The sequence below is a fragment of the Ursus americanus genome, chromosome 13 (genome assembly GCF_024610735.1).
Source record: "Ursus americanus isolate L20-20 chromosome 13, mUrsAme1.1.p, whole genome shotgun sequence".
Lineage (NCBI taxonomy): Eukaryota > Metazoa > Chordata > Mammalia > Carnivora > Ursidae > Ursus > Ursus americanus.
The window spans coordinates 72,718,633-72,790,510 of record NC_142139.1 but is presented as its reverse complement, the minus strand read 5'-3'; the positions used below and the strand labels follow the sequence as shown (position 1 = coordinate 72,790,510).

General features: G+C 49.5%; 2 long non-coding RNA genes across 2 annotated transcripts; both read right to left on the bottom strand.

Moving 5' to 3' along the window:
- Window positions 1-31,915: 31,915 nt before the first annotated feature.
- On the bottom strand, window positions 31,916-33,096 carry LOC148109122 (uncharacterized). The gene is made up of 3 exons (XR_015726445.1): window positions 33,038-33,096; window positions 32,605-32,629; window positions 31,916-31,964 (listed from the first exon to the last, which is right to left on the bottom strand). It is a non-coding gene; the product is annotated as an uncharacterized LOC148109122 (long non-coding RNA).
- Window positions 33,097-43,221: 10,125 nt separating this feature from the next.
- LOC148109121 (uncharacterized) lies at window positions 43,222-64,009 on the bottom strand. Its single transcript, XR_015726444.1, has 3 exons — window positions 63,931-64,009; window positions 50,035-50,185; window positions 43,222-43,409 (listed from the first exon to the last, which is right to left on the bottom strand). It is a non-coding gene; the product is annotated as an uncharacterized LOC148109121 (long non-coding RNA).
- Between the last annotated feature and the right edge of the window lie 7,869 nt (window positions 64,010-71,878).

The following is a 71,878-nucleotide window of genomic DNA, read 5'->3' as shown; positions in this document are numbered from 1 at the left end:
ATATAACTTTGGAAGCGCTCAAAGTAGGTGTGTTCAGATGGGCAGAAGGTAAAAGCTGCCAGAGTTGATGGTTTTAAAATGTGAACAGAACTAAATTTCACCTTGTCTCAGGACACAAGAGCATAAACATGATTCTGTTTGAAGGAAATAAAAAAGGCAACATCGGAACATTCATCAACAACAGAAGGCACAAATGGTGCAGGAGAAGACCTTTGTTTCTCTGCTCAAAATGTAGCTGAAAATATACATTTTGCAGCTGTATTTTAAAATACATAACATTTTTGGAAGCCAGTCCCTTGTCATCAATCTGACAGTCCACTTCTGCCGGAGCTTTAACATTTTCAAAACGTAATCTTCAAAGCCCAAACAAGAAAAGGAGTCTAAAGGACATGAAGGATCCCTGGGGGGGGATCCCTGTTTGATGACAACGCACACTGCCATGAATTGCCCCTGTCAGAGGGAGGAGGCGAGAGAGCAGATGGCTGTGTTAGCTGACCGGACAGGTGAACAACAGAGACAGCCATTCCATTTGCTCAGGTAACTGGAGTACTTCTTCCACTCAGGTTTCTCTGGATCCACCACGTGTCAGGACCCTTTTGGGTGAAAATCACAGCCACCCAACTCAACAAACAAGCTAAAGCAAGAAATGAAATCGATTGGCTTACATGACTGCATGACTGCATGTGAGTTCCACGTGACTGCAAAATGTAGCTCAGGAGTCCCAGGCTAGATGCTCAGTGTCACGAGACTTCCACTGTTTCCATCACCGTGGTCCTCTCAGATCTCTTTCCTTCCGTGTTGACTTCATCATCCCAACAGAGACCCAAAATGGCCTGCAACAACTCAGGCAAAAAAAAAAAAAAGGGGGGGGGGGCTTTGGTATAATTCCCATTGGTCTAGCTCTGAGTCACATGCTCCAGGTTCTGAACCAATCACTGTAGCCAGAGGGATGGCTGATGCTGATTGGTCACATCTGGGGCATGTGTTCACTGGTGGCGCTAGGAATGAGGTGTGTTACCTTATAAACCTGGAAGGATGGTGACTCCGACCCCTCCCCTCCCCCCCTGGGTCACCTGCTATAACTGGTAGGAGGGGAATAAATCCTGGGCAGGCAAGAGCAGAATTCATTCTATCTTCACCATGGGTTGTCCTGAGCCTTCTTGCACATCTCCAGTGATTCTTCAAATGTTCACTTCTTGTTCAGAACTTCTCCCATATGTTTTCCTGTTACCCTTGGTGATTTCCTCAACACTCCTGAGGCCGGGGTTATAGGTTTAGGCTGAATCACCTCAAACATATGACACGACCCCCCTTCCTTTATTGTCCAAGATGCCCCTATTATGCATTATTGTGCATAATCCCTGCTATGGTCTGAATGTTTGTGGCCCCTTAAATCCATATATTAAAATCCTAACTCCCAATGTGATGGCATTAGGGGATGGGGTCTTGGAGGTGTTTAGGTTATGAAGGTGGAGCCCTCATAAATGGGATTACAAAAGAGGTCCCACAGGGGCACCTGGATGGCTCAGCGTGTTGGGCATCTGCCTTCAGCTCAGGTCATGATCCCAGAATCCTAGGATTGAGCCTCACACTGGGCCCCCTGCTTGGCTGGGAGTCTGCTTCTCTCTCTCTCTCTGCTCTGCTCATGTTCTCTCTCAGTCTCTCTCTCAAATAAATAAATAGAACCTTTAAAAAAATAAATTAAATTAAATTAAAAAAAGAGAGGTCCCACAGAGTTCCCTTGTCCCTTCCATCATGACAAAGTAAGAAGGTACCAGCTATGAACAAGGAAGGCAGAGCTCACCAGAAAATGACCATGATGCCCTAACAGCACTCCTTCTGGGCTTAAGGGGTAACTTGCTTCAAGTGAACACAGTCCTTACTCAGCTGACCTAAGGCTCTTGACCTGTAATAGAACTAATAGCCTTGCTTTGATATTTGCAGGCCACTCACCTTAAGGAATGAAGAACCAGAACTTTCCCAGGCCACAAAGGTCAGCAAGTCTGTTTGAAGCCACCTAGGTTTTCTGATCAGCCTAGCAATTTTTTTTTTTTTGACCAAAATGTTTTTCTTTCTTTTAGGTCACACAAATGACTTTACTGACCTCCCTTGGCATGCCCTCCTTTGCAGAAAGAACAGAGGACTCCTGCACATCATGGAACAAAAACCAGATCCCCTTGCACAACCCTGGAGCACCGAAGCAACATTTGTAGCTGGCATGGAGTCTGCACATGATGAAGAAATGTTGCAGGTCACTGCACCTCCTTTGCTGATGAATGACCCTAAACCCCTTTAAAAATGTCTGAGCCAGGCGGAAACCTCAGAGTTGGCTTTTGGATAGGAGCCCACCTTCTCCCAAGGTTGCTGGTCTCTTGAATAAAGCTCAAATTCCTTTCCAATCGAAACTCATCTCTTCCATGATGATCTTTCAGGTGATGTGCAGCCAAACTTGGGTTCACTAACAATGCTGACTTGATCTTGGACTTTTCAGCCTCTGGAACTGTGAGCGAGCATTTTTGTTATTTACAAACTATCTAGGCTATGGTATGGACTAAGGACTTGGGCAGGGAGTGGGTTTGGAATTAGAGCATATCACAGAAAACCAGAGAACCCCAAATGCCAGATAGCACTGATGGTCCATCTTATGAGCCTTCTGATGCCAGAAGGCTGGGGTCAACTTCCTCCCCATGCAGCCATTCTCCCAGCTCTTGTATCATGCTCCCATCTCAAGGCCTCCGCCATGTGTTTTTCAGGCACCAGGTGAAAATCAGAAATTCAGATGATTTTATTATTTGAGCAGTTTAGCTTCTTTTGTCTCCAGTTCTCCATTCCAGGCTATGCTCTGGGCTTTGCCTTTCATAACCAAAAAGGCCGCTGAAGTATTTTCCTAAATCACAGTCATAAAACACTTCTTTCCTAAGTTAAAACTGGCGCCTCCCATATCTTGGCTATTGTACCACAATGCTGCAGTCAACATAGGGGTGTATGTATCTTTCCGAATTAGATATACACGCCCTTATGTTTATTGTGGCACTATTTACAGTAGCCAAGCTATGGAAGCAGTCTTAATGTCCATGAGTAGATGAATAAAGATGTGGTACTTATATACAACAGAAAATTACTCAGTCATAAAAAAGAATGAAATCTTGCCATTTGCAATGACATAGGTAGAACTAGAGGGTATAATGCTAAGTGCAATAAGCCAGTCAGAGAAAGACAAATACCATATGATTTCACTCCTATGTGGAACTTAAGAAAAAAACAAATGAACAAAGAAAAAAAAGAGACAACCAAAAATCCAACTTTTTTTTTCAAAGATTTTTTATTTATTTATTTTAACAGAGAGAGAGACAGCCAGCGAGAGAGGGAACACAAGCAGGGGGAGTGGGAGAGAAAGAAGCAGTCTCCCAGTGGAAGAGCCTGATGCGGGGCTCGATCCCAGAACTCTGGGATCATGCCCTGAACCAAAGGCAGATGCTCAACGACTGAGCCGCCCAGGCGCCCCCCAAAAAACAACTCTTAAGTACAGGTAAGAAACTGATGGTTGCCAGAGGGGAGGGAGGGCAAGTGAAATAGGTAATGGGGAGTAAGCTTATCATGACGAGCACTGAGAAATGTACAGAACTGTTGAATTGTAGGGCATCTGGGTAGCTCAGATGGTTAAGTGTCTGACTCTTGGTCTCAGGTCAGGTCTTGATCTTGGGGTCATGAGTTTGGGCCCCACATTGGGCTCCATGCTGGGCATGAGGCCTACTTTAAAAAAATAAATAATTGTTGAATTGTTAAATTATACAATGAATCTAATGTAACACTGTATGTTAATTATATTGGAATTAAAAAATAAATATAATTTTTAAAAAAACTGGTGCCTGTTAGTGCAAATCAAAACCACAATGATATATGACTTTAAAACTACTAGAATGGGGATGTCTGGGTGACTCAATCAGTTGGGCTTTGGACCCTTGATTTCAAGTAGGGTCGTGATCTCAGCATTGTGGGATCAAGCCCCATGTTGGGTGTAGAGATTACTTAGATAAATTAGACTTTAAAAAAAGAAATATATATAATGGAATATTTTTCAGCCACAAAAAGGAATGAAATTTTGAAGTATGTGATCATATGAATGGACCTTGAAAACATTATGCTTAGTAAAATGAGCCAGACACAGAAGGACAAGTATTAGATGGTTCCATTTACATGAGGTACCCAGAATAGTTAAGTTCATAGGGACAGAAAGTGGAATAGAGTGACTGGGAGAGGGGAGAAGGGAGACTTATTGTCTAATGGGTAGAGTGGTTTAGTGGAAGATGACGAATAAGTTTTGGATATAGATAACAGTAATGGTAATTATACAACATTATTAATGTATTTAATGCCACTGAATTGTACATTTATGAATGGTAAAAATGATAAATATTATGTTATGTACATTTAACCACAATATTAGTTGATTGATTAATTGACAACACCCCAAAATTTGTCATTTTTGCTTTTGTTGAGGCTTCTGCAGAGAAAAACTATAAATAGAAATGTATTACGTGAAATGTAGGGACTTGGATATCACAGATAAACACTACAGTCTGTGATCATGCAAGTATTCAGAAACACATTCAGATGCTAGGGTTAAAGACATAAAAGATGAGCTAATGAGCAGCTGTTGGAATTTACTAGCGAGAGAGATCGCCAGCTCACCGTCTTTTCCAGTTTTTATTCTTTCTACTCCAGTATCAAGAAAATGATTAATTTGAAATCTTGCTTTTAGCAAATGTTTTTGAGCTGACCATAATTCATCATCGTATATTTTTTCTTTTTTTATTATGAAGTATAATTGAAATACATCCAGTATAATTGATATACACGTGATGTTATATTAGTTTTAGGTGCACAACATATTGATTTGATAATTCTATATGTTACTGTGTTCACCATGACGAGTGCAGTCACCATTTGTCACCATACAGTGTTACTAAAATATTATTATTATTTATTTAAAGATTTTATTTATTTGTCGAAGAAGGAGAGGTAGAGAGAGCAGAAGCATGGAGGGTGGCAGGCAGAGGGAGAAGCAGGCTCCCTGTTGAGCAAGGAGCCAGATGCGGGACTTGGTCCCAGGACACAGGGATCATGGCCTGAGCCGAAGGCTTAACTGACTGAGCCACCCAGGCGTCCCAAAATATTATTGGCTGTATTCCCTATGCTGTACTTTTCATCTCCATGACTTATTTATTTTATATTTGGAAGTTTGTACCTCTTTTTTTTTTAAAGATTTTATTTATTTATTTGACAGAGATAGAGACAGCCAGCGAGAGAGGGAACACAGCAGGGGGAGTGGGAGAGGAAGAAGCAGGCTCCTAGCAGAGGAGCCCGATGTGGGGCTCGATCCCCCAATGCCGGGATCACGCCCTGAGCCGAAGGCAGACGCCCAACCGCTGTGCCACCCAGGCGCCCCTGGAAGTTTGTACCTCTTAATCCCCTTCATCTATTTCACCCATGCCCAACCCACCTCCCTTTGGCAATCACGTTTGTTCTCTGCATTTGAGTCTGGTTTATTTCTTTTGTTTTTTTTATATTCCACATATGAGTGAAATCACATGGCATTTGTCTTTCTCAAACTGACTTATTTCAATCAGCATAATACCCTTTAGATCCATCCATGTTGTTGCAACAGCAAATGGCAGATTTCATTATTTTTTTTTATGCCGGAGTAATATTCCAGTGTGTATGTGTATGTGTGTGTGTGTGTGTGTGTGTGTGTGTGTGTGTGTGTGTAACCCATCTTCATCTATTCACCTATTGATGGACACTTGAGTTGCTTCCATATCTTGGCTATTGTAAATAATTCTGCAATGAACATAGGGGGTGCGTATATCTTTTTGATTTAGTATTTTTGCTTTCTTTGGAAAAATACTCAGTAGTGACAGAGGAAGGAGGGCCTGGAGGATTATCAGAGTCCTGGGGTAGTGTGGAGGGGTTGCTCTAAGACGAGATGGGCTCTGTCCCCTGCCACTGCACGGCCTAGGGACAGATGAGGAGCCCGTGGAGCCTGGATTTTGGAGGGGAGGGAAGGAGCAGAGAAGGTGACCACTCAGAGCCAGTGCAGCCCCTGTCCATTGTCAGCCAGATCTTAGTCCAGGCTGCTCGGATGGCTGCTCAGATCAATAGTCAGACGTTGAGGGTCCCAGACTCCATTCATTAAATTATCAGAGCACCAGCCTAGATGGCCACTTTCCCAGTTAATTGACAGGAACTGCTCAGCCAGGGTTGGTCAGTTGAAGGGAAGATAATTCTTGGCAGAGCTGACATGTGAGAGTTGTTTAGGAATGTCCTGGGTTCCGAGTCAACCTGTGAGCTGAGCAGACCACTCGCTGGTCACTGAGGGTGGTCAGCTGGTCACCAGGAAGGCTCCACGTGAGGAGGCCGACAGTGCAAAGATGCTGGGGGAGGACGGCCACAGTTGGGCTTTCCCCGGCCCTTCGGAGGGGCTTCACTTTGGGAGCATCTGCATTGGATTTTGGGTCAGGGATTAAAATCCAGAGGCAAGAGGCTAGGTCAGGGTTTGAGGTCTTTTCTCAGCCCAGGAAACTCTTTCGGGCATCAACTGTCTCCTGCAGAAATCTTGGGGTAGGATATTTTGAGAAAGAGTGAGAAGAGCCCTTGGTTTGTGTACAGGGCATGACCTAGTGGTCCCAGGTGTTCAGGGACCTCTGTCCTCAGGGAACCAACTACATTCCTGTCCCAGATGCATCACACATCAGTGTTGTGACTCTTGACAAGCCACTTAAAATCTCTAAATCTCAATGCTGTGAACTCTATGATATGGGTTACAATCCACAGGGCTGACATGGGGACTGCAGGAGATGAGAACAGATCTCCAGACTGGCAGCCAAGTACAAGCAGAACCAGGTAATCCTCGCTTTCTTCTTTCTTGTATTACAGGTCTGGGAGAGTCTCCAACTTTCGTCTCGGTGACACCACACACCACCTCCTCTGTTCTGATCCAGTGGCAGGTAAGGGCTGGGAAGGGCGGGGTGTTTCCTGAACTGATGTCGGGAGCTGGGACCTGCCCGCCAGGCCACGTGACAGCATCCGAGGGTCGGTGGCAGGTCAGAGGACATGACGTGGTTGGTGTGCCCACCTGGGGGGAGCACCACGGACCCCCCGAGCCAAGCTGTGGGAAGGAGCCTGAGCTCAGCTCTCTGAGGAGGGCCAGTGTGACAGCGGGGCTGGTGCAGAGCCTCCAGGGCTGAACGTTGCAGGCATTTGGGGAAGGGAGGCCCAGCGAGGCCTCCATGGTACACACAGAACTGGGTGTCATAAGACAGGGCCAAGAAACCATAGCCTGGGGAGTGATCTCTTCTACAGTGATCATCTCCTATCAGACAGAATACCCACAGGGTTACATATGTCCTCCCTACATTCCAGGTGTTAATCCTCAGTGAAAGTCTTCTCAAGGCATCTCTATCCTAGATAATGAAGTAGTGTTGGTGGGCCATGGACAGCACTGGACACTCTGACCTCTCCTTGCCTTATTTCCAATTTGGGTACTTTTGCCAACAGCAACATGCATTGAAGACAAAAGTCACAGAGGGGAGAACTGGCAAGGAAGGATGCCCTGTCCCAGCAAGGGTGCTCACCGGGTCTGTGGAGAGGGCTCACCCAGGCCGGGGGGTTGGGTTCAGAAGCCCAGCTGGAGCTGGGCCAGAGAGGCACAACACAGCAACAGGCAGGGCCAAGGGCAGTGATGAGAACATCGTGGGAACTCTGGTCAACAAGGGAAGTTCCTGAGGCCAGAATGGGGCAGCCTTCCTGGGGAAGGGGAGGACAGTGCCTAGAGCAGAGGGTCATGGGGTAAGGAGATGGGAGCAGGAGCCCTGGTCTGTGTTCATGGCCACAGTGAGGTGAGGTCTGCCTAGAAGTGGCCACACTGGGCTAGAGGTCCATGGAGGGGTCTGTGCAGCTGATCTTCTTCCTCCAGGATGATAAGATTGTCCAGGAGAGTGCCAGCATCACATCCAGACCAGGCAGGAGAGAGGGGATTGTTTGAGGTCAGGAGATGTAGGGGCCCTGGTGATGATGGAATCCAAAGCAAACTGTGGTCTAGACATGGCCTTGGAGAGGCAGATGCCATGCCTAGCTGGGGGCAGAGCTTGGCAAGAGGGGAGGACTGGAAGGGACTCCGTTAGAGAGGGAGGTGTTGAAGGGCATGCGTGGGCATGCCAGGAAACCCAGAGGAGGCTCTAGGGGACCCTGTCCTAAATGGACTGCCTCCATGGGGCTTGTAGACCAGGACAGAACATGCTGGAGGCCCCTCCAGGCTAGAGCTGCTGCCCAGCAAGGAGAAAGGGGGAGAAGAGCCAGGTCACGGGCACTCCCCGGCCATCCTGGTGCTGCTAATGGAGCAGGGGTGCTGGGTGGGAAGTCAGGACAGGAAGGCCACGGTTGGGGTGTGTACACCAGCCATGAGGGGGCTTCCTGAACTCTCAAGTGGTGGCCCCTAACCACTGAAGGTTCCTGCTGCCTCTCCTTATGTGGCAGCTCTGTGGCATCAGTAAGTATTAGCTCCACTCACGTGCAGTTTGACCATGAGTGAGGAGCACATTTAGAGGTTCTATGAGGGTTAAATGGACAGACTTGACACGGTTGCTCCAGGAGGGATAAGAGTGGGGCTTTCATAGCCTGGGCTCTGTGAGGCATGCAGAATGTGCAGGAATTGACGGAGTGGCCGTGGACCCTTCCTTCACTCCACTGCCAAGTGACACGTCTCAAGAAGTGAAGGAACCCTTAAAGGTGACAGTTCCAAATGTCTTCCAATGAACATGGAAGTTTGCTGCCTGGTGTTCTGTAGTTTCCATCCTCACCAGTGTGGGGACAGGATGGGAACTGGCTCCCACCCCTGCCTCTGGGTAGCCGTATCCCCTGAGCTTGTCTCAGGGCCCCCACCGGCTCTAGGTCTGTGGACCCCAGTTTGCCAGTGGATGACGTGTCCCTGTTAGGCGTCACTGCCTCCCCATTCTTCCTCTGTAAAAATAGGAGGTTAAAGGTGAACTTCAAGATCTCTGATGTAAGGCCCATTAGGTCTCACAACCCCAACTTCCTGTAGGGCCTTTGGTGGGGGGTGGGAGACATTCAAAACGGAGATTCAAGGTCCCAAGAGCTTCTGTTTCCCACCCTCCACTACTTAATCAACCCAAAGATTGGTCTTCTCTACTGTGCTAAATTCTACCAGAAATTTAGCATTTCCTTTGTAGATGTGGCATTTGGCTTGCCAGTAACGAAGTAAGCTCTTTTTCTATAAAGACGTCTCAGAGCCTTGGAACAGACCATCACCTCTACAAAGTGGCTTTTGCCCCGTGCCATCCTGGCCCCCGAGCACATGGGGCTCAGAGCCCCGTGGTTGCCGTCGGACAGCTCTGTGACTGGCGGACGGCTGTACCAAAGGAACTTGGCATGTGTGTCCATCAGCTGTCCCCGTTCAGAGCCCAGTAGAACAAACTAATTGCAAGAAGCCCAGAGCAGGAGGTGGTCAATAGGATATATTGTAGAAATAAATACCTGTCAACTGCCGGGCAACTGAAGTATAAAAAAAAAATTTGAGTAATTTACTAAATCAGAGCAAACAAAATGAAGAGACTATTTTTAAATATAGATTTGCATTCCAAATGAAATGCTTCACCTGTAAACCCCCTTCTTTCCAGTAATTTGTTTAAAAATGTGAACGCCACCTGTAATTTCAAGGCTGCTGACCCACTTAAATGTCTCCTCCATTAGAAAATGTCAAGTTTGATTTTTCCTAGTAAGATAGTCAATCCCTGCCTCTCATGGGGCCCAGCACTATTTGAAATCTAAGGATTTGAGTGTGTTTTCTAGACAGTGGCGGTATTGTGGTCACACTGAGTACAACTCATAACAGACACCAGTGTTTCTCAATTGGTCACAACATTTAATCTGGCTGTTCTGAAACTTGCAGTGGCTCATACCGTCTGTCACTCAAGTGTAGTTCCCTTTGTGTGGCTATAGACTCTCCTAAGTGGATTTTGAGGCCATTTTTAAGCAGCAGCAGCAACAACAACAACAATAACAACAACAACAACAACACCCCAAACAAAACAAAACAAAACAAAAAACCCCAAAAAACAAAACAAAACAAAACAAAACAAAACAAAACAAAACAAAATCTTAGCAATAGATCACATCACGCACATTGGCCTTAGCAGAGGGTGGACCCAGTGTTGTATTAGGCACCTTCCTAAGAGGAGCGCGACTGCCACCTGGACGGGGGGAGCAGCAGTGGGGCCTCTTCAGGATGTATTTGGGGTTTGTTTCTTCTCTCACGTGGGCTCCATCACCTGCAGAAGACCAGGTCCTGTGTAGGGTGCCGATCACCCAGAGGTGGACAAGACAGATGCCAGGCCTTAAAGAGCTCCTGTTTCCTGGGCTGAGCCCTAGGACACATCAATGGGAAGACAGTGGAGGAGGAGCTGGGAGGAGACCCTGAGCGGGTTTGTTCACCTCCCTGAGCCTCGGATTTCTCACCTATACATGGCACCCACACCTCCAGAGCCACAGGAGACTGAATGGCAACGTGGCCATGGGGCGCATATAAAGTGCCCCTCATGGCGTGCTCTCAGGGGACAGGTAAATGCAGGTGCTGCTCTCGCCCTGATGCTGCTGGTAATGGGCTGCTTTTTTCTGCCTCTTTTTCCCCACAGGGCCATCCAGGAGATCTTGCTCACCAGCTCAGAAGGCCTGTGCCCTGGAGCCTCGAGTGAGAGGAGCCATTTTGATAGTGACTCGCAGCTGGCCATGGAACTGTCTGCCAAAGAGCTGGAGGAGTGGGAGCTCCGGCTCCGGGGGGAGGAGGAGGAGCTCCAGCAAGTCTTACAGCTGTCTCTCATGGAGAAATAGACCTTTCTGCTCACGGGCTGCACAAAGCAGGGCTTCTGGGCTGCATGCGGGTGCTGCATCACTCGTGCCCTGGGGCTGAAACAAATCAACAAATCATAAAATGGGCAGAAGATATGAACAGACACTTTTCCAATGAAGACATACAAATGGCTAACAGACACATGAAAAAATGTTCAAAATCATTAGCCATCAGGGAAATTCAAATCAAAACCACACTGAGATACCACCTTACACCAGTTAGAATGGCAAAAATGGACAAGGCAAGAAACAACAAATGTTGGAGAGGATGTGGAGAAAGGGGATCCCTCCTACATTGTTGGTGGGAATGCAAGTTGGTACAGCCACTCTGGAAAACAGTGTGGAGGTCCCTTAAAAAGTGAAAAATTAAGTGACCCTATGATCCAGCAGTTGTACTACTGGGTGTTTACCCCAAAGACACAGATGTAGTGAAGAGAAGGGCCATATGCACCCCAATGTTCATAGCAGCATTGTCCACAATAGCCAAAGCGTGGAAGGAACCAAGATGCCCCTCAACAGATGACTGGATTAAGAAGTTGTGGTCCATATATACACTGGAATATTACTCAGCTATCAGAAAGAACGAGTTCTCAACATTTGCTGCAACATGGATGGCACTGGAGGAGATAATGCTAAGTGAAATAAGTCAAGCAGAGAAAGACAATTATCATATGGTTCCCCTCATCTATGGAACAGAAGAACTAGGAAGATCGGTAGGAGAAGAAAGGGGGAATCAGAAGGGGGAATGAAGCATGAGAGACTATGGACTCTGGGAAACAAACTTAGGGCTTCAGAGGGGAGGGGGGTGGGGGAATGGGATAGGCTGGTGATGGGTAGTAGGGAGGGCATGTATTGCATGGTGCACTGGGTGTTATACACAACCAAAGAATCATGGAACTTTACATCAAGAACCAGGGATGTACTGTATGGTGACTAACATAATGTAATAAAAAATATTCTTATAAAAAAATAAGTGCTCTGTAAGTGTTCAAGTAGCTGCTGCCTCTAGAGAGGGGGCTTCGACGGCCACAGAGCAGGGAGGGTAGAGGTGTACTTCTCGTCCTTTACGCGGGAGGATGCATTACCACTCCTCAGGAATGCCAGTTCCCTCCTGGTTCTGGTGAGGATGCAGGACCAGAGACTGGCTTGGGGGGTTGCTGGGGAAGCAAGCTGGCAAACCAACATCCTGGCCTTGGCCTCCCTTCCCTGTGGATGCCCTTCTCTGCCTGTGGAGCCTGTTTCTGCCAGGATAGAAGGGACCAGATTCTGATGCAGATGACAAGATAACATCACACCTTTATCCCCCCCCACCCCCCCGCAGACCCACATGGAGACACACAAAGGCGCTTGGCTGTCTTCCTTGGGAACCCTGCCTGGGGAGCCTTCCTGCTCTCCCACATCTTCTCAGGGGCACGCACCCATCCCTGGAGGAGAGGCATCATTTATTGGAGGGACTTAATTCAAAGAGGCTCTGAACAGGATAGAGGGTCAACCCAGGCCAGAGTGCTCTTGGTTTCAGACTCTAAGGGAGGGAGGCTGACTTCTGGGGGTGCAGGGACAGCTGCATGTTCCGGGCAATGGTGGGGCTCAGCTCTGCTCTCTGGAGGGCCAAGGTCAGTTGGGCTCTGCCTTGGCCTTGCCCTACACGCTGGAAACTCAGTCCTGCACCATCCGTCTTGTTCCACTGGCCTCCTCACACACCCCTTCCCTACCCCTGCTCCCACTGAACCCAAAAGGCATACTGAGTTGGCCCTTGCATGGCTGCCCACTGTAAGATCCTGAGACGGTATATCAAATGTTTGGCAAGAGTCACTGAGTGGAATGACTGAGGCTGTTCTCCCCACCCCATACCCACTTGACTATCTGAGACTTGGCCTCTTGGTCACCTGCTCTGTGAGTCTCCTCTGCACCTGCCAGGGCACCCAGCACTGGGGACATGGTGGTATCAGCACACCTGCAGCCCCCCATCCTGCCTTCTGGGGAGCCCTCTACTGCATGTTCTCTGGCCTCCTGTTGGTCTGTCTGAAGTCCATGGTAGACCCTTACCCAGCTTTCCAGATCACACTGGATTGATGGCCTCTCAGTATCCCAACCACCATAACAAGAAAATGTTTATCAGCAAACCAACCACACATGGAAAGCCCCCCCACCGCCCCACCCCAGCCCAGGGCCCCCCAAGCCCCGGAGTCTGTGCAGCTCAGTGGCTCTGTGGTTCTGGGGGCGGTACCATGCAAACACAAGGCAGTCAACTGTGAAGAGAAACTGCAAATCTCAAAGGAGGAAGGTAACAGGTAGGTGCATCAAAAGAAAGGATTTAAATATCAAAGGATTGAGACAGGCTTTAGGAACCTGGAGAGGCCCTGGAATGTTTTTGTTTTTGTTTTTGTTTTTTCCAAAACAAGCCAGGTCTGCTGGAGCCTGAGCCTTGTAAGGACAAAGGGAGTCTGCAGTGTCCTGCTCACTGGCTTGCAATTTCCTCAGACTCACCAACAAAATCAGCTTGCTGTGTTTGCTTCCATCTGCTAAATATCAGTGCTACTCCCAAACAGAACCCCAGTTGTGTTAAATGTAAGATTAAAATATGAGCCACAGAGGGGCGGCTGGGTGGCACAGCGGTTAAGCGTCTGCCTTCGGCTCAGGGTGTGATCCTGGCGTTGTGGGATCGAGCCCCACATCAGGCTCCTCTGCTATGAGCCTGCTTCTTCCTCTCCCACTCCCCCTGCTTCTGTTCCCTCTCTCGCTGGCTGTCTCTATCTCTGTCAAATAAATAAATAAATAAATAAATAAATAAATAAATAAATAAAATCTTTTTTTAAAAAAAATATGAGCCACAGAGACAACCACAGTTTCTCTGGGGGCCTATCCTGGCGACAGGCGCCTTGCGTGTGCAGAAGAGGAATCTCCGCGTAAGGCCGAGAAGCTGGAAGGGTCCCCCTGAACCTCTCTGTTTGTCCCCAGCTCACCCAAGGACTCATGTTAGGACCCATGCTCCCAGGTTATAAAAGAGGAAGACGGAAACGTGGGGAATGAGTACCCAGCGCTGCTGGGTGAGCTGAGGGCTCAGGTTTGCAGCCTGGGATCTGAGCCCCAGCATCTTGAAGCAAGAGCGACCCTCCTCTCCTAAAAGATGGCCTGCCACTGGGCCTGGCAGGATCGGCACCCAAAAGCACAAGGGATCTTGGGGTCTGCTCCTGAGGTGGGAGACAATGGGTAAGAACCACCTGGAGCTTTCAGGGAATCTCAACTCAATCACTTCCCTGTGCTTCTGTCAAATGGCAAAACTGAGGAGTGGTTCGTGAATGAGAAAAATGGGGAAACCTCTCAAAACCCAGTACAAACTGAGGGATTCAGAGGGGAGGGGGGTGGGGGAATGGATAGACCGGTGATGGGTAATAAGGAGGGCACGTATTGCATGGTGCACTGGGTGTTATACGCAACTAATGAATCGTCGAGCTTTACATCGGAAACTAGGGATGTACTGTATGGTGACTAACATAATAAAAAACTATTCTTATAAAAAAAAAACACCCGGTTATCCTTTGACCTTATAAATCATTCAAGTTCTAGGATGCTAATGAATCGTAGGGGTTTGGAAGCCAATCAAAGGAACCTCTGTTCCACTTGTGAGCCCTTGAAGTAGATTCACAGCGAGAGGCTTCGGAGTGCTCCGAGCTGTCTGCTGCTCACGGAACCCCACTGCTCAGCAGCCACTGCCCTCTCTCCCCGGGGTGACCCCTTCCTGGCTCGGGATGAAGCGGGGCCTCTCTGTGGGAGCCCATGTTTCTGGGTCCAAAGGCGGCAGCTATGGAAGATGCCCGTGTCTGCACACCTGCCTGGGTCCCAGCTGGCTCACCATCCTGCAGCATGGTCACCTCATCCATCTCCGCACTGAAGTCACTGTCCCTGATGTCATTGGTGGCTTTCAGGCTCAGCTTGTAGGAAGTAAAGGACCTCAGCCTGAAACACAGAAGAGCCACGAGGGCCTGAGCCCCTCGCCTTTGTTCTGCTCCCAGCTCTGGCCACAGGGAGTGGACAGCCAGGAGGAAGAGGCACTCAGTGACCACGGAATCTGTCCTGCCCAGGTAGGGGCCCTCAGGCAGCCGGCGCTGTCCTCACAGCCTGCCCCCATGAACAGAGGGCTTTCTGGGTGGAGGGGAGTGGGGAACGTCCAGGCAGGCCCAGGCTGGCGGTTTTACTCAGGGCCCCTCCTGTCATTAGAGCTTCTCCTGCAAAGCAAATCACCGCTGAGGGATGCGAGAATTTCTCAGGAGGAGCTGATTACCGCAACCCTCCCAGGATTCAGAGCCAGAAAAGAGGGCCCGTCTAACCATTTCCTTGCTCACCCAGAAGTGCCCCTTCGTGGTGGTCTGCCCTGGCCAGGCCCACCTGGCTCCAAAGACCATCTCTGCCTGCCCCTCGTTTCTGCACTTGTCTGGCCAGCAACAGCGCCACGCCCTGGACAGGCAGTGCCCGGGTTCACTGCACAGCAGTTCTGTCTGCTGGACTTCCTGTGACTCCCATTGCAAGGACGAGAAAATCGAGGCCCAGTCCCATTAAGGCCCTTGCCCCCTACCAGAGGACTAGCCAGAGGCTTGGCCGGGGCTGGAAGAGGATCTTGTGTTGGGGCAACCTCTCCACCATATCTGAGACAGAGGTAATGCCAGTTGTCCGTGGGGGAAAATGTCCCCGCCTGCCGGCTGATGGGGATTAAGGGGCACGAATACTCTGGGTGCGTGGCTCGTTGCCACCGCTCAGGCCTCCCTCCTTCCCTCCGTTGAGCAGGTCCGTGTTGATGGTCTCCTGTGCTGAGTTCTGTACCACACATACTCCAGACAGACTTCTAAGCAGAGGACGTTCCAGTCTTCCTTGGGTCACTGGCTGGCCTGCTCCTGTGGCTTTCCTTGCCATTACTTCTGAAGGAGCAGATGAGGAGACCCCCCCCACCCCTGCCCCGCTGGCAACAGCTCTGTTTCAGGTGAGGCTCTGCCCCTGTGTCCATCTCCCAGACCAGGAGAGCAGGAGTGGGTCTGGACTCTGCCTGCTTCCTCAGCTACCAGTGGGCAAACCCTCACCGCCTCTATGCTGGGCCTCTGTCCTCCCTCCCAGGCCAACCTGTAAACTCGTGGGTTTCAAACCGAGCACCGTGGATCCCCTGGAGGCTCTGAGGGATCCTCTAGGAGACCAGAGGGTTCCCATGCTCCCTAAGTCAGACAACAGCAGCCCCACTTCCATCTGATTTGCAAATGGGGTCTGGGTAATCCTTTGCCTAGAGGAAGGTTCCTGTGTTTTCAAAGACTGATAACTATCTTTGGACACTGGATCAGAAGAATCTTCCTCTAACTGTTTTCATATGTCCTTCTGCCTAAGATGGAAGTACAGTGGTTCTCTGTCGGCCGGCACCTCAAAGGATGCTCTCGTGCCAGCTTGCCCTACTACAGCTGGTCCGCGACTGCAGGTCTGTCTCCTGACCTCTCTGTGCCCCCATTCCACAGCTGGAGAAGGCATGCCAGGTGACCTTGCTTTGGCTTTGGCTGTCCTGGGGGTGCATCCAAAGTTCCATCCTTAAGAATGCTCTTTGTTCCTGGTTTCTGGGGGAGCTATCCTTTATAAAGTTAAAACAAATTGTTTCCTATCTGTTTCTGGCTTCCTAGGAACTATTTTATCTAATTCTGGTGACAACCACATGGTTTTCTCCTTGGGTTCCTGCCTCAACCACCTGAGGCCCCATATTTGCATTAGCTTCTCTTTCATAGATTAGACGGTGGCCCAGGGCGGTTGTCAGGAACGTGCACTCTGAAGCCCAACAGTCTATATGCTAACCCCCACATAGCCTTGGGCAGGTCAGTGAGCCATAAGCATCTCACCTGGGCTGACAGAAGCACTGAGATCATGAGGCGGTCAAGCAGATTCCATTCAGAAGCAGCACAGGAAAGAGACTCTAGTACCCAGGGCAGGCTCACTGCATCCTGGCTGCTCTCCTTATCATCAGGACCCTCTGGCAGCAGCTCAAGTGGCTCCAGGAAGAGCCTGTGCCCTGCACACTGTCCTCTAGGCCCATCCATCCCCTCACCAATCCCACCATGATTTGTAAGTAACCGTTCCCCTCCTGGACGACTGTTTGCCTTCCCCCACAGGGACAGGGACTGAGGTGGTCTCCTTTACTGCTGTGCCCTCAGCACCAAGAACAAGGCCCCACACCTAGGAGGCTCTTGGCGAGGAAGGGAGGAAGAGAGGAAGGAAGGGGAGGGAGGGAGGAAGGAATGGGGGTAGGACTCGGGAGGGGTGAATGAGAGGACGCTAGTCACCATCAACATGGTGTCTGGCACATGTCAGCGTGCCAGAAACGACCATCGTCCTTGTATTTAGTGCTCGTGTTCACTTAGCATGTTACCTTGAGGACATGTGTCAGACGTGTCATTGATCCCTCCATGTTTAGCACCTACTGTTCTCTAACACTTTGTTTTGGAATCTGAGGCAGGGCCGCCTCCTCCATTCCCACCCCAGCACACACAGCAGGGGTGCAGTTCACACCCGTCAGACAGCTGGAAGCTTCCCCCAGGGTCTGAGGTCAAGGGGAGGGTTCACAGAGAGCAGGAAGCAGAGTTCCCAGCTTTAGGCCTGTTTCCCAGGCTCGTGTCATTTTCAGGACTGTTAGCTGTCTCGGGGGCCACAGGGCACACCCAGGGGCTGAGCTGCAGGAGCACCCTCTCCTCGGGGTAGGAAGCCCACTAGGTGCCCTAAAAACAGACCAAGAGGGACCCAGCAGCAGTGAAGGGAGCTCCATGGGAGGTGACAACAGTCCCAGTGTCCCCTCTCCTGGTCCCCGGCCCCTGCAAGCTCACCCAGCCCTTCCTCCTCATCTCTGCATAGCCAGTCCTTTAGACCCCTGGTCTACCTCCCAGTCCTGAACTGGCCTCCACCTGCCCCCGGGCTCTTGCCGTGCTCCCCCCTGAGGCAGAGCAGGACTTCAGGGCTGGTGACCTGTGAAGAAAGGCACAAACCATCCTGGACCCTCTTCCTCAACCCCTCTCATTTCCCCCAGTTCTGTTCCCTGTTCACACGCCACACCCACATCAGGGTCGGCCCAACCAGAATCCAGAGTCTTGTCCTGGCATCCAAGCCTGGGGAAGTCCTCAAACTTCTCTGAGCCTCCCTTTATTCATCTGTGAGAATGGCGGTACTGGTACCCGGCCCTCCCAGGGCTGCCATGACAGTCACAGGATGTGACCCCCTCATGGAATAGGCAATTCCTACATGTGACCTCCTCTTTCTTGTCTCCCCAAAGTCCTCCTCTACCCCTGCCCACAGTGACCTCGTTGTCCCCAGATGCACCTGCCACACACAGACTCCCTTGGCCTTTTCCCACTCAGCACCCTCTACCCATCAGCTTTCTGCCATCCACACTCAAAACTGGCTGGATTTAGGTAAATGTTTGAGGTAACACCTTTTCCTAAACTCCAGCTGTCTGGGGAGGGAACAGGTCGGTGGCTCAGGACGCTCACTGTCCAAGCTCGCAGGAAGCAAGCACAGTTAGAAACCAAGCTTGTGCTTGACCTGCTTTTCAGCTCCACAGCCAAAGTACTCGGGTGAGGGTGGCACGGGAGGCGGCTTCCTGTCCCTGTCCCTGCCACGGAGCTGGAGGCAGAGTCTCATACACAGAAGGAGCTCCCTACATTCATTTGCCCGGTTTGGTTATGAAAATAAAGCCTGAGTCCTGATCATTTTAGAGGCTACCTACCGCTGCCTTTATGCCTCATCTATTCAGAACTCGTGATTAGCACCACAAAGATCAAAGAATATTGAACCCATGCAGAATATCCCTGGCCATTTAAATTAACCTGACTTTTCACGTGGCTTTATTTTTTAAAATGGCATGGAAGAAGCAAAGAAAGAACCCCATGGAGATGGGGCCAGCATCCTGACTTGAACTGAATCCCTCTAGTTTCACACAGGAATCCCCTTCTGGCCTTCCTGGTTGGGTCCATCGCATTGCCCTGGGGACACGCAGAGGAATGGCAGGCCCTGTTATCGGTGGATACACGGCTATCAGCTGAGCTCACACTGCTGCTGTCCCATCCTAGTAACACCCAGAATGTCTGTGTGGCTCTAGGCCCACGGGCCTTCTCCTCCTCTATGGTACTGCATGTCTGCGGGATGCAGCCCCAATATGTCCCTCAACCCAGAACCTCCCTCCTGCTCCAGACCCACACCCTCTAAATGTGGGGACGGCCACTTGATGTAGATGGCAAAACTTTTTGCTTTGAACTTTGGTTTAAACTTTTATGTTTTCTAGTCATTGGCAGATTTCAAGCAATCGGCAAATGTAAAATGTAAAAAGAACGTTGAGAAAGAGGAGGATAAAGTTGCTCTGAGGCTGTTGAACAGGAGGGAGGCCACACCACGGCCACGTGCAAAGCGCTGCTTTCGTAGAAACTTGGCCCACGGCGTGTGTCTGTTGACGAGTGGGAGAGACCCTGGAGGGGACGGACCACAGCGTCTTCCACACCAAATCAAACTGTCTACCAGGAAACATGGACCCCTCCTTTCCAACGTGACGTCCCCTGCTCACCATTGTCTGTTTGATCTCAGGAAGCTCCAGGACAGAAAAGGCCATTGGAGTTCCTTTTTCTCCTGTCTTTCACATGGCTACCCAAAGGGGTGACTCTCTGTAATGCCCAGTGCTGACAACACCCACGTGTGCATCACGTGGCACCCCAGTCACATGCTTACACCTTGAACCCAGGAGAGGGAGCTCCTTTTCTCTCTAAACTTTGCTGTTGCCCCATGTCAGAGGCAGAGACAGAGACAGAGCAACATGCCAGCCCCCACTCCTCCCCCACAGCTTGAACTGCGCTGGGGGAGAGAGTGCCTGAGGACCAAGGCCGGTGCAGGAGCTCCCCCACCCCGGCTGCTCCTTTCCCTTGGCTGAGGTTCAGCAGCATGCAGAAGCTGAGCTGGGGATCCTTGCAAAGGAGGAGGGTCAGGAGGTGCACCCGTGGGAGGTGCTGGGGCTGCAGGCGAATATGACCTTTGCGATCCTCAGCTCTCCTCTGTAGAATGGGGACGATGATCTCCCCCCACTGGGCTATCATGTGGGTTCAATGAGAAATGTGAGATTTCACAGCACAGTGCTCAGAATAGGGGGGGAATCAGTACATGGTGTTCTATCTGAAAGGTGAGAGGAACATTGGCCAGCCTGGGAATGGGGTATAAGCCTCCTCCATCATCCCAATGAGAGGTGCTGGCCAGGGTCCTGGAACCCTCAGAGCAGGTGGGACACGCTCCTTTGTGGCCCCCTCACAGCCTGACGTGAGCTTCAGGGAATGTGACCACAGTCAGGGCCAGAGGAGGAGGACAGGAAAGATGCGAGGCCAGCTCCCCAGACAGGCCTGCCCACCAGAAAGACCCAGGGGCTTCTACAGGGTGGCGTGAGCCTGCACAGCCCAGGCCTGCTGTGGAGACACGAGGCCTGAGGTCACTTCTGAGAATCCTCACCTAGATGGTTCGATAGCCCTGGTCTCCTATGAGCCATCATAAAGGAGAATGCCCTGGTCTCCAACTATAGCGTGGGGGGGGTGCCCTCATCCCCCACTGCAGAGGGGGCTACCTTGGTCCCCCACTGTAGAGGGGGTGCCCTGCTCTCCCGCCATAGAGAGGGGGTGCCCTGGTCCTTCACTGCAGAGGGGAGGGTGTCCTGGTCCCTCACTGCAGAGGGGGTGCTCTGGTCCCTCACTGTAGAAGGGGGCGGGAACATGAGGAGGGGCCCCAATGAGGCTGTAGGTGCCAAGAACTTAGGTGTGGTGGTTGGCACCACTCCCCTCCACCTTTGCTTGGTGGTTCCCTCAGCAGCTGGATAAATGCTGGGTTCTCAAGGTGCAGTGGGGATGCCTCTCCAATTTCCCTCCTCAGTCATCACTAATGGATGACAGAACAAGTCTGCCTTGCTGACTAGGACAGAGAGCACAAAGAGAAGGTGCAACTCTCTCAGCCTGTGACACCGCTTCCCCCCACCTCCCCCTCCTCCACATCTGCCTCTCAGGGGATAGGGCACTAGAGCCCATACGTCCAGGCTCCCTGTCTCCATCATCTGTGCCTCATCCATCTCTGGGACCTGGGGTATGCACATGACATGCACAGGGCATGCCCAGAGGACAGACCCAGGGCAGAGGCCAGAGCGGCTCCAGGAGGTGGGAGTCCTGGTTCCTGGTACAGGGAGTGTGCACTAGAAGAAGAGAGCTCAGCTGTCCGGGTGCGTCTCTGGCCCACACATATTCCCTGCTCTGTTCCCTGGGGAGGGCGTGCTTGGCTCTGGGTACCTTTCAACAGCACAGGCTTTGGCTTTGTGGCGGATGGATGAGGAGTAGGTCTGCCGCTCTCCCCGGGGCAGCTCTCGCACCTGCACAGTGAAGTAGTGGATGGGGGGGGGGCGTCGCTGCCCGGGACCCACTGGAGCCAGAGCCTGTGCGCTGTCACTTCTGCCAGTGACACCAGGAGCTCTCGGGGGGGCGGGGCACTGGACGTTCTGCAACCAAAACAGAACAGACCAGGGACACGTGACCAGCTGCTTCTCCAGGAAGGCACCATGTGAGCTCAAGCATGAGGGCGCGGGCTGCCTATGAGGGCAGAGAACAGGGAGCTCATTCCCAGTTCCGCAGGCACCTGCAGCTCCCTCACAGCCGATTCTGGACCTGCCCCAGCATGGACCTCACGGGAGACCCTGGCTTGCTCCCAAAGCGCTGCTCTCTCCTGCCTGAGACAGTCGGACAGACAGGAGGATGAGCCCACACGTGCTCCGTGGCAACCACACGTCCCTACAACATCTCGAAGTTGACACCTGGGCTCTGCTGAGCACATCCAGGCCCCTGTGGACTCTCCCTGTGATCTCAGGCTCAGTGCATCTGTCATGCTGACTCCTTCTTCCTGGAAGCCAACCCGAGCCTGAAACACAGACGGTGTCCCACTCGGCTCCTCCGGGGCGTGTCACCGCCACTCTGTCCCCACAGTGCTGGCGACTGGGAGTGCAGAGTGCAGGGAGCGGGGACCTGGCTCCCGAGCGTGGATCGTTCCCAGCATGCATCTCCCCGTCCCATCAATTGCAGCAGAGGAACCCCACAGAGGAAGGAATAATTGATTAATTGTTTATCATGAAGATGATTGATCCTGTTGAGAATGTGTGGTGGGTAATGAAGCAGTGATGATCGCCGACCCTGAGGTGATGGCGTGAGGAGCCCTTCCACCTGACTGCGGTCGGCACTCCTCTGGGAGCACACACTTGGGCTGTCGGGGTCCTCCTCCCTCCAAGCAAGAGCCCTGCATTCCCTCACCAGCCACAAGGACCACCCTCCTGGGCGTACTGGCAATTGGTGAAGCTCTGCTTGGGGGGTCTACAGGCCCTGGCAGACATCCCCTAAGCTCTATGGGCCCAAGGCAGGTGGTGCAGGTGGTTGGCATGTGGGCTGAGGTGTGGGCATGCATCCCCCAGCCCCATCAGCAGCAGCCCCGCTGTGGACCAGGGTGCCTCCTGGAGGGCACTCCTGATAATGCTTCCATCTTAATTTAAGTCATGTCACATCTTTAGCAAACCTGGCTTTCCCTGTGCCTTAGAAAGTGCTGAATTTCCCTACGGGGCTGCATCAACTCTGAGGAAGATGGCAAGAGCCTTTGGGAGAGGCACTCAGGGCCCTGAGCATGCCCCGGACAAGAGGGAGCCTGAGGACCTGGCCAAAGCTGCAGGAGGGGTTCTCCTGGCGCCTGTCCCCGGTCTCACCAAACCCACCCCTGCTCTGGCAGCTGCAGGTCAGACAGCGCTATGTGCCAAAAGCCAGGGGCCATCTATGCATGGCTGTCTCTCCACCCACCTCAAGCTTTGGCGTCTCCAGTGACTTCAAGGCTTCCTTCCTCCAGTTAGCAGTAGAGGTAACCTTGTCAGAGGAGGGGCTGTGCATTTGTCTGCATCCTTGGGGGACTGAGGCTTGGCGGTTGAGGTCGGGGGACTCACAGCAGGCTACGGCCTTCCCCTGGAAGGTGTGGAGCCCTGGAAGCTCCGAAGCCACAGATGGGGGACACCAGCGTCCCCCCGTTGGCCATCGCAAGGGTCAGCCGTGTGCCTGGGCCGAGCAGCCCTGTCCTGAGCAGCTGGGTGTTCCTGCCGGGGTGGCCTCCAAGCAGGTGCCAGAGCTCAGTGGGCCCTTCCACCTGTGGGGCATCATCTTCCCCAGCTGCTCAGCCTGCTTGTGAGGGAATTCGAGAGAGCAGTGAGCCTCAGTGCCTGGAAGGTGGCCAGAGTGTGGCACGGGCTCAGTGCACGCTAGGCTCCTTTGCCTTCTACCTTTTGTAGGTTTCGGATTGGCCCTTGGGATGGTTTTCCAAGCACTCTGGGCTCAATTCATGCCTCCCTAAGACTGTCTAGATCTTCTCCTAGAGTGATCCCGCAGGCCACGGGGACACTGGCTCACATTCTGAGTGCAGCCATGGCACCAGCTCTGTCCCCGGAGTTCTGCGGGCCACTCTGGCCCTCAGGCTTCCCAAGAGGCCACCAGATGAGTGCAGGGAACAGAGAGGGGAAGGGCCTTGCCTAAGGTAACACAGCTCCAGAGCCTGATGCTTGGGGAATCCCAGAGCCCACCCATTTACTCTGTGCGCAAGCACCTTCCTGTCATCCTCTTCCCTGAGACCTCTGGGTCTGGCCCTGATCTCCCAACCTGGAGTTGGGGCAGCCCTGGGGAGGGAGCCTGCTGAGGCAGATTCCAGAGTGAGGCTGGAGGGCATGTCAGGTGCTCGCTGAGATGGGAACCCACAGCAGATTTCTGTAGGTGGAGGAGACTGAGTGTCTGTGGAGGGTGTCCACGTCACGGCCTCACAGCTGTGTCCCCGGCAAATGACTGAATCCTTCTGGGCCCCACTTCTGTAGAACTGGGGCTCACAGCGCTTTGTTTCCCAGGCCTTTGTGAGGATAAGCCAAGACAATGTACAATAAACATCTCACCAGTGCTTGGAACGGAAGCAGTGTCCGTGGAGACAGATCTCCCTATGACTGCTGGGTAGAAAACTTGTTTATTGAGCCCCTGCTGAGCTGGGCACCTGGTTTTGAACATCAGCAATCAAGTGCCTGGCTTCAGGGAGCTGCACTCCAACAGGATGACTCAGAGCCACCCTGGGCCAGTTACACAACCTCGCTGAGCCGCGTCTCCAGCTTTAAGCCTGGGACATTCCTGTCTTTCTGGTAAATGTCGGGCTGTGCAGACATGTGACAGTGCAGGGCCTGACCCAGGAAGCCATGGACCCAGCAAGTTCATGGCTCCCATATAGGCCCAGCTCTCCTCCCCACAGCACCACAACAGTGGACTTGGACCCCGGAGTCATACGTCTCTTCTCAGTGGTGATGATGGTGGCCACCTGCAGCAGCCCATAGTGGTGTTTCATCTTGGCCAAAAGCCTGAAGATGTATGCCGACTCCAGGGCCAGCTTGGCTGCTGTGAACTGCCTCACCGTGGTCCCCACCTCCACTGTCGTGAACGTGCTGGGGCCTGTGCTGGCCGGGCAGTAGGGGATCTGGTACCTTGTGGGCAGGGCAGGAGGACCACACATTGGTCACGTCACCCCCCTCGGACCCCGCATTCCCGCCACCCTGCCACCACCGCTCTGCTTTCTTTCCCCAACATTCTTCCTCCTCTGCCAGCATCTGAGAGGGAGGGCACAGCCGTAGTGATGGATGGAGACTCTGAGTGCTGGGCCCCCATGACCCTGGTTCCCCTTCATCCTTCCCGCCACCAAAATGTGGACACAGTTTCATCTTCCCCAGGGCTGTTGGAGCTGAGAGAACATGGCAGGAACCAACCAGTGCTCCTGAGGGGCAGGCCCAGTGCTCCCTGCTTTTTCTCTTCCTCCTCACCCCTCCTGCCACCCCCCCTTATTCTCCCAAGGGCCCAGGGCAGTGCCTCCTCCTAGAATGTTCCTTCAAGTGTGCCCTTCTCTCACGGTTACATGTCTTTCCCCTCAGTCATCCTCCCTGTCTGTCCACAGATCCCAGCTTTGGGAATGGGAGCTGGTGCCAGCTCAGCATTGACCCCTGCTGTCGGCCCCTCCTCTGCGCCCACCCCCAGGAAACCCCAGCGTGGCCCCCATCCTGGGGGTTCCCCTGCAAATAATAACCCCCTGCCAAGGAAGCAGTGGGGTGCATGTTCTCAGTTCTGGGGGGCTTCCGCAGCTCTGAATGGCTCCTAAAACTCCTTGGTTTTCAAGGGATTGCAGTTGATGAGATGTTACGAATGACCAAGCCTCCCAACCAGGCTGCACCAGACCACCTCCACGCATGTCTGAAGAGGCAATGCCAACTGTCAGACCCAGCCTGGGACCCAGCTGTGCTCCTGCCCTGATTAAAACCAGAGCTGATGGGGTGCGGTGGCATCCACAAACACAGAAGACAGCCAACCTGCTCATTGACAGATGACGTGGGCCTCAAAGTCGGGAAGTTGTGGGGTCCAGAAAGAACTTGTGTTTACTCAATAGATCTGTGCCCCACGAACCCAGAAATCTCTGGATCAGCAGAGGGGCTTCTTGGGTCCGTGACAGCAAGGGCAGAGTGGTGACAATCGTTACTGTCCCCATGGACTGTGCTCAGTCAGCCTCCAGGCCTCCCGGGTCCCTTTCTGCAGCCACCTATCGCAGTCAGTCCCTCCCAAATGTCCCCTGGGGGACACACTGCCCCTCCTGAGGACCATGGCTCCACAGTCGGACCCGCAGCAGCTTGCCTCCCCTGGGCCTCTCTGCTCTGCACTCTCCTCCCTTCTGTTCATCAGCAACAGGCAGGAGCCTGTTTGGGTCCATCCAGCCAACTCCTGGTGGACCTGCCATCCCAGAGCCGACCTAGGAAAAATTCCTCAGCCCCTCAAACTGTGAGGAGTGCCCTCCACTCTCTGTTCTGCTCACCACCTGCTTGTTTACAGGCCACATGCCTTGATGAGACCCTGGACTCCCTGGAGACCTGGAAGGCATCTGTCTTGGCCTCCCCGCAAAGTCCTTGGAGTGGCAGGGTTTCAGGGCCCTGAAGTGGAATCATGCAATATTGGTCTTTCTCTCCGTGCTTTATCACACAGAGCATAATATGTTTTCAAGGTCCGTCCATGTTGGGGCATATTTCAAAATTGAATTCCTTTCTAGACCTCCAGTTAATAAAAGTGTATCAATATTGTTTTGCTAATTATAACAAATGCACCACATCCATATAAGATGTTATTAGTGGAGGAATTGGGGTCGGGGGGCGTGGATTATGGGAACTTTCTATGTTATCTGTTCAACTCTTAGATTTGTCTAAACCTCCTGTTGTCAATAATGCCTATTAACTTTTTAAAATCCGAGAACACTCTTTCAGGGAGCGATCTGTGTCAGCCAATATTGGTTCGAACATCAGCTAAAGGTCTGTACGTTAGCTAAAGATGTTGTTTACTGGTAAAGGTGAGCCCATTCTTGAGTTAGAAATGCACGTTGACTGCTGGAGTTACAGTGATACTGACTGACTTGATCATTTGCCTTTGCATACAGAAGAGAAGAATGTGGCTTCACATTTTGATGGTTTTCTCTTACATACGGGTCACTGAATAAAGTAGCATCATTCTTCTTGAATGAACCTAATGAGTCCATTCCCACAGTACCTTCAACTGGGTCATTGGTAGGGTGCCCCCTGTTGTTTGGCCAGAGGCAGAGTTTTCAGAATCACTGCTTGGGGTCAGGTGATACTCTTGACTCCAGGCAGGAGCTGCGAGCACCTGAGAAAGTTACGTACACCCCTCTGTGTCTCATTTGCCTGTTCTGAGATGTTGAAATGTGACTGTGGCCTACTTATTAGAATTATGTTATGAGACTAAAAGTAAATAAACACAAGGAAAGCCTTAAGAAAAATAAAATAAATGACTGGTGTTTCATAATCACCCTAAGTGGTCAATCACTGAGCGACTGCAAGAATAAGGTAGACACTTGGTGGTGGTGGAATCCAGAGAGGGGACGTGGATGGCTCCACAGCAAGACAGGATGGACGCTCACTCTTAACTTTACATGGGGAGGATGCTTTACTGCTCGTGGACAATACCTGTTACCATCTCCTGTAATCCTCAGGTCAGCCCTATTGAGGTGGGTGGGGGCAGAGCAGGGGCTGTAAGCCATATTCTAGTGGAAGGCACTGAAACGTAGAGAGATTAAGTGACATGCCAAGAGTTATCAGCCGCTTTTGCCAACATTAGAGATAGATTTCTTACAGACTTTTTCTATTTATGCACTTCCCACCAAAGGGAACACTGTTCTCATTTGGGGCAGATGTAGCAATTCCTCCAAGTCGTGTGCCTGAATCATCACAAGTGGCCTCTGTTTGGAGCTGACACAGGAGTTGGAATGTCCAACCTTGGTGATTCATTTCATTTGATGAAATCGGAAGTTCCCAGAGGGACATACCATGGGGGGTCTTCGGACGGACGGCACATCCAGCAGTCAGAAACCCAGGAGTGACGTCAGGGATGTTCTGACCTATCAAGGGTAACAATTAGTAGAATGATTAGAATAAGAAAGCGGGAGTAAAGGGGTCATTCTGGGTGAATGGCAACAAGGGTTTATGGAAAATGAGAAGAATTACTTTAACTGAGCAGATACAAAACAGAAAAAGAATCAAATGGGAGTCTTGACCCAATATCTTGTGTGGAAACTGCCCACTAGCCATCACAATTTGCCTGTTCTGAAAATCTTGGGGCAGCTGCCTGCTTCTGAAGACTGGCTATTTCCAGAGGATCTCTGAGAAGCCTCAGTTTGAGTAGCCCTCTAATTGTGTGAAATTCTGATTTTTAAATTATTTTATTTATTTTAGTAGAGACATGTGAAGCCAAGCGTGAACTCCCAGGAGTTACACTGCTTTGTTTTTAAACAGTACCCGAAGGGGTCCCTTCAGGGGATGTGTAAGGGCAGTTTTTCTCTGATGTCTCTTCCTGAGGTTGAAGATCATGAAGAGGCTTCCAGGAAGATTTCAGGAATGGAGGCCTGAAGCTGTTGGTGAAAACCTTGGGCACTATTACAAGAGCTCTTTGCAATATGCTGCCATGTCTGCACGTAGTAGGGTAGTGCAATCTAGTCTGGGTAGTGAAATTCCTAGAGATAAGGAACTTCCAGCTACTCATTTAGTGGGAGAGCCCGTGTGTTCCCAAGGGAATAGACTGGAGAGCCATCATCGCTAGTGTGTATTTGCACCCAGGGAGCTCACAGGTTTCTGAAAGTTTTGCTACTTTTAATGGAAGGATGAAAATGTTTTGCCCACTTGAAACAGTTTATGTCTTAAATAATGAACTGTGTTCCAGCAAAATTGTAATTTCTTGTGAAACTCTATATTTCTTTTTGGCCAAGTTTGAGAGCAAGTAAAGAGAACACTTTTTAGAGGCTTTTTTGTTTTCTGGACAAAGTTGGAGATCATTCACAAGTTATATAAGAACTGAATTACAAGGGAAACTTAGATTTCCTTTTTCAGTCTTGATCAAGCACATGGGAAAAGGAGAGGGGCCTTCAGTGAACTCCTGGGCCATGACTGTCCAGGTATGCCACTGTTCTGTCCAGGAGAGAACAAAAAGGATATACCCTTCTGGTCTCTTAGTGAAACAACTTTGGATTCAGAATTTCTTTTGGAGGCCTCAACATAGCATCCAAAATGTGCTGCCCGTTGGGCTTCCTCCTTTCTGATGATGCTTCTCAAATGAATGATTTTGCTCCAATCAGGTTGTCTAGAGTTGGCCTTGAAAAGCCAAGTCATCGTTGGTGAAGTCGTGGGGAACAAGAATTCGGATTGTGATGAATGTACACATGAGCATCAGACATTTTTTTCTGGAAGAGGAGAGGGGTTAGGTTTAGAGGATTCCCAAGAGAGCTGGTGACAGTTGGTAGAAATAGAACATTTGTGCATCTCATGCCTTGGGCCCCAAAAATGACAGGGCTGAAGAGAGAGATGATAGATTTGAAGATCCAAGAACATCAAGTGCCAGGAGGAGCCCAGGTCCTGCAGGAGGAGGATCATAAAAAGCAGGAAAGAGGAACTTGGCCAAAGCTACAAAAAGGACCTTCTCAATAAGAGAGAGGAGACGGGTGCCTGGGTGGCAAAGGCGGGTAAGCATGTGACTCCTGATTTCGGCTCAGGTCATGATCTCTGGGTCCTGGAGTCAAGTCCCATGTCAGGATCTGCCCTCAGTGGGGATTCTGCTTTGGGGTCTCCCTCTCTCTTCCTCTGTCCCTCCCCCACTCATGCCATCTCAGTCTCCCAAAATAAAATAAATAAATCTTTACCAAAAAAAAAAGAGTATAAAAATGAAAGAGGAAATAAATTACATGCGGATGGTGGATCTATGGGTCCGAGTCTTCGCATCCTGCAAAGTCGTCTTCCTTACGGACGACAGTGGGCATTGTCATGGCCTGGTCTTGGGAAAGGAAAGGGGACAATCAGGGTGAAGAGAGGACTCAGGCCACTGCCCCCGGGATTATGTCCCCGACCCCAAAACTCAATGCTGCCCTCAGCTCCGCAGTCCCCCCACCTCACCACCCATGGGGCCGTGATCCCTTTACCTCACTGATGAGAAAGGCGTCCAGGGTCTCTGGGCCCTTCCCAGCCCTCAGATTTCATAACTGGGACCAGGAAGCAGTGCCTGTCAGCCCATTCTTTCAAGAGGCAGCCACTGTGGTGCCCATGACTTTCTGTCCCCATGATTTCCTACCTTCCTCTGCTCCCTCCTGCTACCCTCCCTCCTCTCTCCCCGAATCATTAATTCCTTATTTCCCTTCTCCTGTCACCTCCAACAACCAGACTGTTCTCTGCAATGGGAACAGTGGAGGAACGATCATGGGTTTACTGACACGCTCCCTAGTCAATCAGTTGATCAATGAGCCAATGCAGCTAACATGGAGGCGGCTGCCACGGGCCTGGGGTGATGCTGGGCCATGAGAGTGACCATCAACTGGGCAATCAAGTAGACTGCCCCATGCCTGGGCTCATCTTGGGCACTTGACACACACTTCCTATTGATGACAGCCTGTAAGTGTCCTAGCCCAGAGAGGAGATGAATGTGACAGTAGAGGTAATGGTACTTGTCCGAATTCCCCTAGTCTGTCAGTGGGGTGACGGGCATTCTCCAGCTGGTGTGGCCACATAAACACCAGTACCTGCAGTGTTCACCAAAGACCCTGAGACCTGGAAGGACTAGGGGAGGCCCCGACCAGATGGATGGAAGGTCCGAGGGTGGGCCATAACCACGATGTGGGGACCAGGCCCGTCGCTGTCAGTGGAATCTGACAGGAGCAAAGATCCTGGCCACGTTTCCCAGAGCCTCTGTCCTGGGCCCAGTCAGTCCCAGGAGACCAGCTCAGAGGGACCGTGAGAGCCAGTGTGTGCTGCCAGCCCAGCAGCCTTCACACAGGCCTCTAGAATTCCCGTCAGCCAGGGAGGGTCTCCGGGCAGCTGCATATGAGCCTCTCTCCCATGGAGCCAAGTGAAGGTCTTGCTCTGCTCCCAGTATAAGGGATGTGGTGAGGAGAAGAGAGAAATGTGCTCCAGGATGTGCCTCTCACCTAACCTCTGCAGCAGAATGCCTCGGGGAGTATTGCTCGCTATGAATGGGGTTAGAGCATATGGAGGCATTTGGTTCCCAGGCATGAGCTGAGGGCCACCGCTTGGCCTCCTGTGGTCATAGGGCTATAATGTGTGCGCTGTGACGAGATTTCTTTATCTCGTCTTTTCGTTTCATTTCTTTGATTTTTTTAAAAGGTTTTATTTATTTATTTGACAGAGATAGAGACAGCCAGCGAGAGAGGGAACACAAGCAGGGGGAGTGGGAGAGGAAGAAGCAGACTCATAGCGGAGGAGCCTGATGTGGGGCTCGATCCCAGAACGCCGGGATCACGCCCTGAGCCAAAGGCAGACGCTTAACCGCTGTGCCACCCAGGCGCCCCTGTTTCTTTTCTTTTAATTTCTTTTCCTTCTTTCTTTCTTCTTTCTTTCTTTCTTTCTTTCTTTCTTTCTTTCTTTCTTTCTTTCTTTCTTTTTTTTTTTGAGAATGTGGACAATGGACATTGTGCAGTGGCAGTGGGATACTCCTGGAGCAATATGCAATCTCTCTCTCACTCTTTCCATCTCTCTCTCTCCCTCTCTGCATCTCTCTTTCTGTGTCTGACTCTCCCTGTCTCTCACACAAAAATACAATCATATCACATAGAGCCACAAAAGACACCCCAACACCAAGCCTCACGCACACACACCACACCACACACAGGGACACAATGGCTTCCTAGGACTGTAGACACATGGACACACTTTTTCACCTGGGAAATCTCCTGTCCACCACACCCCCACAACCCAATCAGGGCGGCTCGCCAGACTGAGGATTGCAAGGATGCCCCACCTGCATTAACATCTAGAGTTTTATCTAAGGAAGAGGCTGATACCAGAATACGTACCGCATTCACCAGATGCTCCTGTCCCCTGCAGGTACAGAAAAGAGGACACCGTGAGGTTCAGGTCATGCTACACACTGTCCGTGTGAGCTTTATTTCCCTCAATGACTTTAGGAACCCAGATGGAACACAGTGGTTGAGTCCAACAACCCCAAAGTAAGTGAACTGAATGCCTTAGGAAGTTGTTTTTCCTGGGGGACATGTCTGTCCAGTACATTCAGGACGGTGACTACAAAATGCTTCATCCAAGCAGGAGAAAGTGTTACTGAGGGACAGGATCCTACCACAGTGTTTAGAACCAGGTTTGGTGTCGCCAATGGTAAATGTCCTCTCGAATCAGCTAACGGTTGGCAGAGACAACCACTCCATGCTCTCCCAAAAAGGAAAATTGTATGAGATCTATATGTATAATCCCAAATATACATTGTCTCATTTTCATCTGATTTTGATTGGAAAGAAACCAAGAAAGCAACATCTGTTCCTCGGACAAAGAAATTCTAAATTCTAGCTCACCATGGCGAGAGGTGTGCCTCCGGCTCTGTCTCCTTTGATGGGATCCATGTCTTCCTCCAAGGCATCTAGGACACAGAGTACCTGTCAGCACATTCTTCTTGTTGCTCAAGAATATTCATGGAATGTTGCTGGATATGGACACGAGGCTGGGGTGTATGGAGCCAGCTGGTTTCCAAGCATGGACTGAAGAGCCCCTGCTGGGCCACCCACCGCAGTAAGGCTCTAAAGTGCGCAGTGTGATAACATGGCTTTGGAGAAGGGTGACATCATGCAGTATCTGTCTGACATATCTCCTGGAGAAACACCTTTCTCTCTCTGTCTCTGTCTCTCTGTCTCTCTCTCTATGTTTCTGTCTTCTCTCTCTCTGTCTCTGTCTTTGTCTCTCTTTCTCTTGCTCTCTCTCTCTCACACACACACACACACACACACACACTCACAATCACACTACACAAGATACCTAACCCTCAAGCCTCATGCACACCCACCCACACCACCCAGGGGGAATGCATTGGTTTCCTAGGACTGGAGACACATGCACATAGTTTCTCACCTGGAGTCTGCTTTTCCCCACACTCCCAAGCCTCAGTCCTACCAGGAACCTGGAATCAGATGGTTCTCCAGACTGAGGACAGTGAGGACATCCCCCCAACCTGCCTTACCATCTAGAGTTTTTCCTCAGCAAGGGACTGATTCCAGAATACGTACCACCTCCACATGGTTCTGGGGCCACCTGCATTTACAGAAAAGAACACACCCTGAGAGTCAGGTCATATGCATACTGTGTCATCACCGGTTCTCTTGGTGACTATTGAAAACCAAATGAGAAACAGCAGGAAAGACAAAGGCCCGGAAAGGAAGCACAGTGTGCACCCATGGAAAAGGCATGAGCTTTTCCTGGGGGATGGATCTTTCAAATTCCCTGAAGCACAATTACAAAACTCTTAATTCAGGGAGGAAAAACCGCTTCTGAGTAAAAGGTCCCCTACCACACAGTAAAACCTCCCCTCCCAACACCCCAATAAAATGGTACCTCACGTCTAAAAACTACACTGTCATGTTGTCATAGCTGAACTCACTTCAAAAAGACGAAACTCAAGTAAGAAACATTTCTTTCTCAGGCAAAGACAGCCAAGCTTACCCTCGATGTGTTGGGCCATGGTGCTTTCTTGCCAAGGTCCTCCTTGGTAGACTCTGAAAGGATACAGAGTAAGTGTCAATCCATTGTTGGTCCTACTCGGGAATTACTCTGTGATCACTGTTGATATGGACACGGGACAAGACTGTATGGGAGTGACTGGTTAAGAAGCATGGGCTGAGCTGCTGCTGGGCCATTCTCCTTGGTGGGTGAGGAAAAGCAAACAAGAGGATGAGAAAACGAAGGAGAAACAAACCTTTGACTTTCTAGCTTAAGGCAACCTGGTCGATGTGAGTCAGTTAGTCTACAAAGAGGTCGCCTGGTTGCACACTGTGGTGTCGTGAGGGAGCCCCACCCCTCCCTCTGCCCGTAGCAAAGTCTCTCTATTTGTTCTGCCAGGACGAAGCTCCTCCAGCTGGCCATCCGAATGGGAGACAGACTAGAGGACACAGAGTACCTTCCCGCCACGGTGCTCTATCTCATGAATGACTCAGAGAGCTCTGCTTGACTTGAACGACAGAACAGTGGAGATGGATGTGGTTGGTTAAACAGCATGCAGTTGCCAATGGCAAGATTTGATTCCTTCTGATGGTTGAGTAATTTACAGTGTATCTATATTACAAACTGAGGGCTGCTGAAGGGGGGGTTGGTGAGGGATGTGGTTGGTTTAACAGCATGCACTTGCCAATGACAAGATTTGAGTCCTTCAACAGTTGAGTAATATTCCCATATATCTAGAGAACACACTGAGGCTGCTGAAGTGGGGGGATGGGGTAATTGGGTGATTGGCCTTAAGGAGGGCACTTGATGGAATGACAATTGGCTGTTACCACAACAGATGAACCACTAAGTTCTACCCCTGAAACTACTAATACAGTATATGTTACCTAATTTGAATTTACATTAAAAAAGAAAAGCCTGCAGTTGGCTATTGGTGAGCCCCCTTCTTCATGGAAGGAGATGCAGAGAACAGAAGCAGCAAAGAAGGGAGAAACAGAGTCCTGGCTTTGCCATTGAAGGCAAAGGTACACCTGAAACGAACGGAATATGGTGTGTCAACTCAACTACTTCCATTCAAAAATAATGATGAAAAATAAAGACACCCTAAAGACAGAAGATAGTCCAAAAATTTAAAAATATGAAATAAATAAAAATAACATCATTAATCTTATGGTATTTTTCTGTCCAGTGTGTGTCTCATGTATGTGTTCACTGAGTCGGGTGGCTCTCCGTGCTAGCAGTAGTCATCCACTAATGGGATGGTCCTTTACAGTGGGAAGCCTGGGTTCCTCCTGATGTCCTCTACCCCATCTCTGTAAGAGAGGTGCAGGAAAAAGAGTGGACCCTGGGTTAGTAACCAAATGTTACTTGGAGTTCTTATTTGTCCTCTTTGCTTGGGTGTGTCATTGCCAGCACTGGAGGCTTTCTGGGGCTCAGGGGGATCATGCAATCAAAGAGCATTAAACTATCTCTTGATTCCCGTTTGGGGCCAGCCGCTGAGAAGTGACCCAACACTGAGAGAGATTTACCAGGTTTTTCAATGTTGTGCCTCCCAGTCTCAAAATCTGTGAGCTGGACAGACAGTTTGGACCTTCTGTGTGCTTTTCACACTAAGGGCTATGCCCAAGTCTGCCCTCCATGTGACCACTGAGGCCACCTCATAATGGTAGACAGTACTTGGGATCTCTGTAGACTCATGCAGTTCAGATATATACACAGGCCTTGGAAAGATCCTGCATGGTTTCAGTTGAACCCATGGCTCAGAGCTATGCTTGTCAGTGTGGGAAGTGCAGTTCAGTATCTCAGAGTAGCAGCATGGGCCCAGCCATCTGGGTGCACATTTTGGCATTTCCACTTAAGAGCTTGTGTGCTTGGGCACATTCAGCTCTGTGCCTCAGTTTCTCCATCTGAAGAGTGCCCTTAGCAAGCAAAGTACTGCATTGGTGGTGAGGGTTGAATGGTTAGTGTAAGTAAAGCATGCCATGGAAATGCTCAGGAAGGTTCCTTGGAGGTGAAATGTCTCGTCTGAGATGCCATAACTCCACAAAACTCAGAGCTGCAGTCAAACTCTGCTGTCCAAGCTCCCAGGCCAGTGCTTTCCCCACGACACACACCTGCTTTGCCTAAAAAGGACTCCTTTAAGTTAAGCCAGACCCGGTGCTTAAGGAGTCACATAAAGGTCTCAGAAATGCTTTTGCTGACTGCCTGAGGACACACTAAGTGGCCATTTCCCAAAATAATGTGCATGATGCTCCCAGAATGAATTAGTTGCCTGACCTGACAGCTATCTGGTCCAACACGATGAACACCAGTTGACTGGTGGGAGAGAGCTTATGTACCTAACATACTCGTGTTCTATAACGTGTGAAACTCTATCATCTTGTGTGATTTCCTCCTCCTACACGTGAGCACCTCAAGCTAAGACCTGTTGCCCAGTCATGCGAAAGACCAGAGCTTCGCCTTTGCACAGCGCGCTGGATGCAGACTCAGGGGACCTGACCTGTGCATTACCTCACAACCACATGAATAGAGGCTCGTGCTTTTCTAAAACTGGAGCTCTATGTGCACAAGGATGCAATTGTCTACATACAGAAATTCATATGTCTCCATCTCAAAACGTTACCTTTTCTTTTTTCTATGTTACTAACTCCCTATATACATGCGTATCTATCCATCTCTGTCAATGGGTTTCTTGGTCTGTCATTGTGTGTGAAAGGCTGGATACTCAATGGATATATGTAAAAACACATATATTCTCTATTTTCACTAGTCCATACCTCTGGGAGGGTAACACATTGAGTGAAAGCATATGGCTGATATTTTTTAAACCTCTAACTTAGGATAACAGCCAATGTAAAAGGTGGAACGTCAAAGAAAACATGTGTTTTGCTACGTAAGCTGACATCTAGACACAGGCTTCTCGGCTGTTTTTGGAGACCTGGTTATATGAGTGGAAGCAGCGTGTGCCCAAATATCTTGAAGTCAAGACACATTTCAGGAGAAGGGAGATTGAGGGCACATGAAGACAAAAGTAGAGGGCTCCACATGCAAGGATCATGGCAATCACTGTCCACCCTACGAACAAGAAAAAGCCTGAAGACACTGAAAAATCAACCACTCTCGCATCCATGGAGAGGGGAGGACACAGGACAAACCATGGCCCTGAGGAGACAGGAAAGGGAACACAGGGAATCCAGGTTTCCTGGAGCACAGACTCTCTAGCAGAATATACTGTTTCTCTAGCTCACTGGAACATTCAGCAAGAGACCACATGCTGGGCCATAAAACACACCCCAACACATCTCAAAGAGTAGAAGCAATACAACAGCTGCTCTCAGACCTCTATGAAATTAAACTAGAGCTCAACCACAGCAAGAAATCTTGGGAAATCCCCAAATAGCTGGAAATTTTTAAAAAATGGTCAAAGAGGAAGTTTCAAGAGAAGCTTGAAAAGATTTTGAACTAAACGAAATGAAAACATACATTGACAAAAATGTATGCAAAGGCAGTGCCTGGGAGAATTTATACTACTGAATGTTATCGTGTTGGAAAGTAAGAAAGATTCAAAGTGAATAGGCTTCCTCCTTAGAAAACAAGGCAAAAAAGAGTCATGTCATATAAAGCAAGTAAGAGAAAAAAAATCATATAATTGCAGATACCAATGAAATGGAACACAAAAAACTCTCAGACAAAAAGCACCAAACCAAGACAAAAGCTGGTTCTTTGTAAATATCAGTAAAATGGATAAAGCTCTAGCCTGACTAACCATGAAGAAAGAGGGAAGACACACATTAACATCAGATGAAAGAGGAGACGTCACATTGAACGGATTCTAAAGGAATACATGGAAAAATTCTAGGATTCCTGAAAGGAAGGAGGCAAATTCCTTCAAAGTCACAAAACTACCAAAACCCACTGAAAGGAAATAGATGATCTGAACAGGCAGGTATCAAAGACATTTAACCGATAGTTAATACATTTCCCAGAAAGGAAGAGCCGGCCCCAGATGGTTTGACTGGTGAATCCTATCAAATCTTACAAAGCAAAACACAGTCTTGCTGTGTCATCCAGCCATCTCACTCCTAGGTATTTACCCGGTTGAGTTGAAAAATGTGTCCACATGAAAACTGGCCCAGGAGTGCTTCTATTGGCTTGATTTATGAACACCAAATCTAGAGGCGACTAAGCTGTCCTACACTAGGTGAACGGAGAAACAACCGGCAATACACCCTTACGATGCAATACGATTTGGTAATAAACAGAGCTGAGCTACCGGAGCACATAGCTGGCTCACTCAGTTAAGCATCCAACTCTTGATTTGGGCTCAGGTCATGATCTCAGGGGCATGATATCCAGCCCCACATCAGACGGGTTCCCTGCTGAGCGTGGAGGCTGCTGAAGATTCTCTCTCCCTCTTCCTCCGCCCCTCCCCACACACTTTCACTCTCTCTCAAACAATAATAAAAAGAAGATTAAAAAAATAATTGAGCAATCAAGTCACAAAAAGACATCGACGAATGTGAACTGTATAGATAAAAGTGAAAGAAGTCAGTCTGGAAAAGCAACATGCTTTACGGTTCCAACTAGATGACATTCTGGAGAAAGGAAAGCTATAGAGATGACAAAAGGTCAACGGTTGTTAAGATTTCTAGAGAAAGGGCAAAGGCATGAATAGGTTAAACACAGGATTTTCAAGGCAGTGAAGTTACTCTGTACATGGTGGATACACGACTTTATGCATTTGTCAAAACCCATACTCCTGCACAACACGGAGCAGACCTTCCTAGCGATGCTGGCCTTCAATGAGTATTAATATCACTACACTGGTTTTGTGATTCGTGACATATGTTCCACACTGATGAAGCTTTTAAGGATTGTGGAAATTGTGCACCAAGGGATAAGGGTGATAGGGAAACTTTTTATATTATCTGCTCAATTATTATCTTAATCTAAACCTATTTGAAGTAATAACGTCTATTCATTAAAAATAATAAAAGATCTGGGGCACCTGGGTGGCAGAGTGGTTAAGCGGCTGCCTTCGGCTCAGGGCGTGATCCCGGCATTATGGGATCGAGCCCCGCATCAGGCTCCTCCGCTAGGAGCCTGCTTCTTCCTCTCCCACTCCCCCTGCTTGTGTTCCCTCTCTCGCTGGCTGTCTCTATCTCTGTCGAATAAATAAATAAAATATTTAAAAAAAATAATAAAAGATCTATTTTTCCTAATATTTAATAACAGACTAATGTCCATTTGGTAGCTTCACTATGCCTACCATGAAATGTGAACAGACTTGAGTTGCAAATGCCATTTGACTACTGTGGTTATAAACTGATGAGTGACCAGCTAAATTAAAATTTTCACACGTGAAACAAAAATAATATGGCTTGGCATTTTTGTCTTAAGTATGGGACACTGAAAACTAGTGTAATGATTCTTCTTCTTCTTTTTTCTTTTAGAGACAAAGAGAGAGTGTGAGCAGAGGAGGGGCATAGGGAAAGGGAGAGAGAATCTGAAGCAGGCTCCATACCCAGCATGGAGCCCAATACGGGGCTCAATCTCATGACCCTGACATCATGACCTGGGCCAAAATCAAGAGTTGGACGCTACCCAGGTGCCCCTAGAATAATTATTCTTGAATCAACTTAATGAATGAATTTCCACGGTACCTTCGACAAGGTCAGAAGTGGGGTGAACCTTCGGCTTTATTCTCCTGGTCAGCTTCCGGAGACCTGGAGAAAATATGGATGTTTTCTTCACTTTTGTTTTTTGTTTTCTCAGAGACCGTGGGAAATGCATGACAACAGAAAGAGCTGTTGACATCTTGCTATCAGAAGACCATAGGAAAAGGAGAGATAAGCTCATCAGAGTTCAAACTTTTGATCCCATGGTTCATCATTTTGCCTAGCAAAGCCACCTGAGTCAGAGAGGGCTTCAGGAAGGTCTTAGGGTTCATATAGCCTTCAAATACCCCACGGAGAATGTAAACTGATGCAGTCACTATGAAAACACAATATGGGACTTCATCAAAAAAATTCACAAAAGAACTGCCATTACACCCAGCAATCCCACTCTTGGATAAGAAATCCATTTGAATTCAAGTCTAGATTTCAGAGAAATATCTGCTCATGTTCGGCAGCACTATTTACCAAAGCCAAGCTATAGAGACAACTTAATGTTGAGTGGGGGAGCCGGGACAGGAATGGAGTTTGTTCCTTGGGGAGAGAGGTCCCAGAACACCTGACACCTGCCCAGACACCTGAGATCAAGCCCTGCAGCCCTGAACCAGGGCTCCCTCATCTCTTTCTCATATCCTCCAGCCCCGAGTTGTCTGTGGGAGACAGTGGATGCCCTGGGGGAGGTGCCTGAGCCAACAGCAAAGTCCAAATCCTAGCTCACCTTCGCACATCTAGGTTTCAACCCCTGACCCAGAACACAGTGCAGATGCCCCTTGACAAGCCCCTCTGAAGGGCCAGGGGAAGCCCAACTGTGGCCATCCTCCCACAGCATTCACCCTACTAGCTCTCTGACGTGGAGCCTTCCCCGGGACCAGTTGAGCACCCTCAGGGACCAGTGGTCTGCAGGGCTCCCAAGCTGATTCAGAACCCAGGACTTTCCAAACTAATTGTCACATGACAGCTCTACCAAGAATTAGCTTCCCTTCAACTGATCAACCCTGGCTGAGCAGTTCCTGTGAATTAACTGGAAAAATGGCCACCTGGGCTAGTGCTTTGCTGGTTTAATAAATTAAGCCTATGACCTCTAGTATCTCACTGGTATTGATCTAAGTAAGTCTCCAAACTGCCTGGGCTAAGGCCTGGCTAAGAGTGAACCGGGACTGCACTGGCTCTGAATGGGCACCTTCCCTGTTCCTTCCTTCCTCCCCCAGATCCAGTCTTTATAGACTCCTCATCCTTCTCTAAACCCTGCAGTGGCAGGGGACCAAGCCCCACCTCCTTTGAGAGGGACCCCTCAGGGGCGCCTGTGTGGCTCAGCGGGTCACGTGTCTGACCTGGCTCAGGTCATGATCTCAGGGTCCTGGGATTGAGCCGGGACTCTGTTTCTGCACTCTGCTTGGTGCCTGCTTGTCCCTCTTCTCCTCCCCCCCCACATCCCCCTTACTCACCGCTTCTGCTCTCTCATTCTCTCTCAAATAAAATCTTTTTTAAAAAAATCAGGGAATATACAAAGGACACATAGAGAGGGACCCTTCCATACCCACACCCTGGAGAAGCTCCCCCATCACGACTCTCCGTAAGGATCACCCAGACCTGCTTTTGCATTTAAATCTATCATCTGCTGTATACTATTTTGCACGTGATAATAAGCAACCTTTTATTGAGAGACTTAGATTCAGATCTAAGCACGACTTTCTGTTGCATTTCATCTCACATCATTTGTGAGGAAGCTCATCAATTGTTGACAATTTGTCAGTAATGAAGTTCTATCATTGAAAACCAACCACCATTATTCATTTGATGCTGTTTGACTTCTAGTCTTGCTTTGCAAGGCTATGTGTATATAGTCATGAAGCATGGCCTCTCTCCATGCTTGCACTTACTAGCCAACAATCGGAGAGCTCCGGAAGGAGCAAAGGCCCCCACTGGAGCATGGACACTCCCTGGCCCAGGTGGAGAAGCGTGTCCAAACAAGGATGATGGACAGCAGGCTGTTACAAGTGTTTGAGTTCTTGTTGGTCACTGTCCCTAAAGTGTGTAGTTCATGGCATTCAAGCATTTTTTTAGGGCTCATGGGGAGAATGTTATCAAATCTACAACACATGTCCCCGATTCTTTTCTCTCTGTTTTTAAAATAGGCTCCATGCCCAACATGGGGACTGAACTCACGACCCTGAGATCAAGAGTCAAATGCTCCACTGGCGGAGCCAGCCAGGCACCGCCCAGCATGCTCCCTATTCTTATTCTATTTGTGCCATGCCCTGAAGAGTGACCATGCCATGACACTGATTGGCCAAGCACTGACCAGCTCTGGACAGAAGGTTAATCATGGACTGGTCCTTTGAGTCTTATTTTTCCTTGTCCCAGCAGTGTCCCTAAGGTCACAGGATGTCGGCATGACTAGGGCTTACTCATACTGACAATGCCATCAAACACCGTGAAAGGGTCTCCTCCATTCTGACCAGATTGAGGTCAGGTGCTGAGGAGTAGCCCAGTGTTCAAACAGAGTTTGACTGGCTTGTCCTAAACGGTGCCTCCAAACCCTCAGAATCTTTGAACTGAACACAATCATGGCTTCAAATGAACCAGGCTTTCTACGTCCTTTTCAGATGAATGACTATGGCACGATCTGGACATCTATGGCTCAAGAGCTTCCCTGGGCTATGTGACCACCGAGGTGACCTCATAATGACAAACAGTGTTTGGGATTCCCCTTGGCTCAGGGAATTCCTGACATCCATGCAGATGCTAAAGCTTCTTTGCACAGTAACTACTGATCCCATGACTGAGTCATAAGTGCAGTTCGGTTCAGTAGTTAGAGCACGAGCACTGGACTGCAGGCCTGGGTTCACCTCCTGGCTCCTTTACTTAGAGGAGTTCATGAACCTGGTCACATTCATCTCTGTGCCTCCATTCCTCCACCTGAGGAACAGGGATAGGAAACAAATCATCACATAAGTGTGTGATGAGCATTGAAAGAATGACCACCTGTCACGTGGTCAGAAAGGTGAATTAGAGGGTCTAGATCTTGCCTGAGATCTCACAATTTCACAAGTTCCAGAGCTGGATTCAAATCTGGGAGTCTGAGTTCCCAGACCATTGCTCTGTGACACACAGCTGCTTTGCCTAAATACAAGCATTTTACCCCAACACGATTTCCTTTGGACAGAATCAGATGCAAACAACAACAACAACAAAAAGCAAACGAGCAAACCTATTGCGTCTCCCTGAATCCACTTTCTGGGGCCCTTGTCCACAAATATCCATGACTGTTCTCTAGAATGTTCCAGTTGCCTGTCTTAAGGTCAGCAGATCAAATGAGATGAATCCCAGTGTAAAGGAAGTGAGGGTCACTGTTACAAAGTCTTGTGTTTTCAAACATGTGAAACAATGCCATCTTGCATTATTTATTCCTTGCACAAATAGAAGTGCCTCCAAACAAACTAGGAGTTCCTGAGACCCTTGTCAACTCATAGAAAAAAAAACATAGCTCAGCTTTTGGGAAGAGATCTGGATGAAAGTTCAGGAGAACTAAGAAACACATTACATCAAAACCACTTTAATGTAGACACGTTCTGTTTTCAAGCTACAATCCTATGTGCAAACGTATGCAATCATCTCTATATACATATATACTTATATATATAATGTGTGTGTCTCTGCTCTTGTGTCTACATCACCTATTTTTCTTTGTGCATCACTAATAATCTTTGTACTTGGTTATCGATCACTCATTAACTCAATCCATTAACCAGTTACCCATCTTTCACCATACATTAAAGGCCGGCTATTCATTGCGGCACCGAGAAAAAAAGGTCATGCTATTGTCACCATACTTACGTCTGGGGTGCTGAATGGGACGGGTGGTAGCATACCATTGAAATCTCTAGAAAATGTCATTTTGGATAACACCCAAAGTTCTTAGAAATGGAAATGTGTGTTTGGGGGTCATAAATTGAAATGTAGACTCTCATATTCTGAGGATCTCTTTGGGGCAACTATTGATAGGAATGAACCCACATGTCCCCCAAATCCTGAAATCCATACCCCTTTGGGGATGAACGGTACAGGGCAGACATTGTAAGACACTGAGAAAATAATGATAAATGTCCTCCGTATCAACCTTTCTGGGTTCACTCTAAATTTCAGAAATGCATAATGTGAATATAGAATTTAGGATGCTTAAAAAAACTTAAACGAACATAGACACTGCCGTATTTTCCCCCCTTGAGAACCTAGGGGTGACAAGTGAGGGGTGCAGGATATCATAGGAAGTAGTCCATTGTTCTCCATGGAGGAAAAAAACCAAGGCTGCTAGCTCAGTAGAACCACCAACAGTAGAAATCAAGGGATAAAACAAAACTATAAAACATATGTAGATGAAATTGGGAGAGAGGAAATTTTCAACGATGAGAAAAATAGTTTGAGAAAGAGTGAACTGAGTCATAGCAAACAGCATTCAGAAGATCATTAGGAACATACCGTCACAGCAGGAACCACAGCAAGAACCACAGCAATTTCCCATTCTGAGTTGGAGCAGCAGAGCAAACACCAATCCCTAGGAATAGGTCAGCTCAAAGAGTCCCAGCTGGAAAGGACAGCAGAGGTGAGGCTCAAGTCACCATGGCAACGGTGTCATCATAGACCTTTCAGAGTCAATGCAGCTGCACAGCGGCCAACTTCTGGTGTCGACAGGGGCCTGTCTTCACAGACAAGGGGGGCATGGGAGAGTAAACGCTTTGTTTTGAAAGTTGAACCCCAGTCTCACACTTTCTCACTCTTTTTTTTTTTTGAAAATAAAAGACATGAGGGGGGATGACCTGCCACCCCCCCCAATAGAGTCACTAGCCAAACTTCAGGGTGAAGAGGGAAAAGAAAAACAGATTGAGAATAAATAGAGGTCCCACTCTTGATTTAAAACACCATCCCCACCCATTCTATCCTCCAGAGTCACCAGACATTTCTAGAATATACTTTAAAATGGGTCCCAGGTGAAATGAAGAGCAGTGTTCACAGAAATTCCATTCTTCAAATCATATTTCTCTAAGCATATACTAAAGAAATTATGTCATTCTCTCACCGTCTATGCATACTACCTGATTTTTCTCTGTGTATAGCTGAGAGGACGTACTTAGTTACCTCTCAACCTTTGTGAATCTCTTGGCCAGTATGTGTATGTAAAGCAGACTCTTCCCTGAATAATGAGGGGGGAAATATCACTGTATTTTCACCACTGCATTTCTGTAATAGTGAACGGGTTGAGGGCAATACATACAACTAGTACTTTTCTAAATGAAGTACTTTAAATACTCCCCAAAATGCAGGGTTCAGTGTGTGTTCTGGCTCATGGATGGGCACTCAATAGACACAGGATTTTGATCTGTTCATGAAAAGTAGCAATGGAAATGGAAGGAACCAGTTCCAAATATACATAAAGAAGGAAACCTTTTAGAACAAAACCAAGTGCCATGGACTTAACCAAGCAACTACAATACATGGTAAAAAAAAACAAAACAAAACAAAAACAAAAACAAAAACAAAAAACTGTATGTAGTCAGGGAACCTGGCGAATCCTTGGACTCTGAATTTTGGCTCAGGTCATGATCTCAGATTAGTGAGATCAAGCCCCAGAAAATAATGGCATAAAACAACCCTTTTACTTTGGTAAAGTACTACTTTGGTAAACCTGGTCACAAGGTTAGGAATTCATCCAGGACACAATGCTGACGTTAGAAAATGAAAGGTTTCACATATCCACACCCAGGATGATCCCCACTAGGTAGAACTTGGGGTCCATGAAAAAAGCAGCCCTAGGCCCAGTGCCAATAAATAAACGAGGGCTTTCTATTTCTCAAATCCACAATCCAGAATCCAAGTTTTGCAGGCAGTTGGAACTTCTTGAGTTAGTGAACAGATTCTTTGCAAATGCCCACATCTATTCTTTGCATGTTCCCCAGATCTACTTCCCAGTAGGGTGGCCAGAGGGCAACCAAGGGGAGTCCATGATGCCAGTTGTGTAGCTGAACCTCTCAGCACCTCTTTCGGATTCTATCTGAACCGAATGCCCACTTTGGACACTCCTCAGGGTAGCAGAAATCATGAGGTTGTCATTGGGTGTGTCTACCTCTGAGGTCATACCCATTGGAGAGAAAAAACAAATTCAGCCACTGGTCAGAATGCAGAGCCTGGGCACAGAAGAAGTCCACATATTCCTTTTGCATTTCAGTGGCTTCTCTCTGCTCTTTCCACAGTCAATAAACCTTCCCACAGAAATCTATCCTGAACATCGAACTCAGGACTCAATTAATGATGCCTATAAGAGAGACCTTGTCTCACGATCATTAAGCAGTGAATCAGTACAAATGTTGTAAGGAGGGAAATAAGCAAGACCAGACATAAGGGGCAGTATGATTTTTGAAGCCTTTGCTTTTTTTTTTTTTTTTTTTTTTTTGCACTCTGGGGTAGCCACATCATTTTCCATATCAAAAGGTTAAGACACACATTAGTAGTATCATTTTCCCCCCACAAAGCCAAGAAAAAGGACGAGACTGTGCTACATGTCTTGCGAGGGAAATCAAGAGTCGAGGCAGGTGCTTTCCATAGGGAATAGATTCCACCTGAGGTTTGGCATGGCAGGGAGACCTTCCACAAGGGCACCAGTCAAGAGCCCAAAGGAGGTGGGGAAGCAACGGGAAAGAAAGAGTGTATGAGGCGATCGCTCCTCCAAAGAATAGATGTCTCACAAGAAACCAAGCTGTCCTGATAATGGACTCTGTCAGGTGGCTCACTTGTGTCCAGAGCAGGACTCAACCGTCAGTCTTTATCAGAGACCTACCAGGTCATTCTACTCTGCACTTGGGACTGAGGGGCACAGGCCCATAAAATGCCCAAAGTCAGATAATTCCCACCTTTCGTGGGGAACCAACTGTGATATCACAATCTCTGAGTCCTTAGTGAGGAAGGGGGCAGTGGGGTCGTTTCGGCATCCATGGCTTCACCTAGGGAATAGCTCTCAGCTAGGCTCCACATCTTTGATCTTGGAAACCAACTTCCCCTACTGCCAGTCGAACCTGACTCCATTCTTCCAAGAGACCACAGAGCACAGAGGACCCCCATGGGGGGGCTTTATGCAGTCAATTGGTGCAGTGGAGGGAGGAGATGTGTTTATGTTTCAAGTACACCCATGTGCTCTATTTCCTGACACCAACCACAACCAACTTGCCAAGTTCTCTAACAATTCAATTCATACTCCACGGATTTCAGGGCTCAGTCCCACAAGTCTGTCCCCACTGCAGAGGCCAGTCACAAATGGGGTGTTCAAGCTACCCACACTTCTGCCCAACCACAAGGTCAGGTACTCCCTCAGACCCCCTCCTTAGGGTTGATATTTTCACTAGAATGACTCACATCCACAAGTGGATGGATAAAGAAGATGGGCTCCATGTATACAAAGGAATATGACTCAGCCATTCGAAAGGATGAATTCTTACCACTTACATCAACCTGGACGGAACTGGAGTGTATTATACTGAGTGAAACACAGCAGTCAGAGAAAGACAAGTATATGGTTTCACTCATAGGTAGACTCTAAGAAACAGTGCAGAGGATCATAGGGGAAGGGAGGGAAAACTGAACTGAAGGTCATCAGAGAGGGAGAAAAACCATGAGAGACATTTAAGTATATGAAACAAACTGAGGGTTGCTGGAGGTGAGGTGGGTGGGGGGATGAGGTAATTGGGTGATGGGCATTAAGGGGGGCGCGTGATGCGATGAGCACTGGGGGGTATACGCAAATGATATATTATTGAACACTACGTCTGAAACTAACGATGTAGTATATGCTGCCTAATTGAATTTAAATTTTAAAATAGGAAAAAACAATTATAAATACTCTGTAATAAAAGTTATATGAATGAAGGGGGAAAAAAGATCGACTCAGAAGTCAGGAAAGCACTTTACTTACATCGACCAGTTTATTATAAAGAATACAACTCAGGAAACGCCCAATGGAAGAGATGTGTGTAGCAAGGAAGGTCTAAACGGGGTGGGGAGTGGTGGAGAGCTTCCACTCCTTCTCTGGGGGAAAATCACTTTTCCAGAATATTAATGTGTTCACCAACCTCTTGTTCAAGACTTTTTATAACCCAATCTTCAGCCCCCTCCCCTCACAGTTGGCCAGTGGCTGGGGCTGAAATTTCCAGTCCTTGACTCCCAGTTTGGTCCTTCTGGTGACCAGCCCCACTGTGATGCCATTTCTGGGCCCCGCCCTATGTCAGCTCTTTAGCCTAAACTCTGGAGAGGTCTGTTGGAGATTTTATGACTAACAAAAGGCTCTCCTATCCCTCAGGAAACTGCAAGGATTTTAGGAGTCCTGTGCCAGGAACCAGAAATTTATTTATTTATTTATTTATTTGTGTTTTTATTTATTTATTTATTTATTTATTTATTTATTTATTTATTTATTTATTTTTAAATTTTCCACAAAGCCCTTCTCCAGAAAGGCTAGGCAGACAGGACATTGGTTTACCTCTTCAAACTACTTCATGGTGGCTTCCCAGAGGGAGATCACCTGGACAGTTGAATGGCAGGATCATCTGTGATTTAAATGCTATTGTTTCCTGAAATCCTTTCATCCTTAAAGTGGAAATACCTAATGGGTCCTAACTAAATGTCCTTTCTAGTGCTAAGGAATGAACACACAAAATCAAGGGCACATGGTCCAAACCGAGAGAGATCTGAAATGCCGATTGGAAACCAAGTCTAGAATCCTCACTGAGCTTTGAGCTGAGACGGAAGAAGGATCCGAACTTAGGTGGATCCCCAGCTCTGCCTGCAGGTCCTGCCTGGCCCAGACACTAACCCAGAGCAGGGTTGAGTTCAAGGTGTCCTGACAGTGCAGAATTCTCCACCTTCTAGATCAGGGCTCTCTGATAAAAACTAATGCAAGACACAGACATGGTTTCATGTTTTCTAATAAGCACACTGGAAACAAGTGCAATGAAAATGGTGAAGTAAATGTAAATGATGTTTTGGGTCTGGTTTTGTTTTTTAAGGAAGCTCCTGCCCAGTGTGGAGTGCAAGGCAGAGATTGAACACACAACCATCAAGACCTGAGCTGAGATCAAGAGATGGTCTTTTAACCAACCGAGCCACCCAGGCACACTAAACAATGTATTTTTAATTCACTATCCCCCAAATGTTCACATTTCCACATGTGACACAAGAAAGGTGGCCGCATTTCAAGGGCTCAAGAGCCACTCCGAGCTGGTGCTACCATATTGGACAGGGCAGACAGAGATCGTTTACATCATGGAATCCTATAGGCCAGTGCTGTTCAGGCTATCTCAGGCTATACTGCACTTTGATTTATGAACATCCTGAAATAATCCACTTCTTCAGACTGAGTACTGAGACTCACATCTGTGCCTGGGATTCTCAAACCCAGAGTCAATGTGGGACAAAATTACGTACATGTTGCCAGGCATGGGTGGTAGTGGCTCAATAACAGTTTAATCAACCTCGTCTAAACTCTCCATCTTGCTCTCTCCTTAGCCACCCTCTGGAGAATGTGAGAAACCCATGAATGGAATGAATGATTATCAATCATTTTAATGAATGAAAATAAATTAATGTAGGGCTCCTCTCTACTCGCCTTGAATCCTGGCCTCCAGGCGTTTACACGGTGATGAGGCTTCCATTGGCGTTCTCGCTCTCCCTGTATTCACATCCCGTCAATGTCTCTTCAGTCTGAGATTATTTTTACTCCATTAAGGGGTACATAATAGAATATTATACCCAGAGAGTGTATCTTCCCAGTTCTCTGGACACATTCTATTGGCTTCCAGTGGTCCCCAAGCAGGGAGTGCTTTGGCCCCCAGGGAACACTCGGCAATGTCTGGGTACATTGAAGGTTCCCAACTGTGGGGCGGGTGCTACTGGCATTTGGTGGGTAGAGGCCAGGGATGCTGCTCCACACGCTACCAGGCTCCCTGCAGCTCCCACAAGAGTTCCCTTGCCCCAAATGTCAACAGAGCCAAGGTTGAGAAGCCCTGTCTTAAGCCATGTCTGCTAACCCCCTTTAAGAAAAATGGGGGTTCCTAGGGGAGCCCCGCATTGGGCTCTGCATTCAACATGGAGTCTGCTTGAGATTCTCCCCCTCCCTCTGCTCCTCCAACTCACGCTGTCTCTCTCTCTCTAAAACATACAAATAAATCATTTAAAAAAAAAAGAATGAAAAATGGGGATTCCTCCTGATCTCTTTTAACCCAATATTAAACGGCCAATATCTATCTCTATGGAATTAGTCACAGACCCCACTGATGTAAAAAGGAATACACCTATTCTTATATTTCAATTTTTTCAAAGTAGCGAAAGTGTTTTGGGAAGTGTTCTCTCAAAGCTCACTCTCAGGACCCAGTCATTTCTCCCCAACTGTTTTTCTCCATGATTGCAAATATGTATTTTCAAGCATTGTTAGACAAACTGGAATGGGCCCCAGACCACCTGAAATTGGACAACAGCCTTTCCTTTTTGAAAATTTTGCAAGAGAGCATAATAGAAACGAGACATCTAAAGTTGCAGTAAATCATATCGTGTCTTTTATCCAAACTAAAATTCATATTCACAGAACAATTATTACTGATCAGCCATTTCACACCATTTTTCACCCCTTGTTAATGCTAATAAAGTGTATGAGTTTTGAATCTGCGGGTGGCTGACCAAAGTGTGACCCCACAGCATGTATAGCCTGTTAGAAGGCTGTGTGCCTCACAGTCAAATCCAACCACCATTTCTAAATATTGCAACTCACGAGTTTTGTATTTGCTTTCTTTTGTTCGCCACAAGTTTGGATACATTTGAAAATGTCCAAGAATAATGAGAATTGTTGAATTTACTTCTGAGATGGGAAATTACAAATAATTTTCATAACATCTTCATATTTCCCTTCTTGACATCGCACCACAACTTAGGTAAATGGCCTTTGGTTTATTCTTTGCATAATGTCCAATCAAGTTTTCTCCCTTCAATTATGTTATATTGTTTTACATTACTCCTAGATAAGCAAGAAAGTGTAGGGAGCATGAAAATCAAGAGATAATATAAGGGAAATCAGATTGATTTCAAGTTATAAAATTAAATTCTACATCAATCCAGTAATAACTATTTGTTGTCTACTTTTTGTTGGATACTCCTTGTAGTTGATATCCAAAATCAAGACCACAGACCCAGCTATTAAATTTGTCTCATTCAAAAAGAATTAAGACCACACCCATCCAAAAAGAAAAGAATAGTAACCGATTCTATTAGAAATGTTTATAAGTTGGGTACCTGGGTGCTTCAGTCAGATGGGCGTTGGATTCTTGGTTTCAGCTCAGGTCATGATCTCAGGGTCCTGGGATCCAGCCCTGTGTCAGTTCCACACTCAGGAAGGAGTATGTTCCTCTCTCTGCTCCTCTCCCTGCTTGTGAGTGCTCTCACTCTGAAATAAATAAACAAAATCTTTTAAAAAGGTATTTCTAAGAGGGAAGTTTAGAGTGATACAGGCCTAACTCAAGAAACAAGAAATGTCTTGGATAAGCAACCTAAATTTACACCTCAAGGAAACAGAAAAAAGAACAAAGGAAGGCCAAAGTTAGTAGAAGGAAGTAACATATCAGAACAGAAACAGATGAACTACAGACTAAAGAGACAATGGAAAGATTTTTAAAAAGACAATAGAAAGATCAACCAAAGACCCGGTTCTTCAAAAAGAACAAAGCTGACAAATTTTCAGCTGGACTCAGGGTGAAAAAAGGAATGAGAACTCCTAAGCGGCAATGGAAGAGATGTTCCCATGGATTCCGTAGATATACAGAGGCTCACAAGGGACTACTATGGACAACTACTCCCCAACACACTGGACGACCTAGAAGAACAGGATAAATTCCCAGAAACATGCAACCTTCCAAGACTGAATCACGAACTGACAGAAATTCTGACTAGACCAGTTAGCAATGGAGAAATTAAATGATTAATCGAAAGCCCCTCAATAATCAGAAGTCCAGGACCAAATAGCTTCACTGTAAATTCTACCAAATGTTCAAAGGAAAATGAATACCAATCCTTCTCAAACTTTTCCACAAAAAAAAAAAAAAAGAAAAAAAGAAAAAAAAAAAGAGGAAGGAACGCTTCCCAAATCATTTTAGGAGGCCAGCATTGCCCTTAACAAAAGCTGCCAAGACGCCACAAGAACAGAAAATTACAGACCAGGGGCGCCTGGGTGGCTCAGTCATTAAGCATCTGCCTTCGGCTCAGGGCGTGATCCCAGCGTTCTGGGATGGAGCCCCACGTCAGGCTCTTCTGCTGGGAGTCTGCTTCTTCCTCTCCCACTCCCTCTGCTTGTGTTCCCTCTCTCGCTGGCTGTCTCTCTCTCTGTCAAATAAATAAATAAATAAAAATCTTTTAAAAAATGCAGACCAGTATATGTGATAAACATAGATACAAAAATCCTCAACAAAATATCAGCAAGCCAAATTCAACAATACAGGAAGAAGTACGATCAAGTAAGATTTCTTTCACGGATACAGCGTGGTTCAAAATCCAAAAATCAGGGGCCCCTGGGTAGCTCAGTTGGTCAAATGTCTGCCTTTGGCTCAGGTCATGATCTCAGAGTCCTGGGATCCAGCCCCACCTCAGGCTCCCTGCCCAGCAGGGAGTCTGCATCTCCCTCTTCCTCTAGGCCTCCCCCTGCCCCTGCTCTCTCTCTCAAATAAACAAAATCTTAAAAAACAAAACAACCTATAGGCCCTTCCTCCGTACTCAACACCTCAACTGTCAGCAAGTCCTAAGCCAGGCTTCAACCCCAACCCCAACGCCAAAGTGACTCTCAGCTTCTCATTTCCAGCCAGTGAAGCAGAGTAGCATAGGCCACTCTCAAATATGCCATTTTCACACATTATTTTGGATTAAAGTTACTTAAGAAACGGCCAGTGCCAGAGGACACTCGGACCTTCCCTCTCGGCACCAGGAGGAAGAGAGGCAGCCTCCTCACCAGCCATGGGCAGGTTAGGGCCGAGGTGGCTATATAACCTTGTTACTTCACTAGGTTACCACCCCAAGCCCAAACTCCTCATCTTGTCAACGCTTCACCAATTGACTCTTTCTATTCATGAAAAGCATTAAAAACAGTCTGCTTTGGTTACTTTTGAGCCTTGTGTTTTGGGGGCTCCTGTACATACAAAATTAAATGGTTTTTTCCTGTTCATCAGTCTTCTTAAAATTTTTTTTATTATGTTACGTTAGTCACCATACAGTACATTATTAGTTTTTGATGCTGTGTTCCATGATTCATTGTTTGTGTATAACACCCAGTGCTCCATGCAACACGTGCCGTCCTTAATACTCATCACCAGGCCAGCAGATCCCCCCACCCCTCCCCTCCTAAACCCTCAGTTTGTTTCCCAGAGTCCATAGTCTCTAATGGTTCATCCCCCCTTCAGCTTAGCCCCCCCTTCATTCTTCCCTTCCTTCTCCTAACAATCTCCCTGTTCATCAGTCTTATGTCAACTTAATTCTTGGACCAGCTGTAGAACCCAGAAGGGAAGAGGGAGAAGTTCTCACCCCTACGCTATGAATCAAGAAAACAACAAGCCCCCTCTTATTAGCGCCTCTGCATTTCAGGCACAGGACGCATGTCCATTTTACCCCCGAGGGCCAGAAAGGGACACAGTGAACAGAGGACAGAACTGGGCCTTCAGTGTGGGAGCCCCGTCCTGCCCAGGAGGCCCTCCTGCTTCACACAGCTCCTTCCTGCTCTAAAATGGTAACATTCTGATGATTTGAATAAAAGAGAGACAAACGGAAAAGAGACGGGTCACTCTCCAGGAAGGGGATTTTGAGGGACTGGGAGAGACTGCGAGGCATGTGGGAACAAGGGGAGGCACATCCCAGTGCCAGGGGGTCAACACCAGCACAGCAGAGAGGCAGAAACTCCAGGGCCAGGGTTCCTCTGGAGAGGATGAATTGTTTCGTAAAGCAGACAAGAAAACCGGGGTTGTCTGGAAGAGCCTTGGGGTACCTGCACCAGGAATAAGGTCAGGGCGGTGGGTCCAAGTCCCCCACAGCAGGGCCTGGAGCCAGAGCTGTGGCTAGGTCTATGACGGGCATGAGAACCTGTGAGGAGCAGCCCTGCCCAGCCCAATGCCAGAGCCCTCGGCCACTGGAGCCCAGAGCACCAAGGAGGGGTAGAGAGTGCACCAGGAAGGGAGGCGGCCCAGGATCCGCTGCATGTCACATCTCATGGGCTGTGGTGGGTCACCGTTGGCCGTGCTGGCCAGCAGAAGAGGAAGGAGCCGGCTACGCAGGGGCAGGTGCTAGAGACGCCGGGGCTCTGCCCACACAAGATGCTCTCTGTACTGTGGATGTTGCTGCCTGACTCCTGAGGGGCCCAGGGAGCTCCAAGACAGCCCAGAGTGAAGAGTTTTCTCAGGAGGTGAGCCCAGGAAACAGAGGAAGCTGACAGAAGGCCTGTTGAAGCAGTTGCTCTGCTGGGCCCCCAAGGATCTGCCCACTGGGTGGGGGGGGGGTGGCAGGGGCTGCGGCGGCATCCCCCCAACCCCCAGGAGTCATGGGCGGGGGGCTGCTAGTCGGCAACTCCCCTAGAAGCCCGGCCCCAGGGCAGAGAGCACCCTTGGGCACAGGGCACTGCCAGCACCCCAGACACTGCGGGATGGGCCTTGGCAGGGAGTGCCGGGCCCCGACCACACACACGGCATCTGCCACCATCCAGAGGTCACAGTTACTATCTTCAGGGCTGCTTCTGGGCATCATTTCTCTACACATATGAACTTGAAACAAAACTGATTTTACTCCAAGTGCAGGCTTTTCATCCGTGTCTTCTCACTACATCTCCCAAGCATCATTCTTTTCCTTCAGAAACATGAGTTTTGATGGCTGTACCATTCCACTACATGGACCTGCTCTTCCAGGTGCCACCAGCACTGAGCCAGAAGCAGGGTGTTCGCAGCTGGATTTCCCCAGACTCCTCTCCCACTGAAACACAGAGACGACGAGGCCCACTTCCTACAGCCACGGCGCTGGCTCTGGGGCAATGCATGGGACAGCAAGGACAGCATCACCATGTGCACCTGCAGGAAACCCAGCTTATTATCCCTGCCTCTGCTCCAGCTCCCACATGAACCACTGGGAGAAAGCCCCTCAGCCTGTGGGTATGTTCGTACCTTCCTCTTATCCGCCCTAAACTCAGGGTGATATACCCCAGTCCCCACTCTGGCCTGGTGAGCATACAGACGGGCACCTCAAATGTGCTTACAAAGCCCTAGCCTCAACGGACAATAGAAGAGAGCCCTTTCCTGTGCCTAAATGGCAAAAGCAAGCAGCTGAGTACCCGTTCTTGCATTTCTAGAGAATAACAGGAGATAGTTTTGAGGGAGAAGAGTGTTTTGACGGAAAAGACTAGTTACATAATTACGCTTCGAGCGAGATAAGAAACATTAGTGTGTGGGAAGCCAGTCTTGCAAAGAGATGTTTCCATTTATTTCCTACGAACACTGATCTGAACCTTTTGGAAGCTGTTTTCTCAACCCTCCTACAGCATCTGCAATTTGGGGTGCTAGCTGTAATAATATTCAGGTCACAGATTACCCTGACAACATTTGTTACCTTTTCAACTGGACCATTACAACAAGATGTTCAAATGTGGTGTTTTTCTGCATTACAGGTAGACATAGCACTATTGTACTTTTTGTCTGTCTTACCATGGTTGGAATGCTTAAAGTATTTATATACTGCCCTCTCCTTACCTGGATTTTTGTGATTTTTAGTGGCCCCCCCACTGCCCTGGGACTATGGATCAAAATCTAAACTTTTGAATGTCCCTTAGGAGCTCTTATAACCTGGCTCCAACCTGCCTTTCCCGGTTCTTCTCCCTGTCATGTCCGTGTGAAACTTCTGCTGGGGAGTGCCAGCTAGATGCTGGCACAGGGTGACGTCTTGGGCGACAAGAAGAAATTCTCTGGTGCGGGAGACATGGTGAAATACTAAACAGCCATGTGTTCCAGTGAACATTTGCTGAGTGCTTACCACGTGCTGGGCATTGTCCTAAGGTCCTCAGGCACAACTCAGTCAACACAGGGAGGGAGTAGGAATGTTATTCCCATTCGAGGGATAGGGAAACCGAGGCACAGAAAGGCTCAGAAACGTGCTTAAATTCATCAGGCTGGGCTACTGAGTCTGCAGGGTTGCCCACATTGCCTTTGGCCTGTCTGGAGCATGGTGCTTCAAACCCAGGGGAGAGCAGATCAGACAGCCCGGGATTCTTGAGTGCATTGTGCAGATCTTGGCTTGCTGGGGGTGCAGGGGAGAGTGAATCACACCACCTCGATGTGAGGTTGGGGAAACTTCCTGAGAACAGCTGGCTGACTCAGATCTTGAGATCGGTGTTGTTTGGCCTTTCCTCTCACTGGGTCTCGCCCTCCACAGCCTGAAGAGGCTGAGCCCGTCGACCCTCCCACATGCCCCAGTCCTGCCACTGTGCCCCAAGTGGACTCAGTGCCCAGGGAATGACGCGGCTACAAGTGCAGGGTGGCAAGAGGGGACACCACTCAGAGTGAGGAGTGGAAGGAGCCACAATGGCCCTGAGAGGGACCGGGGGCCCACTGACCCCAGCCTACGGGGCCTGCGTGCAGGTGACAGCACCTGCTCCATCCACCATGGAAATGGCACACGATGGGAAGGCACACAGGTTTCAAGTCCACATGAAAGTCTCTGTGACCAAAATTAAAAGGGGAACTTTTGCAACATCCGTGACATTGAATATTGTTAATGAGTTAATGATCATGTTGGGTGGTGTTTACTGGGCTAAGTTGCCCGGACCCTGTGTCACGGCATTAACAGAGCAGAGTCAGGCCTCCAACCCAGATTCAGAGCCCAACAGTGGACTCAGGTCTCTCAGCCACTTGGTACTCTGATGCTGCCAACGAGTAAGGTATGTGAGAGCCCATAAGGAAGTGGTGACTCCCCAAGAGAAAAATGGCCAAAGGACGTGTTACGGGCTGAATGGCATCCCCCAAATTCACAGGTTACAGTCCTTGCCCTGAGCATCTCCAATGTGACTGTATTTGGGGAGAGGGTCTTTACAGAGGGGATTAAGGTGAAATGAGGTCACTAGGGTGGGCCCTGATCCAGGGGGGACTGGCACCCTTACAAAAGGAGATCAGGACACAGGCACACACAGCGGGATGACCAGGTGAGGGAAGACATGGGAGGGGGGCCAATGAGAGAGGCTGCTGGAGACACCAGCCCAGCCATGCCTGGATCTCACACCTCCAGCCTCTGGACTTGACAGAAAATAGATTCCTGCTGTTTAAGAAACAAACTACTACAGAATATAAACTGGAAATTCCCCCCCCCCCCAAAAATAACAACTTATGGCCAGTAAACTTTGAAAATGTTCTCTTCATATGTTCTATTTAATGTATCAAACTGGCCCAGATAAAAACAAACAAAAAACAAACAAACAAAAAGCCCATTAATGTTGATGTTGGTGAAGGTGGAGTGAGATGGGGACTGCTGTCAGGAGAGCTGACTGACCCAAAGTTTCTGGAGGGAAGAAGTTTCGATCCCGAGCCTATCGAGTGTTGGCAACGACCTGCAGAACCATGGGGGTCCTTACACCTGCTGGTGGGAGTACAAATGGGTATTACTGCTCAGGAAAGTGGTCAGGCGTCATTGTGCAGAGTTGAAAAGGCTCCAACACTGTGGCCCACCAAGGCTGTTCCCGGGTGTGTGCCCCGGGGAACCCTTCCACCTGCGCGCCAGGAGGCAAGCACCAGGATGCTGGAGGCGCTGCGAGCATCCCGTCAGGTGTGTGCAGAGCCAGACAGCCAAGGTGTGTATGTAGGAAAGATTCGTGACGTGGGAAGAGAGGAGCAAAGTCACAGAAAAACACAGGACAGGAGTTTGCATGAAATCTAAAAATATGCAGCACTAGTATTAGCTTTTTAGGCTTAAGTTTACCTCTACGAAAATCATGCAGAAAACTGAAGGAGATATAAACACAAAATCCCTCGGGGGGCCTGGCGGGCTGTCCATGCTAGACGGAGTGGCAGGGACATGGGCAGGCCACCGCTGCTAAACATGCATGTGCTAGAACGAAGAGAATCCTTTCTAAGTAGGAACTATTTTGTAATTAAAATAGTAGTAAAATGAACAGAAGAAAAAAATCGTAACATTATTTTGGGGCAGTGGAATTGTGGGTGATTCTCATTTTCTGCCTGTTACTTGTTTGAATTTTCTGTTTTTTAAAAAGTCTATAGTGAACGTGTTGTTTTTATCTTATGATCGTCCTTTTTTATTATAAATCTTTCAAACATACAGGAAATACTGGGAATGATATAGATGAAACACCCAAATATTGATTGTAGCAAACTGAACAAATCTTGAGATTTTGCCAAATTGGACTGTTTTTGTTTTCATGTAAGAGAAGAGACAGAAAAAGTTGAGGTTGTCTGGTGGCCCCACTAGCTCCTCTTCCTCAGAGGCCACGCCCTGTCTCAACTCCGGGTGTAGTCCTGTCCATGAGTTCACACGTTGACTGTACATGTAAATGACTATAGTAACACTCCTGGAGGTTTAAATGTACAGGAACATTCTCACGCTCTGTGGATTCTCCTGCAACTTGTTTTCCCCCTGAACACATGCTTGTGAGACTTCCTCACGTTGGCTCGTGTAGATCTTGGTCATTCCTGTAACTGCTATCATGTTTTCTGTTGCGTGAAGAGCCCAGGATACACATATCTGTTGCCTGACTGATGGACACTTGGGTGTCTGGCTCTGTTTTTCCCTGTTATTGAACATGACACTGCAAGAGTGTCCCGTGTATGTCTCCTTGGGTACAGGTGTGAGAACTCCAGGGTTTAAGACCCGACGGGAAGGGCCTCCGGGATGGAGAGGACAGATGAGGTCACCTCGCCCAGACATGACCATATCATTCTCCGGGAGCATATGAGCATGTGTTTGCCCACTTACCCATCTCACCTGGGTCGTATCAGGACTTTCTAGGACTCCCAATCTGAATAATGTAAATGCTACCCCATCATGGTCTGAATTCTCCTTTCACAGTGCTTTCTCAAACAGATGCACAAACGTTACAGATGCCCTTCAAAGTACGTGATGAGATTTTATCTTTGGACAGTGAGACTCGTGTGATGACAGTGGGCACAACCAGGCAGGGACGGCCGCGGAGTCACATCAAATGTAGACTTTAGAGGCACAGAAGGGGCAAAGGACCAGCAAGCACAGTGGGCTGGCCCTGGCTCAGGCCACAACCTCCCCATGTTTGCGAGGAGGACCCAGGATGAGTAGTTCAAAGCCATGGCTATGAAATCAGAATGCATGTCTGTCTACAGTAAGAGAGACACACATGTGAAATGCTCACTGGCCTCCCATCCCTCACCCGGGAGGTCCTCCTGTCAGAATGACTCCTATTGGCCCAGGATGGCTACAGGGAGTGCAGAGGTGGGCACAGAATTAGCACCAGCCGCAGTACTGGAGCAGAGGGCAGAGGGCAGAGGCTGTGGCGGGAGCAGCAGGAGCAGTGGGAGCCGGAGCTGCCAGGCCCAGGGTGGGGTGGGGATGGGGCCTCCCTCCTCAGCAGGATGGGGAGATTCTGCTTCTTGGAGACTCCAGGTACTGTGACAGGACAGAATTCACATTCTGTGCTCCAGAAAGGTTTTCTGTCTCACAGCAAGCTGGGGACACCCACTGGGTCATCAGATGTTTAGCCCTGCTCTGTCCAGAAGAGGCAGCAGACGGAGCGTGGTGCTGAGGGGCTCCAGGAGACTTCTGGCCCATCCATGCACTCTGCAGACCATCTCCCGCCCCAGGTCTGGAGCACAAGGTGTGGGGCCTGACAGGTGTCTGGGATCCCGTCTCATCCGACAGGATCTGAAATACACATTTCACCAGCAGCTTCCTCGGCGGCTCTTTGTGATTTTAAAATAGCAAGAACCTGCGGTTCCGAAGGTCACCCATTTCAGAAATACTGTACTCAGCAAAATACCCCACCCAGCAACTCCAGAAATCGCACGAGGAAGGGTCAGACTGAGGAGAGCCCAGCCTGGCAGCAGACAACATCAGGATGCCTCAGGCTCTGTCCTCCCCATGTTCGTGACTCAAGAACTCAAAACTATTTGCCTCTCTAGTTGTTACCTAGAAGGCAAACCTGATTCCATCACTTTGCTGCTCAAAGCCCTTGGGGGACTCCCTACTGCCCTCAGCACAGATTATTTAAAAATGTTTTCTAATGAAGTAAAACCCTTTTTCAAACCGAATCTTAGAATCCTAATATCAGAAGCAGGTGTAAGTGGTGAATTTCACCACCTGTCTGTAAGCTCAGGTTTATAATCTTCCTGTAAACCACCCAGTACACGAGCTAACATATCTGGGGGTCTGCTGCGAGTCTGGATTAGGGACATAGCCTATCAGAGGCTGGCCTGGGTCTGGAGAGTAGATCGAGCCTGGGGCCCTGGCCGTTAGATGCCTGATTTCACAGGTCTGGGCCCCTGGGCACTCCCTGCATGGCAGAGCCGGCCATCCCCAGGCAACCCAGGCCTGGCCCTGCCCACATCCACAGGCAGGGATCTGTCTACACTCTCACAGGAAGAAGGCATTCCCTCTGGCTGAGTGGACGTCCCTCTTCCCTTCCTCCAGGACGCCAGAGGCCACTCATCGACAAGATCCAGCTCTAAAGCCACCTTCCGTCTCCTGAGAGCCCCTTGGCCTGGGGGACCCGCTTGTGGATCATCTCATGAACTGTTATTAGTCACCTATCACATTGCATCATCCTTGTGCCTCTCCCCAGTGGTGCTGTGAGCCACACACATCCTGAGGACAGGTGCATCTTCTTCACTCCTTACTGCCCACCAAGCAGGCCACACCACGCATAGGGGAAGCCCTGAATTTGTCATGGTGAAGAGGTGACTAAATAAGGGAACTGATGATTTCTTTTTTTAAATAAAACTTGCCTCCTTTGGGGAACTAAGAAAAAATAAGTCTTTTCATCAATGCTATCAGAGTTGCCCCCCTGAATGAAACATTAAAAGTAAACCATTTCCTAGGGACCCAAGGCACACAATTAACGCTGGAAACTTCTTAGAAGGATGAGGTGAAGGCCCTGCAGCTGAGGATGTTTCCTGGAACTTGGGAGCAAAGTCCGGGTCTCTGGCTCCCATGAAAAACGAGGCTGCTGCTTCCCAGACGCCCATGGAAACAGCCTGGTTATTTCAGAGCTGAAGGAAGGGCCAATTACAGATGGTTTTGTTGGGAACTACGAACAAATGGAAGAAATTCTGGGCTAACAAAATGTAAATTTCAATCTGCAAAGAAACCTCAGAACACAGCTCCCAGGACAGTAGGGGATCCCACATTTCCCAGCGCTAAAAATGCAGGGCTGTGGCAGGCAGGATTTTGTTGTTGTTGTTCAACCTCTTTGACATGTAACAAGAACAGAGGAAATCAATGCAATTGCGATTTCCCTCTGAGCTACGATCTCTTTAATCACGGCCGCTTCCTTACCCAGAACGATGCCGTTGGGCTCCTCTGGCGGCTGCCACACCATCCACACGGACTGAGTGTCACTTCTGGCAACATGAGCCTCACTGGCAGGCCCGGGGCTGGAGGGAGGAGAGGAAACCCATGAGGCAGGTGCCTCTACAGTGTTACGTGGAGACATGATGTGGTTACACTGTTACACAGGACTCTGTGGGCTGGCCGAGCATTCTCTACCACAGGTGACTCTGTGCATGGACCAGACACTCCAAGGCCACGAATGACTTCTGGAATCTAGCTGGCTCCGTGTGACCCCCTAATGATGGTAAGAAAACACCTCATTTAGAATCCAGCTCATCTGCTTTTCCAACTTCCAGAAGCGGTGCTCACACACTGTGCTGGGAGCCCATGAGTGCAAGGGGTGCAAGGCTGCAAGCACGTCAAGCCTGAGGTCAAGATTCTGCCCGTCTGGGCTGAATCCTTTCGGGAGTTGACACCTGCCAGCAAGTGTTAGATAAATCAGATGGCCTAAAGTCCCTCCCCACTGACAAAGTCACGTATTTACAAGGAGTGACTTTTCTCATGTGCACCATCTTAGAAAATTAAGAGTTGGCACACGAATGCACAAAATAATCCCGTGTGATGTGGCCCCTTTGCCTCCAGCTCACAGCCATCGTAAATATATTCACGTAAACAGCCCGGTGAGTGAGTGTGCGGCCAGCACCAGAACTTGTGGTTGGAGCTTACCTGACTCCCAGATAAGAGGCAATGGGCACGGAGCAATGCATACAGAGACAGGAGGATGTGTATTACAGTCATTCCGGGGCCACTGAATTCTGCCTCTTGTTACTAAGCTGAGAACGGTATTTAAAAGTTTAAACCCGTGTTTGAATACATCTGTGACCCTTGCACTTGGTAACCTAAATGTAAGGAGGCTATGGGCTCCCACACCAGGACCAACTGCACAAACATGCAAATTTTGATGGCAGCCTCATGGGGTATCCATCCCCCGCGCCATCCCCAAAGCTGATCATTTGGTTCGCGCTGAAATGAGGGAGAGGAAAACATGCCTCCAATCACACTGCGGGAGAAGAAGGAAAAGTATTCTGTGACTTACAGACTCTACTTTAGGAAGAGGAAGTTGTGACTGGCCAAGGTTGGAGGCTCCTTTTTCTTTTCGTTTGTGTAACCGGGACGCCATGGCTTCCCATAGTTTTGCAAACAACCTTGATCCAACTGCCCCCGTCAGACCCTAGCCCCCCGAGGCTCTGCACCCAGGAAAGGATGGTGTGCAGAGCTCCTTCCTCTCCTTGACTGAAGCCCAGCGCTGGTGCTGTCTCCCAGCAGAACACAGAGATGCCTTCCAGCTCGGCAGCCGAGCACCATGGGGGCTAATTGAATGACTTCAGCCGACATGTACCAGGAAATCTACAGTTGTCCTACTTCTGTGAGAAGCTTCTGATCCCGAACGTGTGTGTGTGGGGGGAGCAGTATCTCCCCCAGGATATACACCCCTCCCCAACTATTTGCTATAGTCAGTGTAAGAATAAAAATGTAAAAGGAGATAACCTTTAAATGTCTGACAAACTGGAAAAACATATTTGCTGATGATTTAGACGTCCAAAGAAGCAGAGCCATCAAGAGGTGCTTGTGATTCTGGCCCAGAAACACAGGTGCAGGGCAGTGTGGGAGCCCGTGGAACCCACCGCACTCTGTGTGGGAGCTTCTAGGGACCTCCGGGCATGTGGACGATGGGAGTGGGTGGCACCACGGAAATCAAGGCACCCAGGCTAGGAGTGGGGCTCTTAACCCGATCTGTGCTGACACTGCCAGCGGGGCGTTTTATGGCCCCCGCCCACCCAGCCTTTACTGCGCTGCCTCTCATAGAGTTATGACAGAAATTTGCAGAAGTTCGTCATTAGGCTGTAGAAATTCACTCCAGGCTGAAATTGGCCATATAAATGCCCAGTGACTGAAAAACAATTCTGTTTTGTTTTCCTCAACTGAAAAAAGGGGTACAAAAGTGGTTCGAAAATTAAGTTAAAAATGACAACTGTCCCGGTTGTTTGGGCTGTTCAAGCACACCGCTACCGTACTGTCATCCTCGGTCCGCTCTAGGATGAGGGGAGAGCTGGGGACTCCGTTGCCAATGCGGACAAACGTCAGCACCTGGAGCTCGCATAGCATGAAATTCTGGAGACCGGCCAGCAGCGCCGACTGCGTGTGGTTCCCTCGCACGATGGGACTGCGGGACTCGGGGGTCCAGGTCGTTGGCCCGGAACAGAATCTGGAGCATCCACACACAAGCGTGCATGGTCATGGGGATGCAGGGTGCCAGGAGGGGGCCTCTCAACCACAAGGCAAGGACCAGCAACTGCGGCTTCTCCCCCACAGCAGCGGTGTTTAAGGCTTATGGATCTAGTTTCCATATGCTGGTATTTAGTGGGGAAGATGTGCTCCAGAGCAGAAAAGGAGCTGAGTTAGGACCCAGCCCATGGCAGGGGGAGCTGCCCCTGAGCCGTGATTTCCAAGAGCTGAGGCACACAGCAGCAGGCACACCAACCACATCCGCTAGAACGAAGACTTGGTCATAAACACCGACACTGTGCTTCCTACAGAAGGAGCCAGCGCCCCCTCGGTTTCCCAGATCCTTGGGAAATTGGGCTCCTGCCTCGAGAGAGTTGCTGGAATTCCCTGCACCCTGGGCTACAGTCCCCCTGGGCTCTGTGCTGCTGCCCATGCACAGACACAGCACCCTGGGAAACTCCCGTCCACGGCCCTGCCTGCTCCTGCTGGTTTGCTAAGTCCTCACTCACAGCTCATCCTTCCTGAACTGGTCCCTTAGTCCAGGACCCAGAAGGCCATAAGAGATGGTGGTCCTCAGGGAGGAGTTTGAAAACAGCAGGGCAAGCTCTCTTCTCCAGGACCCAGGTATGTGCTGTGGAGTTGTGGTCACTACACCTGCCCAGTGAGATCCCCACGTCCAGCAGGGCCTGAGGGAGCAACTGAATGCCCACGAGAACAGGAGGGGGAAAACCAGAGGCTGGGGATAAAAACCAAGGAAAGCCTGGAGTTCTGATGCTGGAAGGCTGTACAGGGAGTAACAGACAGGTGTGGGGCCCTATGGGCCACATCCAGGAAAATCCATCCCACTGTTCAGGGGAAGTGATGTAAACAAAAGCACAGGTGGATAAGTGCAGGTAAGACTAAACCCAGCAAGGGCCCCCCAAGAGGCAGAAAGGTGCTCGTCCCTCCTGTTGTCACCATTGCCCTGGATGGCCCAGGATGCTGGCGTGCGCACCAGCATGCAGGTAGCTAAGAACACCCACTCAGCACACACTAGGAGCACACCGCAGCTCACAAAATCAAATCCCCTTCCCTCTCAGACCAGCATCAGAGCCAGCCACCATGATGACTCCCGTTGTACAAGCCAGGAAGCAGAGGCTCGAGCTTAAGTAGCCGGCTCCTACCCATGTCTTGTTTGGGCCTATGTTAGGAGGTTGTAGTCGTGCCTTGTCCCCAGATGGCAAGGAAGTTTAGAGGAGAAAACAGATGTGAACATCACAACACAGGCGGTGCTGCAGGTCTGGAAGACGCCCTGTGCTCCTTAGTCTAGGGGAGTGACACGCAGGAGCACCTGCACAGTCTAAGCACAGGACGGTCACCTCTGACACATACCTTGTAGCCCAGTATGAGCCCGTTCTGGTCCTGTTCAGGCACCAAAGCCCACGTCAGTAAAATCTGGGTGGAGCTGACGGCCTCAGCGGACGTGTTTTCAGGAACGTCTGAAGGAACTGCAAAGGATGAGTAAAGCAGATTGGTGCCCAAAGTCCAAAGGCTTCAATAAATAAAGGTCTAATTTTTACCTAATCAAGTTGTCCTTGAAAGACCAACCAGTTGTGAGCATTTTGGAGTGATCAGATTAAGCCTGCAGAGGTATAACAGAAATGTAAATCACTAATATTAGCAACAAATCCCACAAATCCTGGGTATGTAGGAGCTCAATTTTATCTGAATCTACCCAGCAAGAACATGTGCTTGGTCTATTTTTAGATTGACTTGTGGGAGCTGCAGACTTGGATCTCAAATGGGAAATCCTCACTCTCAGCCACCCGGGCATCCATGACGCCCCACCTGCGCCATCCCCACTGCTCTGTAGTTACCCAGAGAGCTGTGGGCAGACTGGTTCTTTATTAGCCCATAACACTGTCTAAAACAGGTCCTTAAGAAAATGGCACTATTATGCACAAACAAGCACTAAGCGGGGTTTTTCCCCTTCCCATTTTTTGGAATGGAAACAGTTTTATCTGTACCACCAGCATCTTCATTACAGGAAACCTGCTCGAAGCAGCCTTTAGAGAAGACTAGATGGTATCTTGGCTATTAGAGCACAGAGAATGGCTGCAGATGGCAGGGGTTTACAGAGGGACCGAGAAGGCAAACGGGAGCGGCAAACGAAAACATAAAACATGTGCATTCTCCCCTTCTTTGTGCACCATAACAATGCGGGTAGACAGGTTTTGCTCTCTCTACAGTCAAAGATTACTAATTAAACAAAGCAGAGCCAGAAATACTTATGAAAGCTGCTTTCTAGAACTTTAACCCACATCTGAGCATCGGCTTAGTACAGGGCCTGGCAATGCGTGCTCCTCCAAGGATTAGGGGCTTTCCTTCCGTAATTCACTGAAAATAAGGCCAAGTGATACAACCTTCCTAGTGTGCTTTCAAAGGAGTCAGAATTTAAAGAAAAGTTTTCTGCAAAGATGATGTGATTAAGAAGTGGATCAAAAAAGAAAATACTGGTGTCCCACCATGAGGTGTTTGGTAGGAGCCGAATCCTCAATCCTGGAAAGCCGCTCAGCTGTTGCCTGCCCTGACCAACCTTCATGGCTCCTGGAGATGGGGCGCGATGCCACCTCCTTCCTGGGCCTCCACCGCTCCCCAAGCCAGGGCGGTCCCTCCTCCCTATGTTCTGCTGGCACCCCAGGCTCACTCTGAAATCGCCCTCTGCTTTCAGTGTGATGAGTCCTTGGACGGCCGACTCCTCACCGGACATGGTGCTAAAGCCTCTTGCTCGTCTCTGACATCTGGCCTGCGGCCAGGCAAAGGGCAAAAGGCTGGACAAGGGAACCTGGAGTCTCGTGGCATAGGAAGCCTGGGTTCAGCTTGCACCCATCCAAAGAGAATTAAGTGAGGGATGTTCCAGAGATTTCACCTATCCCAGTGACAGTCTCAAGGGCCCTGTTGCTCTGAGTTTAGGCAAGTTGGAGCCTGCCTCGACCACGGAACCCACTGAGATATTCTCGGAGAAGTAGCTGGTGAGCTGAAGAGAGGCTTCAGGGAGGGAACTCGACATGGGCAGACAGTACACATGGAGGCCAGGGACACAGTCCCTGCGGCCTGGAGGGCTGGCAGATACCAGAGGGGATTTCATTTGTAAAGTACCTCATGCCCAGAGAAAGCAGAGGTGCACACATCTTAAATAAGTCAATATGACAAAGTGTTCTAATTCTCTAGCAACCCCTCAGAGCAGGCAGTAACCTCCGTGCGTCACAGTCAAAGCACCTGAGCTGGGTGGCTTGCCTGTGGCCATCCCGCTGTGACGTGGCAGAGCTGGGGTTCAAGGTCCCATCTCTCTGACCCCAACGCTTGTGCCATTTGTCCTCATGTCACTGACCATTTCATCTGGGCACCAGGTAGCCTCAGGGAACTTGTCTGTGGCCTTTCCTGGAGGACGAGTCGGACGGTGATCCATGGAAGGTGGTGAATGCCCGGGGGGTGGGGGAAGGGAGAGGGGCAGGATGGGGTTTCCTGAAAGATCCCATGGCCAGAGTCCTGGCAGTAAGAGTAAGAAGAGGGACCACAAACCTGCTCTTCCCCTGGAAGAGTGTCTGAGTTCTGCTGGGTCCCCACTTTCTGAACCTCCTATTTTCCTGGAGAAATGTGATTTTCCCCTGGTCTCTGTTCAGTCCAGTGGGGCCTCATGACCACAATTTATTCATCCCCGGATTTCACCACGATTTTAGACTCAAAACCCCAGCAAGATCCTGAATCAACCCCCATGAAAGGGAGCTTATGTGGTTAGAGACCAGGCAGAGCGTCTCCTAAAGCACGATAGGATGGAAGGCACTCATGGGTCCCCAGGCAAGGGCGATGGCTGAAAATCTGTTCTTCCTTCTTTCCAGTCATTAAACTCGGTGATTCCAGAACACCAAAAGGTGTTGTAAAGTTTATTCTGACGGAAGCAATAAATATAGTTAGGAACTTGTGCTTGCAGGTAAACAAGAATTTAGAGAGCATCTCAGGGACTTTAATATTAAAAAAAAAAAAAACCTGTCAGAATCTGCTGCCCATCTGCAGTCCCACAGCCCACCAACTCGTGCATGGACACCGAGCCCCCAGGATGGGCAGTGCTGACGCGACATCCAGGGAGGGCAGCAGAGGGGCACTGGCCATGGCTGTCGGGTGCCTCCACGCACATGGCATCTCCCCTATTACCTCTGGTCTCCACCCAGGTCCCTGGGCTCCGTGCAGCCCCTCTGGGCTGTGGGTTCCCCCAGACCTCGCTTCTCCTGCCTGCTGTCCTGCTCCCTCTGGACCTCAGACTCTCCCTCCTCACGCCCCTGCGCCACGTCCAGCCTTCCCCCACCTCAGTGCACCAGACCAACCAGTTCTTTTCATTTTGTTAATTCAGAATTTTGGATCTAATGGAACAATTAAAAATCAAACCTTCTGGGCAATGAGTATCAATAGCTTCAAGTATCCCCAGTGTTCCCGAAGTTCCTGTGGTGCTGTGAGCACGTGGCCTACGTTAGTTCATTCAGTCCTCACAGCAGAACTTCCAAGTCACTATCCCCGTTTGCAACTGAGAACGCTCAAGCGCAGAGAGGTTTGTGAACTTGCTGGAAACTAGCAAGGGTTTCTAGGGTTGGCCTGGGCTCCACATTTCCCCCCAGAGCCTCCGTCCACACACAGCCTTCTCTCTGAAGCGCTGATGTGTGTGTGCACACCTGACCGCCCCCCTGACCTCACTGGGTCACACCTGATACATGGCTGAACGGTTTGATCCAAAGAGTCTTCCCTGAACATACAGGAGGACAGGGCTTCATGTTCCAAGCTTGTCTACCAATTTTATTTTTTAAAATCTGATCTTGATCAAAATTTACAAAAATACGGCATGTTGTTCATCATGGTAACCTGGATCCCAAACCCAGCACTTCAAGCAGTTCCAGGGCAGCGTTGTTGGGGTCTGTGACGTCACCTTGATATGTGGGTGGGCTAGTGTTGTGGATGTGGATAAGACCAAAAGACACAAGCAAAGCCCCTGTAGCAGAAAGCACAACCTAGACGCATTGCAGGGGATGGCACGGGAGGCTTGCCACACACAGATGGACAAAGCGGGGGGCAAGTGGCCAGTAGAGAGGCGCTTGGATTCCTGCACTGCTCCTCAGGGGGCATGCTCCTTGGGGGTGCGTGGCAGCTCAGGAACATTCCACCTGCTCCAGCCTGCCAGGGGAGGGGGAGGGGCTGCCCCAGCCGGCGCTGGGCACCTTCAGCGGGCAGATGTCCTACCTGTTCCGACGGCTGCGTAATTGAGACTAATGACCGCAGGAGCTTCAGAAACCATTTTCTGTTGATCTGAAGTAAATCTCCACAAGAGAGCAGTACGTCTAATCACAAGCTGTCCGTCTGCCTCCTGGCCCTCATAAATCAGAGTTTATGCAGGGAGAGTGTAAGACGCTGGAATTCACAATAAGCACAATGAGCAATATGCTCAGTGGGCCAGCCGCCCCTGCTCGGGGCTGCCTCTTTCTCATGCCGAACTGACAGAGAGGCCCGGGGCTGCTCACTGTGCATCGTGGCTGCTAAGTTACTGCTCCCCCGGGCGTCTGGACCACCTGGTGCCCCATGCGGAGGACCACACTGGACCGCTGTCGTCCACCCCACAGCCATTCCAAGGGCAGCTGCAGTAAGAAGGAGGCTCTGGAAGGATGGTCCGTGGTTTTTGGAGGCTGGGTTTGCCCACAGACCCAGCTTTTCTTGTGCTCCTCGGTGAGATACTCGGCCTGCAGTCTGGGATAGACTCTGTGTTGCTGCCGGCATGCCCCACCCAGAGCCCATCCATGGTGGGTGCTGGCCTGTCTGTGGGGGCAGAGAGAAGGCTGCACCGAGGGCAGAGGTCACCGGGGAGGTGGCTGGAAGAACGAGTAGTGAGGCCCAGGAGACAACAGCCACTGAGTTCAGCTCCCGTAGGCCCTCTTCCTCCGCAGCCTTCCCAGAGCTCCTGGGATGCTGGGCACACTTCATAGCATGCATAGCAAAGGCGACAGCATGGGCCAGACAGAGCGAGATGGGGACGGGGACCGTGCCGCTGCTGGGAGGGACTGCAGAGCATCGCCCACAGCTCTGAGGTCACGGTGGTGTTGCCAGCCCAGGACCCCAGGGGACAGCCGTGAAAAGGCCAAGCTCCATGGAGACTGGGGCTTTAATGACATGGATTTGTTGAAATAAAATACAAAAAGGAGTTCATTAAGCCCTATTAGCTGGTGAGAACAGAGGCTCATAAATGGAATATTGGCAACCACCGCTCATCTGGGATATGCTGGCCCTGCTCGATGAGGACGTGTGCCCGTGGCTTCTCCAAAGCTTTACACCAGGAATGAGGTGTGTGTTGTGTTCACCAAGGACCACACGTGTATCTGAAGGAAGGAAGTCTCCGTGTGTGTACGTCTACCCAGGCCTAGCCAGGGTTCTGGGGCTTGGCCCTCGTGAAGTCCGCAGGCCAAGCAGGCAGCCGTGGACACTCTGCCTCCGAAATCGATGGTGAGCGCAGCTATCATTCCAGCCATGGGCCTGACTGGTCCCCGAGGTGTCTGCTGAGAGTCTTTGCTTCCAAGGGCAGCCTCCATCTATGCACTTTTGGTGTTTCAGCTTTTTTGTTTTCCCTAGCACTGCCTGGCTTGCTTTTTCCTCCCTCTGTATGGCTTAAAGTTAAACTGAATGGGCTCCCTTCTCTGCCCACCCCGCACCATATTCGGTTCTTCTGCTCCGGGAGACAGGAGGCCTCTCACAGGCGATCCCGTGCCAAGAGACTGGAGAATGAGCTACCTGGTTCCTGCACTGCAGTTTCAGTAGTGCCTTCTCCCCTTTCCTGGAGCTACATTGTTACTGACGGTGAGTATCTCAAAGCATTAGCTCTGAGGGCAGAACCAGACCCATACATACACTCTGGTTAGAAGTGAGGGGCACAGGAGGCTTCAGAGCAGAGGTGCCCTCTGGGTCTGTAGGGGTGGTCTGCAGGGGGCTCTGGCCCAGCACAAGCGACTATGTGTGGTTTTGAGACAAGAAGCAGGAGGGGTTGGCACCAGGAAGTTCCCTGACTAATGGGAGAGAAAAGAGTTTAGGGGAGGAACGCAGTCCCCAGGCTATGCCCTCAGGCACCCAGGACACTGCCTGGAGCCCCAGACACAGCACCGCGACACAGTGATGCTGGGCACCTCCCGCCTTTGTCCCTGGGGGACAATGGGGAGCTTAAGCTTGAGCTGTTCCGAAGTTCAGGGTGAGGGGGTGCTATACGCTTGTCTGTTGACACAGCCTGTCTTTGCGAAGCTGAGTTTCTGGTGGTTTCTGTGATATGGGAGCAGGTACAGCATGAAGACCAATGAGGGAAATTACAGAAATTAAGGTGGTGGCGTTCACTCTGATCCCACATTCAAGAAGGTGGGCAGAGCCCGATCCCATCAGGAACATCAGGAACACACATCCCTGAAGCCGCAGGATGCAGGTTGAGAGGACGGAGGCACAAGCCCCAGGCATGGCAGGAGGTGCTACAGGCAGAGTCCCAGAGAGCGCCTGCCACAGACTGTCCCCCAGACTGAGTGGCTGAGGTGTGGAAACATGAGCGGCTGGCTTGACATTTCAAGTAATGCTCAGGAAATGGAAGGGGCCGCTGGAGGCTGTGGCCCTGGTGCCTCCTCCCTGCAGGTCCACGAAGAAATGGAGGGTCTGGGAGATAAGGTAAGGCTCCCACCTTCCTCTGAGGCCGAAGCCACCCAGATTTTTTAATTTTGAAGCCAAGATTTAAATTAAGCTTCCACCTTTCAGGTTAAAGCTCTTCTGTTCTAAAAAAAAAATCATCGAAGCCCCACAACAGACACCTGCAGCCCGTGAGCAGTCTGCCTGGCAGCCTGGCTGTCCTCACTTCGAGTCCCCAGGGGACACTGGGTGGAGCACAAAGGGTGTGGGAGCCAGGACACACGGGCTGCGCTGTGAGGCCCAGGTTTGGGCAGGGGTCAGTGCCGGGTGTGGTGACTGAGCTCTCTGCTCTCTGCCGACAGCCAGGCAGACATGTCCACTTCCCTGAGAGGCTTCCGGTGCCCGTCTCCTAGCCAGCTGGGCAGTTTACAGCGATGCCCATCTCCCTTGTTGGGGTGAGGTTGTTTTTTCTTTTTCCAAAGACAGGGATACTAACCTCTAATGATGCCATTTTTCTCCAGGGGCTCTTACAAGCTGACCTTGAGCGATGTGTCCAGAATCTCCATGAAACTCAGGTGTCCCACAGCTCCTGGTTCTTGCAATGAAAACTAAAGTCACCAGTTAACACGAGTGCCCCCTTCTCCTTGGGTCAGATGTGCGTGGACAGTTCTAACCAGGGAAGGGAAGTGGGAGCTCAGGCTGGGGCCTGCAGGCCGAACTCGAAGGAAATGCCAGCAAAAACTCAGAAGAGGCAAGGGACTTTGAGGTGCAAAAGGCCTCCTAGATCTGAGCATGTAAATTGTTTTGCTCAGCTGCATCCCGGCCATGGCGAGAACCAAAAACAGGCAGTGGGAAATTTATACACACCTCCTTCTCCCTGACCTACTCTACTGAGAACAAGCAGGGGCAGAATCAGTGACGGAGAGGAGCCAAGGGACCCATTCACTCAGCACAGACTGAGGAAGCTCAGGCCACATGCCCAGCAGGGACACTAGGCTCCCCCTGAGCTGTCCCGGCCTCATGACTCCCCTGGGCAGGCCCTGAATGTGCTACACCAAGATCTTTTAAATCATACCACATGCAGTATTTCAAGTTTAAAGTAGGAGAGCATGAAGACAAGGGTGTTGGTTGTCCTGCCCAAGAGCAGAGCTCGGGGCATCCCCGCAGGGAAGCCTCACCTGTTCTGGAGACTGCCGGCCTCGCTTGCAGACGGCGGATTCAGTACCCACTGCTCAGCGCCACTCGGACCAAGCTCCCTAACACAACTCCTAATTTAAAAAGGAAGCAGGATGAGAGACTGTGGACTCTGGGAAACAAACTGAGGGCTTCGGGGCGGGGGTGGGGGGGAATGGGGTAGGCTGGTGATGGGTAGTAAGGAGGGCACGTATTGCATGGTGCACTGGGTGTTATACGCAACTAATGAATCATCGAACTTTACGTCAGAAACCAGGGATGTACTGTATTGTGACTAACATGATATAATAAAAAAACATTAAAAAAAAAAAAAGGGAAGCAGGGCGCCTGGGTGGCTCAGTTGGTTAAGCCACTGTCTTTGGCTCAGGTCATGATCCCGGAGTCCCAGGATCCCAGGATGGAATATCACATCAGACTCCCTGCTCACTGGGGAGTCTGCTTTCCCTCTGACCCTCCT